The 60,948-nt window shown below is 34.5% G+C and overlaps 7 protein-coding genes, 1 long non-coding RNA gene and 1 pseudogene across 8 annotated transcripts; 4 read left to right on the plus strand and 5 right to left on the minus strand.

The window, feature by feature from the left end:
• The first annotated feature begins 14,819 nt into the window (after positions 1-14,819).
• Positions 14,820-17,618, plus strand: LOC100785467 (putative disease resistance protein RGA3; annotated as a pseudogene).
• An 11,724-nt stretch (positions 17,619-29,342) lies between these two features.
• On the minus strand, positions 29,343-29,684 carry LOC100785997 (uncharacterized). The gene has a single exon (XM_006593045.2). It carries the CDS (start codon positions 29,682-29,684, stop codon positions 29,343-29,345), a length of 342 nt encoding a protein of 113 aa, XP_006593108.2.
• Positions 29,685-31,210: 1,526 nt separating this feature from the next.
• On the minus strand, positions 31,211-31,732 carry LOC112998536 (auxin-induced protein 6B-like). The gene has a single exon (XM_026124600.2). It carries the CDS (start codon positions 31,617-31,619, stop codon positions 31,341-31,343), a length of 279 nt encoding a protein of 92 aa, XP_025980385.1. The 5' UTR covers positions 31,620-31,732; the 3' UTR covers positions 31,211-31,340.
• Positions 31,733-32,485: 753 nt separating this feature from the next.
• LOC112998584 (auxin-induced protein 6B-like) lies at positions 32,486-33,000 on the plus strand. The gene has a single exon (XM_026124750.2). It carries the CDS (start codon positions 32,582-32,584, stop codon positions 32,855-32,857), a length of 276 nt encoding a protein of 91 aa, XP_025980535.1. The 5' UTR covers positions 32,486-32,581; the 3' UTR covers positions 32,858-33,000.
• A 1,112-nt stretch (positions 33,001-34,112) lies between these two features.
• LOC100787056 (senescence-specific cysteine protease SAG39) lies at positions 34,113-39,149 on the minus strand. The gene is made up of 4 exons (XM_041007208.1): positions 38,861-39,149; positions 37,865-37,987; positions 34,562-34,788; positions 34,113-34,235 (listed from the first exon to the last, which is right to left on the minus strand). The coding sequence occupies exons 1-4, from the start codon at positions 39,147-39,149 to the stop codon at positions 34,113-34,115; spliced, it is 762 nt and encodes a 253-aa protein (XP_040863142.1).
• Positions 39,150-42,117: 2,968 nt separating this feature from the next.
• On the minus strand, positions 42,118-42,444 carry LOC106795280 (uncharacterized mitochondrial protein AtMg00810-like). The gene has a single exon (XM_014764694.1). It carries the CDS (start codon positions 42,442-42,444, stop codon positions 42,118-42,120), a length of 327 nt encoding a protein of 108 aa, XP_014620180.1.
• Positions 42,445-50,557: 8,113 nt separating this feature from the next.
• Positions 50,558-51,073, plus strand: LOC100797634 (auxin-induced protein 6B-like). The gene has a single exon (XM_003539931.5). The coding sequence runs from the start codon at positions 50,652-50,654 to the stop codon at positions 50,922-50,924; it is 273 nt and encodes a 90-aa protein (XP_003539979.1). The 5' UTR covers positions 50,558-50,651; the 3' UTR covers positions 50,925-51,073.
• A 2,858-nt stretch (positions 51,074-53,931) lies between these two features.
• On the minus strand, positions 53,932-55,098 carry LOC112998554 (uncharacterized). The gene has a single exon (XM_026124666.1). It carries the CDS (start codon positions 55,096-55,098, stop codon positions 53,932-53,934), a length of 1,167 nt encoding a protein of 388 aa, XP_025980451.1.
• Positions 55,099-56,023: 925 nt separating this feature from the next.
• Positions 56,024-60,128, plus strand: LOC102666457 (uncharacterized). The gene is made up of 4 exons (XR_417115.4): positions 56,024-56,318; positions 58,911-58,984; positions 59,779-59,851; positions 59,990-60,128. It is a non-coding gene; the product is annotated as an uncharacterized lncRNA (long non-coding RNA).
• The last annotated feature ends 820 nt before the right edge of the window (positions 60,129-60,948 follow it).

Below are 60,948 nucleotides of genomic sequence, written 5' to 3' on the forward strand. Positions count from 1 at the left end.
TTATAGGAGATAGAAATCGCAGCTTGATTATCAACAAAAATCTTGGTGCTTTCTTTCTGCTCCAGATTTAGATCCATTAAAATCTTCCTCAGCCACAAAGCTTGATTAACAGCAGCTGTTGCAGCAATAAATTCTGCTTCAGCAGTGAATTGAGCCACGGTCTCTTGCTTCTTCGAGCTCCATGAGAAAACACTAGATCCAAGAGTAAAATAGTAGCCTGATGTACTTCTCATATCATCAATGGAACCTCCCCAGTCACTGTCAGAGAAACCCACCAGCTTAAATTCTTTGCTCCATGTGAACTTAACACCAAAATCACTTGTGCCTTTGACATATCGAATTATTCTCTTAGCAGCTCTGAGATGTAATTCGCTTGCATTGTGCATAAACCTGGACAAAATGCTTACAGCATTTAAAATATCAGGACGTGTTGCAGTAAGATACATCAAGCAACCAATCAAACTTCTGAAATATCTCTCATCAGCTTTATCAGCTCCATCTTCCTTACACAGCTTTTCCTTTTGATCCATAGGAGTGCTTACTTCCTTGCATTCCTGAAAGTTAAACTTCTTCAAAATTTCCTTGACATACTTCTTCTGGCAGATGAAGACTTCATACTCAGCCTGCTTAATTTCCAATCCAAGAAAGAAGGTCATTAACCCGAGATCTGTCATCTCAAAAACCTTCATCATTTCTTGTTTGAATTCCTGAATCATCCCTGCATTATTTCCTGTCACCAAAAGATCATCAACATAAAGTGAAATCATCAGAACTTCATTGCTCCAATGTTTAACATAAAGAGTGGCTTCAGACAAGTTTTTTTTAAAATCGATGCTCAGCAAATGGTCATCTATCTTGCTGTACCAAGCTCGTGGAGCTTGTTTCAGCCCATAAAGAGCCTTTTTGAGAAGATACACCTTGTCCTTTTCTTCATTTTTCAGAAAACCTTCAGGCTGTTCAACGTAAATTTCTTCATGTAAAACACCATTTAAAAATGCTGATTTTACATCAAGTTGATACACTTTCCAATTCATTTGAGCAACTACAGCAAGCAAAATCCTTATGGTGTCCAAACGAGCAACTGGTGCGAAGGTGTCTGAGTAATCCACGCCAAAGATTTGAGCATAGCCTTTCACAACAAGTCTTGCCTTGTGTTTGTTGATAGAACCATCAGCATTTAGCTTGGTTCTGTATACCCATTTGACTCCAATCACCTTTCTATCTTGGGGTCGATCAACCAATTCCCATGTTCTGTTTTTCTCAATCATAGACAATTCCTCCTTCATTGCAGCCATCCAATTTTGATCTTTCTTTGCTGCTCCAAAATCTACAGGTTCACAAACGGCAATATTGCACCTCTCATAAATATCAGAGAGTGGTCTAGTTCCTCTTGCAGGGGCATCGTCTACCAATTCACTCTGCCAATCCTCTTCTTCTTCGGTTCTTGAAGCAAGAGAGTTAAGCTGTAGGTCTTCCACAGTTTGATCCTTCTTCTTTACCTCATCCCAGTTCCACTCTTCATCTTCTATGAAGTGAACATCTCTGCTAACAACAATGCTTCCAGTTTGTGGCTGAAAAATTTTATAGGCTTTGCTAACAGTGCTATAGCCTATAAAAATGCCTGGTGATGCTCTTTTATCAAGCTTGTCACGCTTGTTCTGTGGAACATGAGTAAAACACAAACATCCAAATATTTTGAGAAAATTTAGAGATGGTTTATAACCATACCAAGCCTCATATGGTGTCTGATCCTTAACTGCTTTTGAGAGGAGTCTGTTTTGCAAGAAAACAGCCGTTTGAGCTGCTTCTGCCCAAAACTTCTTGGGTAGATTTTTTTCATGCAACATACACCTAGTCATCTCTAGGATGTATTTGTTTCTCCTTTCACTCACCCCATTCTATTGTGGAGTATAGGGAGTCGTTAGCTGATGCTCAATGCCATTATCAGATCTTAGAATCTGAATTTGTTTGCCACTTTGATTTTCTATTGCCTTTTTGAACTTCCAAAAAGCTCCAGCCACTTCTGACTAGAATTATAAGAAAAAAAATCCAACACATTCTTGTGAAATCATCAATAAAAGCAGCATAATATCGATTACCCGCTAATGAAGGAGTTTTTTGAGGTCCAGATATATCTGTGTGGACTAACTGCAGCTTACAAGTGGCTCTTTTTCCTGACTTCGGAAATACCTTCCTTTTTTGCTTTCCAAATAGACACGCCTTGCATGTTGGTACGTGATCATCAAGTTCTGGAAAATCAGCTGCCATTTTCTTGGACTTCATTTGCAGTAGCCCTTGGTGGTGATAATGCCCGAGCCTTTTGTGCCAAACTTCTGTGATATTTTCTTTGATTGGAAAAGCAACTTGCTCTTCCTCCAACGGATTTAGAGCAAAACTTTCTCCTTTCATTTTGATTTTAAAGATATCCTGACTAGCTACATCTCTAATCAGGCAAAAATTGTCTTCAAAAGAAACTTTGAAGCCTCTTTCAATTAGTTGGCCAACACTCAACAAATTTTGTTGAATTTCGGGTACAAAAAGGACATCAGGAATAAACTTTGTACCTGAGCCGCTTGCTATTGCAACAGTCCCCTTTCCTTTAACTGAAATATAATCACCATTACCTATTCTGACTTTGGTGATGTTGGTTGGCTTTAAATCTTTGAAAAGCTCTCTGTCATTGGTCATATGATTTGTGCAACCACTGTCAATCAGCCAACTTTCACTCTATTCACTGCTTGCAAAACACGTGGCCACAAAGAGTTGATCCTCCTCCTCCTCCTCCTGATCAGCAACTTTAGCTTCTTCCTCTTGCTGCTGATTTTTGCTCTTGCATATGACTGCTTCATGTCCCATTTGATTGCACTTGATGCATTTAGCATCAGGTCTCTGCCAACATCTAAATGGAGGATGACCCATTTTGCCACAATGCTGACATGGTGGGTAACTTTTCTTTTCACCCTTTCCTTTGTTGTAATTGTTTGCACTGCTTTGACTGCTCACTGGATGATTCTTCTTGTAGTTTTTTGCTTGTTGGCTCTTGGCTAAAAGAGCACCTTCAATAGCATGATCTTCCCTCATCAATCTTCGCTGCTCTTGGGCTTGGAAGGCATGTAGCACTTCTGAAAAAGTAATTTTAGACAGATCCTTTGTGTTCTCCAACGAAGCAATAGATTCTTCATACCTCTCTGGCACCGTTACCAGAATTTTCTCAACAATTTTGGAATCTGCAAAATCACTACCCAATAGCTTTATCTTGTTGGCAATGCCCAGCAGTTTGTCGGAGTATTCCTTGATTGTGTTAGACTCTTTCATCCTTTGAAGTTCAAATTCCCTCATTAAGTTAAGCACCTGCATGCTTCGAATTCTTTCATCTCCAACATATTCTGCTTTAGATAGTCCCAAATTTTTTTTGCCGATTTGAGAGTCATGATCCTAGTAAAGATGGTTGTAGAGACACCAGCAAAAAGGCATGATTTTGCCTTTGCTTTTCGGGTTTTTTTCTCCTTATGATTCTTGATCTGGGCCATGGTGGGATTTTTCGGCAGCGGAAGGACTTCATACTCCTCTTCTACAGCTTCCCACATATCCAAAGCTTCTAGGTAAGCCTCCATTTTGACGGCCCAAAGATCACAGTTTTCCCCATTGAAAACTGGAAGTGCTGCTTGGGAAAAACTTGCTTCAGAGTCCATTCTATAGGTCCCGTAAGAAAAGAGCTCTAGATACCAATTGTTGGAAATTTTTCAAGAGGAAATAAGAAAACAATACTTGCTTAACAGAGAACAAAAGCATGTATTGAAGGAGAAGACGGAAAAATTTATCTTTTAAAATAGAAACAGTACAATTTATAAAGCTTGAAGAATAACTACCCACTAACAGCATGTTCCTAAAAATAAGCCATGAACGCAAACAGAGATAACAAAGAACCTAAAACTTCCTAACTGACACCTTAAGACTAGGAAAACAATAACAAATAAAAATAACATAATCAGAATGTGGACATGTTTTAGTCCTAAAGCATGTTCTTAACATGTTTCAATCTCGCCTTCTCTCTGTATGTGCCAGATAGGTTGAATTCTGTTAAAAAACGAGACTTTGTTATTGTTGGTTTTGTGGAGGAAATTATAAAAAACAGAGGAGAGAAGAGAGACAATGCGTATGCAGAGGAAATAGAATTATTCTATTCTGATTCAAATTGTTCTCAGCAGCGATACAATAAATAACAAAAGATAAACTAATTAGATAACAAGATATTAGCAAAACAGAATATTAAAACTAACTTGCTCCTTAAAGATAGGAACCACTTATTGACTAGGCTAATCCATTAAAACTGACTTAGTCCTAAAATATAGGAAATCAACTTATTTACTAAATCCTATTTTAAAAATTAAAAAATAGAATATTATGCAGTTACAAAAGTATATCTTCAACAGTTATGATAAATTTCAAATCAGTATTAGAACACACTTGATTCCTAAGAAGGGTATTGCAGAAGTATTTTCCCTAGGACCAAAGAGGGATAAAATTACTTAGGAGAAACAGAACATATTCAATTAGTAATTATACATACGAAATTAAAATTTTGATCTGTGCATCGCCCTATAAACACACAAGGAAATTTTCCTGACAAAGAAAGTGCAAAATAAAATTAGACTTAGCTTCAAGGTTTATTTTCTTCCTTGAATAGACGTAGACTACTCTTGTGACAAAAGCTTTCTCTTATACGAGTCACAAATGGTATGGCTCATTATCTCTAACCCTATATGGGGAGAAGTGAACGAACCAATAATTTTACATAACTTCTTTCTATTAGATATAAGTTGAAACTATGACCATACAATGCATAAAGCATAGCAGGAAAATGCGTTGCGGGTTTCTTGTTGGGATCATGGACACACATGAAAATACATTAGGGAAGTAGTAATTAACAAGCTTATGAAGGTTGCTTAATATCTCCAACAGAATTACTGCAATTAATCCCTAATATTTATAATTAGCTGACAGTCTGATCATGCTGATATATATCAATAAGTTAAATTTGATAGTGATACTGTTGTATATATTAAACTACATTGAGATTTGGCAAAAGCAAAAAGCTATTAAACAATGTCTTGTGTTGCATTCTCATTCAGGAAACAGGTTTCAACTTCTGTACAAAACAGAAAATCCTTACAATAAAAGAAAACAGCTTCTGTTCAAATTTGCCTCATCTTATCTGTCTGTGTCTCCATTAGCATGATTTACAGGTCATTCAAATGACAGGCGACAGTTAGGAACTCATCCTTCTTACATGGTATTGTGAGACCACCCATTGGGTGCTCATACCCGAATTCTTCCTCAGCTTGATTCAACATATCATGAAAGGAAGGTTTGCTCAAGCATGATATGGGATAACAAACCGCTTCATTTTCTCTCCAACATAGACTGCAAGGTAGCCTTTGGCACCTCCACGGCTTTTGAAGGTGCTAATTTGTTTTCAGCAACCGATGTCTTCCTGATGCCAGGTAAGCAAAAACCCATTGTTGTTTTATGAGTTGAGACTAGCGAAGAGAATGTGAGAAAAGACTTGTGAATAAGATGCAAGTTTTTGAACTCTAAATGCTTTAGGATGTAAATGACTTCTGTTGTCCGAAATGCTTGCATCCATGAATATATGTGTGTGTGTGTGTGTGTGAGAGAGAGAGAGAGAGAGAGGTGGGAGGACTATAAGACAAGACTCATAAAGGGCAAATTGTATTGCCTTGGAGGACTTTCGCGTGTATAATCTCAAACCTCAGAAATAAAATGATATATGATCTCTCACTATCCATTGCCTTATAATTCATCAGCCTGAAATTACTTTCCACCGGTACTTCAATATAATAAGAAGAAAAACATGTTCACAGCATGTTTACAAAAATATGGACTACCAATTAATGCATGAATTAACATTAGGTTTCACTTAGGCACGTCTCATTTGGTTACACACGTCTTCACCTCTTATCCTTAATAGAGTTACTGAAGACAACACCATGTGATATCTCATGTGTATGCCCTCCTTTCTTTACCAGTCATTTTCTATGGGAATGGGTTTCTACAGAATCTTAAAAACTATATATACACTATCCTCGGTCTTCACAAACAACACAAGCAGTTGCAATCCTCAAGCTTCAAAATTTATATTCATTCTTAGAAAATTTGTGATTGTTCTTCTTCCTTCAATCAAGCAGAAAAATGGGTTTCCGTTTACCTTCTATTCGACGGGCATCAAAAGCGGTTCATCATTGCCATATCATACTTGAACCTACCTTCATTCCAGGACTTGTTGAGTCAAGCTGAGGAAGAGTTTGGATATGATCATTCCATGGGTGGCCTCACAATTCCTTGAAGTGAAGATGTTTTCCAACATATAACTTCTCACTTGAATGGACAATAAATCTCGCACTGTTGGAGACACTGACTTATTTAGTAGACATTTTATGCAATAGGCATCTTCTCAACCTAATTGTAAAGATTACCAATTTTTTATTAATGACATCGAATTCAATTGCTATGTGTTTGTTTGTCAATTACATTGTTTACTTTCCTCTACAATAAGAACTATAGACACTAGTAGGAGTTTGGCTGCTGGAAAAAAAAAAGACTTGATTTCTATTATTTCACAGCATATAATAGCTTACACGCACGTGCTTCAAATACACTGCTCAAAAGAGTGGTATTTTTCAAGGAACAAGAGGAACTTGAATATATTAATTTGGGATGGGATTAATGAAAGAGCTAGTGGTATTTTTTATCACACTATCATCCAAAAATTAAATTCATTCTCCCAATGGTATACCTTTTACGGAAACAGATGAATTATCAAATAACAGTGCTACATGAACATGTATCTCTGGTACATCTCAATCTGTGAGCTGTACAATGGAAGTCCCATCTCAATTGACCTTTATATTGTGTCTTCTGTTGTGACCCCATGGTGCCAAATAACTATTCCAATTATAACAAGCTATTTGGCATAACAGCTATATATAAAATCCTTTTTCATTGAAACATGATAGAACTTTGAAAGAAAGTGTTGATTGGTTTAAGAATCAGCACGTAGCGTTATAGTAGTTGGATTGGCTTACCAATATAATTATCTAATGGTATTAGTGTTATGTTATACTTATTATGTAGCAAAAAATAAACGGTTTTTGTAGAAAAATGTTTCTAAAGTGACCTTCGAGTTTTTTTAACAGAGATCACATGTATTCTTGGTAAAGTTCTCCTTCAAATATTTAATAAGGTTTTATATAGATTCAAACTTGACGCAATAGTTAAATTAGAATAACTTTGTATCAATTGATTCTTGCGCCTAATAATTCTCTTACACTAACTCTCAATCACTACTACTATATACCATTTCTAATATAAAAATATTTTTTATTTTTAATCAATACTTTTAGAGCACTTTAATGAGATTAAAAAAAAAGGATAAAAGAGAAGTCAAATAACAAAGCATCAGAAGTGAGCATTAACTAAAGCCACTATCTGCATGAAGAACCAGCAGAACTGCACAAACCATGCTTCATAGCAGTTTATAAAAACAATACCTGTTTCAAAATCAAATATAAAAAATTTCACAAAAGTAATTCGTTGTCAATGTAATAAATAATAATTTTTAAATTTTTTTGGTAGTAATAAAACAAAATACTTTTTTATTGCAATCGCTTATTGACACAAAAGTACTTTTACATGCTCTAAATAAATTATGCAGTTAGCTAGTGTCTGTTTAGAAAAGCAAAAAGTGAGGTCAAACAAAAAAGCATCAGAGTTAAGTACTAATTAACTAAAGCCACCATCTGCGGGGAAAATCACCAGAACATTAAAATCAAATTTACAAAGTTTAATGAATGGTACTGTTCTGTAAATGAAAAATATAATAATTTATAATTAAAAAATATTTTTGCTAGTAACGAAATACTATGTAAATGCAGTTGTTAATAGATAAAAATATACTTATCTGCATGTTGTAACTATGCAATTTGCAAGTGATTATTGTTAAGAAATGAGGTGGCAATTTCACTGAGCTGAGTAGGCTGGTCCAAAAGGGTGTTTGTTTTTACAGAACAGAACCTTATAGCCTAAAAGATTCACCATTCACCAAATTCAACCCTTTCTTTGTTTTAATTGCTGTGCCTCAATTATTCTACTGTAGCAAACCTAGCTGTCCCTGTGTTAAATTATATTTGTTGAGTTCCATGAATGTCATTGAAGCCTTTCTTGCTTCATACTTCTCTTTCAACCCAAGTCCCTTTCTTAAACATATGACTTCCTTTGGAGAACTTTCTGCCCAATATCCAACCCCAGAGAGGTCTAAACACAAACTCTCACGACATGAGAAAAAACCACTCTGCATACATCTGTCACAAACATATCCTTATTCTTTACTTACCACTATACTGAAAAGTATTGCGTCTACAACATTCCTCTCCAACACAAGTAAAGCATAGGAATCACTTAAAATTAAGCATACAACGATGCAAAAATAAGCTGAACCAAAAAATGTTAAAAATAATTTTTTCTTCTTTTGTGATATAGTCAACTCATGCCAGGATGTCACGTCTAAATTATGGTGTTCACTGAAAAAGAATTAGTTCTTAATCTTTTTCCTTGAGAAACAAATCCGATTCAACCACTTATTCACTTAAATTTTCACAAATGTCTTGCCCCCATATCAACATATAGAAAACTACCTGTCTTTCCAAATAAACTTTTGATTGAGCAACCAAGAAGCCAATGCCCCATAGATTCCTAGCAGCCTTAAACCAAAAGCAAAGCATAACTACAAACAACTGTCAAAATATATTTACACATAATAATGTCGTTCAAAAAAAATGGATCAGAAGCCATCAACAAAAGAACAATAACAAGAAAAAGGAAAGGAAAAGGAAAAGGAAAGATTTGAAAGATTAAGTATATCTACAACTAATGCCTATTACTAAATATTCCATATCCGGAAATAATACTTCTACCAATTAAAAGTTATGAAACACTTCATAAACTATCTAAACATTAATTATTATAGAAAATATCCATCAGTCAAAACTAAAATCTCACATACTTCCGGAAGAACACGAATCTCAAATAATACTAACATGCCCAAGTGTTCGGAGGCTCCATGCTATACAAAGGTACGGGGAGGATCGTTTAACGCAGCCTTACCCTTGCATATGCAAAGAGACTGTTTTTGGATTCAAACCCATATAATACAGAAAGATATTTTCAACAAAGAATCAGATAACTATAGTTTTATAAAAAAATACACACAAAAAAGAACAAAACATACAAGTAGATCTGAACGGACCAATATACAGAACCTTTAACAACAAGCTCTACTAATCAAGAATAAGAATAAGGCATCTGAAAGAGAATTTTCTTTCTTTTCTGTTACATTTAAAATCACATTTTATTTTACATATATATATATATGTGTGTGTGTGTGTGTGTGTAAAAATGCAAAGCCAGCTTATATATTCCAAATGTGATTTTAACACAGACCAAAACAGCATATGTATGTACCAATTTACAAAGCCCGTTCTTAAATAACCTTTTTTTTTAAAAAATATATTTTACTTGAGAAAACACATGGAATTTTTTTTCCATTCTTTCTTTTCTTTCTATTGATAGTTTTTCTTTGTGTAATTTACTTTTTCTTTGTGAAATTACTTGGATCATTTTTTTTTTTGGGTGACTGGTAAATCAAAACCAGAATCAGCAAATTACTCATCTACAAGAATAGTACTCTAAAGTTGTTGAAGATGCTTCTGCATCTATATACTATTCCAAGATTGCATCATAAGTGATCCCTGCCTTGCTGGTTTGAGAAAACTTGGCTTGCTTACAAGTTATTCCATTATTGCTTCATTAGTAGCCAACCTTTTGAAATCTGAAGCCCACACAAAACTTTGTCTTTGTTAATCATCGCCCTTGTTGTTGTTGGAAATAAGGCTTTTTATGTTTAGGAAAAGTGTTTAGGAATATTGGAGACTTTGAATAGAAACTTGATAGGAAGGAGAATTCTTTATGGAGGAGAGAACTTTGTATTTTTGCTTGATACAAATGTGTAGGATTACATCTCTATTTATACTACTCTAAGGAGAACTTTAGACACACTAATTCTAGAGAGTTCTCAACTCTAGAGATCCAAAGAGTATTCTAGAGAATATTAAAACCATAAGAAATATCCAGACACTCCAAACACTACAAGAATTCTCTAGAAACATGACCCATAATTACTTAAGCCCAAAATAACTAAGTCCAAGGAACCAAATAATTAATTTAGGCCCAAATCAAGTTTATATTTCAACATCCCCCCTTAAACTTGATTTGTGACTCCAAGCATACTCCTTAGCTTCACGAAAGTTTCCAACTTGAGTGGCTTTGTGAAAATGTCGGCAGCTTGATCTTGAGACATCACATACTTCAACTTTACCTCCTTCTTCTCAATGCATTCTCTTATGAAGTGGTAACGGGTGTCAATGTGCTTACTTCTTTCATGAAAGGCTGGATTCTTTGCCAAAGCGAGTGCTGATTTATTGTCAACACATATTTCCATAGGTTCTTCTTGTGGCATTTTTATCTCTTTCAACAAGTTCCTTAGCCAAATTGCATGACAAACGCATGATGTGGCAGCGACATACTCGGCTTCACAAGTTGATAGTGTGACTATTGGTTGCTTCTTTGACATCCAAGTGAAAGCAGTATCTCCCATAAAGAACACAAAACCAGTAGTGCTCTTTCTATCATCCAAGTCTCCACTCCAATCGCTATCACTATAGCCAACAATGTTATAATTGTTAGAAGAGTAATAGTGCAAGCCAAAGTTTGTTGTACCTTTGATGTATCGAAGGATTCTCTTTGCCGCCTTGAAGTGAGTTGTGGTTGGAGCTTCCATGTAGCGACTTACTACTCCTACAGCATAGAGAATATCCGGCCTTGTACATGTCAAGTAACGTAAATTTCCAACCAAACTTTTGTAAAGAGTTGGATCCACATTCTCTCCTTTTTCATGCTTGCTCAACTTGCTGCCACATTCCATCGGGGTGCCAACTGGATTGGCGTCTTCCATCTTGAACTTCTTAAGGACTTCTTTGGCATAGCCTTCTTGGGTGATGAAAATTCCTTTGTCTTCTTGATTTACTTCGATGCCAAGATAATATGCCATGAGCCCTATATCCGTCATCTCAAATTCATTTGACATATCTTTCTTGAACTCTTCGAACATGCTTGGATTGTTCCCTGTAAAGATCAAGTCATCTACATACAAACACACAATCAAAATATCTCCACTTTGCGCTTTGATATAGAGTGCATGCTCATATGGACACTTGATGAAATTCTTGTCTTGAAAGTACTTGTCGATTCGAACATTCCAAGCTCTCGGTGCTTGCTTGAGACCGTACAACACCTTCTTCAACTTCAAGACTTTTTCTTCTTGCCCTTTTACTTCATAGCCCAGTGGTTGCTCAATATAACTTCTTCTTCGAGAAAACCATTCAAGAAGGCTGACTTCACATCCATTTGATAGATCTTCCATTTATTTTGGGCTGCCAAAGAAATGATCAGTCTAATAGTTTCAAGACGAGCAACAGGAGCAAATACCTCATCATAGTCAATTCCTTGTCTTTGACTATAGCCTTTAGCCACCAATCTTGCTTTGTATCTCTCCACATCTCCTTTAGCATTCTTCTTTGCCTTGTACACCCATCTTACTCCGATTGCTTTGTGTCCTCGTGGAAGTGTAGTAAGTTCCCACTATCATTCTTCGTGATTGACTTGATTTCTTCGTCCATGGCGTCTTTCCACTTTATGTTTTCCGCTGCTTCTTGATAGCTTAGAGGCTCACAATCACCAAAAAGACAAAAGAGGTTAATGTCGTTTAGGTTTGTGGTTACCTCATAAATCTCTTCAATGCTCCTTAGTCGCGGTGTCCTCTCACTTGAACTTGTTTCATCCAGCCTTGGTGTCGATGAGGCAGGTGGTGTAATATGTTCCTCTATGATTGGTTGTTCAATTTCATCATCTTCTTCAAAATAAGGAAGAAAATCATACTTATCTTCTTGAACACTCCAATCCCAACAATCTTCTTCGTCGAACTCCACGTCGCGACTTATGACGATCTTTCTACTATTTGGATTATAGAGCTTGTATCCCTTGGATCTTGAGTCGTAACCCACAAACACGTACTTCTCACTTTTATCATCGAGCTTTGTCCTCTTTTCGTCTGGAACATGGTATAGGCAATGATTCCAAACACTTTGAGGTGAGAGATCCCCGGCTTCCTTCCACTCCATGCTTCTTGTGGTGTCTTCTCATGCACGTTTCTTGTTGGGGAACGATTTGTTAGGTAAACTGCACATGCCACTGCTTCAGCCCAAAACTCCTTCGGCATCTTCTTGCTTTTGAGCATGCTTCGCACCATGTTAAGTATGGTCCGGTTCTTTCTCTCTGCTACTCCATTTTGTTGTGGCGATCTTGGCACTGTCAGTGGGCGACGAATTCCATGGTCTTCACAATATTTGTTGAACTTATTTGAAGTGAACTCTCCTCCTCGATCAGATCTCATGGCCTTGATGGAAAGACCACTTTCTTTCTCTTCGAGGGCTTTGAACTTCTTAAAGTTTTCAAACACTTCTGATTTCTCCTTCAAGAAATAAACCCAGGTTTTTCTGGAATAATCATCAATAAAGAGGAGAAAGTAATTATTCTTACCAAATGAATTGGGTTTGATTGGTCCACAGACATCGGTGTGTATGAGCTCTAGTGGCTTTGTTGCTCTTGTTGTTGATTCCTTTGGAAAACTTTTACGAAATTGCTTCCCAATTAGACATCCTTCGCAAAGTTGGTCTGGGTGGTTGATGCTAGGCAAGCCTCTCACCATCTCCTTCTTCGCTAAACGTTCTAGACCGTCGAAGTTGAGGTGCCCGAACCGTAGATGCCATAGCCACGAAGAGTCGGTATAGCAAGCCTTGAGACACTTTTCCACATCATTTTGAATGTTCAAGAGGAACATTCTATTCTTTGACATAGGCACCTTAGCAATCAAGTTATGTCTACAATCTCTTAAGAAAAGACTATGTTCTTTCAAATGGATGTCATAGCCTTTCTCTAATAATTGTCCCAAGCTCAAAATATTATTCTTCATGTTAGGCACATAGTAGACATTGGATATGAATTGATGACTCCCATTCTTCAAACATATGAGAATTTTACCTTTGCCTTTGACTGGTATCTTTGAGTCGTCTCCAAATGAGACATCGCCAGTTGCCGCTTCATTGATCTCCACGAACATGCTTTTATCGCCGCACATGTGGTTGCTTGCGCCGGTGTCGAGGTACCACTTGTTTCTTTTCTCTTCAAATTTGTTTTGGCACGCGAATAACAAAGTTTCTTCTTCTCCGCCTTTTTCTTCTACAAAGTTAGCTTTCTCTTCAACCTTCTTCGAGAATCTACACTCGGATGCGTAGTGACCAATCTTGTTGCAATTGAAGCACTTGATTTGTGATTTGTCATACCTTGACCATGAATTTCCTCTTCCACGACCTCTTGTCACTTGTGGATTCCAACTTCTTTCTCCATTATTGAATTTGTTGGAGTGGTTGTTGTAACCACCTCTTCCTTCTCCTCCATGTCCTCTTCCACGTCCACGATCTTGGCCGCGACCTCGTCCTCTTTGGCTCTTGTAATTTGCATAGTTTGCTTCCTTTTCGTTGAGTTGTAGTAGTTGCTCCGTAGCCTCGTTTTGTTTAATTTTTCTCTTTTGTTTTTCTTCGTATGCTTGTAAGGAACCCATGAGTTGCTCAATAGTCATGGTCTTTAAATCCTTGTTTTCTTCAATGTTGGTAACAATGAAGTCAAAACTTGGATTTAAAGTTCGAAGTATTTTTTCCATGACCTTCACCTCATCAACATCTTCACCATTTCTTTTAAGTTGATTGACTACGGCCAATACTCGAGAAAAATAATCAGAAATTGACTCGGACTCCTCCATAAACAAACGCTCAAAGTCACCTCTAAGTTTGAAGACGAATCTTTTTTACCTGCTCAACTCCTTTGTTGCAAGTTTGAAGCTTATCCCATGCTTCTTTGGCCGTCGTTGCGTTGGATATCTTCTCAAATGTATCTTCATCCACCGATTGATAAATGAGAAAGAGAGCTTTCTTGACTCCTTCAACGTCTCCTTTACACCTTGGCTTAGCGAGGCTTCATCTTGCTCCTCGAAGCCATTCTCTACGATATCCCACACATCTTGAGCTCCTTGTAGCGCCTTCATCTTGATACTCCAATTATCATAGTTGTTCTTTGTGAGCATCGGCATTTGGAAAGGAAAACCTCCATTCGCCATCTTTTGAGGATCTTGAAGCTCTGATACCACTTTGTTGGAAATAAGGCTTTTTATGTTTAGGAAAAGTGTTTAGGAATATTGGAGACTTTGAATAGAAACTTGATAGGAAGGAGAATTCTTTATGGAGGAGAGAACTTTGTATTTTTGCTTGATACAAATGTGTAGGATTACATCTCTATTTATACTACTCTAAGGAGAACTCTAGACACACTAATTCTAGAGAGTTCTCAACTCTAGAGATCCAAAGAGTATTCTAGAGAATATTAAAACCATAAGAAATATCTAGACACTCCAAACACTACAAGAATTCTCTAGAAACATGACCCATAATTACTTAAGCCCAAAATAACTAAGTCCAAGGAACCAAATAATTAATTTAGGCCCAAATCAAGTTTATATTTCAACAGTTGTTTCATACAATCCTTCTTGCATTTAAATCTTGCAGAGTTACAATATGGTTGAGTTTGTCCTCGAAACTTTGCTTGGGAATTTGAACTCACTTGTTCAAAAGGAGTTGCTACTATTTCTGGGTTTTGATCAAAACTTGGAAAAGCTTTCCAGCTTGTTGACTACAATCAAGGCAACACTTGAAGATGCTGAGGAGAAACAATTCTCAAACAGAGCTATAAAAGATTGGCTGGAAAAGCTAAAACATGCAGCTCACATCCTGGATGAAATCATTGACAAGTGTTCCTATGAAGGTTTGGGGTTGGAGTACCAAGGGGTCAAGTGTGGTCCATCAGACAAGGTACAATGCTCTTGCTTATCCTCTTTTCATCCCAAGCATGTTGTTTTCCGCTGCAAAATTGCTAAGAAAATAAAAAGAGTAAGTGATAGATTAATGGAAATTGTTGAAGAAAGGACTAAGTTTCATTTGACTAACATGGTTCGTGAGAGAAGAAGTGGAGTCCCTGAGTGGCGCCAAAGTGTCTCTCTCATCACTGAACCAAAATTCTACGGAAGAGAAGAAGATACGGATAGAATTTTAGACTTTTTTGATTCATGATGCTTCTCATTTTGAGGATTTATCCGTCTATCCAATAGTTGGTCTAGGTGGACTTGGAAAAACAACACTTGTCCAATTCATCTTCAATCAAGAGAAGGTAGTCAACCACTTTGAGTTAAGAATTTGGGTATGTGTTTCAGGAGATTTTAGTTTGGAGAGAATGACGAAAGCTATCATCGAAGCAGCATCTGGGCGTGCCTGCAAAAATTTGGATCTAGGTTCAAAAAGAAAAAGACTTCAAGATATTCTTCAAAGAAAAAGGTATTTGCTTGTTTTAGATGACATCTGGGATGATAACCAAGAGAATTGGAAGATGTTGAAATCTGTACTGGCTTGTGGGGCCAAGGGTGCTTGCATTTTAGTCACCACTCGTCAATCAAAGGTTGCAACAACCATGGGAACAATACCTACTCACCAGTTACCGGTTCTACCCGACAAATATTGTTGGGAATTGTTTAAGCACCAAGCCTTTGGACTGAATGAACAAGAACAAGTAGAGCTTGAAGACATAGGGAAGGAGATAGTACAGAAGTGTCGCGGAGTGCCTCTTGCTGCAAAAGCACTAGGAGGTACTTTACGCTTCAAGAGAAACAAGAATGAGTGGCTCAATGTTAAGGAAAGCAACCTTTTGGAGTTATCACACAATGAAAACTCCATTATTCCTGTCCTAAGATTGAGTTACTTGAACCTACCAATTGAGCACAGGCAATGTTTTGCTTATTGCGCAATATTTCCCAAAGATGAAAACATAGGGAAGCAATATTTAATTGAACTTTGGATGGCTAACGGATTCATTTCATCTGATGAAAGATTAGATGCTGAAGATGTTGGTGATGGAGTGTGGAATGAATTATATTGGAGATCATTTTTTCAAGATGTTGAGACAGATGAATTTGGCAACGTTACAAGGTTTAAGATGCATGATCTTGTTCATGATCTTGCACAATCTATTACAGAAGATGTTTGTTGCATTACAGAAAACAAATTTATAACTACTTTGCCTGAAAGAATACTTCATCTCTCAGATCATAGGTCAATGTGGAATGTACATAAGGAATCGACTGATTCAATGCAGTTGCGTCTATTCAAATCTCTGAGGACCTATATATTGCCAGATCACTATGGTGACCAACTTTCTCCTCATCCTGATGTGTTGAAATGTCATTCTTTGCGGGTGCTTGATTTTGTAAAAAGTGAAACGTTGTCATCTTCAATTGGTCTTTTAAAACATCTAAAGTACTTGAATCTTTCTGGTGGTGGCTTTGAAACTTTGCCAGAATTCCTATGTAAATTGTGGAATTTGCAGATATTGAAATTAGATCGTTGCAGTCGTCTCAAAATGTTGCCTAAAAGTTTGATATGCTTAAAAGCTCTACGGCAACTATCTTTTAGTGATTGCCAAGAACTATCAAGCTTGCCTCCTCAAATAGGGATGCTGACTTCCCTAAGGATTTTGACCAAGTTCTTTGTTGGCAAAGAAAGAGGGTTCTGTTTGGAAGAATTGGGACCAATGAAGCTTAAAGGAAATCTTGACATCAAGCATCTAGGAAATGTAAAAAGTTTAATGGATGCTAAAGAAGCCAATATGTCAAGTAAGCAATTGAATAAGTTGCGGTTGTCATGGGATAGAAATGAAGACTCTGAATTACAGGAAAATGTTGAGGAGATTCTTGAAGTGCTCCAACCTGATATCCAACACCTTTGGAGATTAGATGTGGAAGAATTCAAAGGTGCTCATTTCCCACAATGGATGTCTACTCCTTCTCTCAAGTATTTAACCCTTTTAAATCTGCTGAATTGTGAAAACTGTTTACAACTTCCACTATTGGGGAAACTGCCTTCTTTAAAGATTTTGGGTACAATAAATAATAATTACGTAGAATACCTCTATGAGGAGTCCTGTGATGGGGAAATAGTTTTCAGGGCTCTAGAAGATCTGACCATCCGTCATCATCCAAACTTTAAAAGGTTATCAAGGGAGTATGGGGAAAACATGTTCCCATGCCTTTCCAATCTTGAAATTACTGAATGTGCTCAATTTTTGGGAGAGGAAGTATTGCTGAAAGGGTTGGACTCTCTCACGGTATTTAGTTGTGATAAGTTTAATGTGTCACCAGGTTTTCAACGCCTTTGGAAATTGTGGATTTCTAATTGCAGAGAGGTGGAAGATTTGCAAGCTTTACAAGATATGACTTCCCTCAAGGTGTTAAGATTAAGGGATCTTCCAAAGCTAGAATCCTTGCCTGATTGCTTTGGAAACCTACCCTTGCTTTGCGAATTAATTTTTTACTGTTCCAAGTTGACGTGTCTTCCAATGAGCCTAAGACTTACCAGTTTGCAATAGTTGACTATTTTTGGCTGCCATCCAGAGTTAGAGAAGCGATGTGAGAAAGAAACAGGAGTGGACTGGCCAAACATAGCTCATATTCCCCATATTTCAGTTGGCAGTAAACATTATGATCATATTTCCGATTGAGGTATATTGTGGATCCTATTCCTTGTCTCGTATATATATTTTCACAAAATTTTAGGATTATGCATTCAAATAGTCAAATAAATTTTAGGATTTCTCTATTTCATTCCCAATATATGAATCAGATTTAATGTCTTTCTTTCTTTCTTTTTGTCACCTCCTAGATTCCTAACATCAATAACAGTTTATCAAAATTGAGCAATTCTGAACTCAATAATCACCCTCTATGCCTCAACCGAGAATTCAACATACTTTTTTCTGCAATGGATTTTATTTTTACTTCTTTTTTCTTTAAAAATATAAACATATCACTTCAATTAACATTGTTTGTACTTTCTAGCATGCTAATTGTAACACCCCACTTTTCAGAAATTAATTTAAAAGAGATTTTATTTAAAAATAAATAAAGTTTTAGAAAATAAAGAAATATTTATTTGGCTTTTATTTAATTAAAAAGAATTTTTTTAAAAAGGGATGTTTATTTAATTATTTAGTTATCAGAGTAAAATAAATTGTTTTTTATAAAATAATAAAATAAGGAAAAATAGAGCAAATAATAGGCTTATAGTAGTTAGAGATATAAATAACTCTTTTAACCATCATAATAGTTTTTACAAGATATTTTTATGTTTTTCTCTTTTTCTCTGATGCTCAAGAATCTTAAAATTGGAGGAGGAGCTCTAGAGAGCACTGGAAACGTCACCATTACTAATAGAGAATGTTTGAACGACTACCTTAAGACAAGGGATGAGTTACTCACCCTTAAAGATTAGGATGAACATGTGTAGGGATCCCTAGAGGATCAATTTTTGATTATTTTGGGTTGTTTTATGAAATTCAATTTTGTTCCCATGCTCTTAATCACGAATTGATTGTGTTTGACAGAACAATTGATATCCCGATATGAAATTATTGTATCTATTCCCTTGTTTTGTGCTTTAAAAAACTATCTATCATTATAATGTGCGTCTTTCTCTTGTTTCTCGTACCTATAAATTATACGTTTGATTGCTTTATCATCATGAATTGGGTGCACTTTCAGTATATTTGTGTCACGAGATATCTATTTGATTTTAATATATTATTGTTCAATTAACTACCGACAACCTCCGTGTTTTGCTTATTGATGATGATTGGAAAGATTTTTATATAATACTCCATGCATGATACCACGCGAATGTGCAGGGTTGCACTTTGCTCTTGAATCAATTGGATATAATCATAAAACTATAGAAAATAATAGGACAAGATTTACTATATTAGCGCGAGAATTAGATTGTTGGAAGTGTTCTTTATCATGTTTTGATCTCATAGGCTTATTACGTGTTGATGATCATAACACATATGTATGCATATAAATTGTTAAAATAAATTAGGAATTAAAAGTTCAAGTAATAAAATTAAATTGAAGGAAATTAATATATTAAGATTCAACGATAAATACTTTTAATGCTTTTTTAGTTTAATTATTTATTAACTTTTTTTTAATTGAAAATAATATAGTTCGATTTAATATATACATATTTTGTGCCATGTAAATGATAATATTGTGTGATGTGTATATGATTCATGAGGTGTGAAACATGTTGATTTGAGATTATAATATTGTGATTATGATAAGGTGCATGTGATAAATTGAGTATGTGTTGAATTATAAGATACATGTGTATTGAGATTTTGTACACATTGAGTTGTGAGCTATGAACTGTACAATTACACAATTCTAAGACTCTTTAAAGGTGATGAGTTAATGCGTGACAAATTTTATGATGGATTCCATTGTGTAAACCCAACGAGTCTAATCACTTTGAGGTGTGACAAGTTAAAATGATTTTTAAAATAATTGAGTAGTTGTGTGTATTGCATAATTTATAGGTATACTCTGTGTGTTAAAATATGTTTTGATTGGGTTGGACCAGAATTAGGAGGAAGAGGCCTCAATGGACTTCTGTCTTGGGATAAATACACTCATTTTGAGTGCTCTTTTAAGCATGTGTCGATCTCACATAGTTGGAACATTCTTGCAAAATAGCATAACCCTTATTGGCCTCCCTATGATTTCACTTAGTGAGAGTAACCTGGCATACTCATTGTGTGGCCTATCTTGTCATGTTCTTCTAAGCGTCTGACGAGATTTTTCATTGAAAATAATACCACATTGCATGTAGGTTTGAGTCTAATATATCAATTGCATAACGCTTGTGTTTGATTTTCATTGAGTTGCAAATTGAGACTCGGTGTTGTTTCTAAAGTGTGTGGACTTGAATGAGTGTGAACGTTTGTGTATGATTTTTGTGAAGTGATGATGCTGCATGTGTAAGTTTGGCCCTATATTGTTTACATGTCTCATATGCTCTTAATGCTTTATTTATATAGGAATGTGATAACTCACTCTTGGTGTGCGTTTGTGTCTGGGTTGAATGTCATGTTGTTTCAGGTGAGCCAAGTCATGATGATGATCATGCTGGAGATGAAGAGGGGTAACCTTTCTTATGGGATTGGTTTGATAGGATATGACATCGGGGCATGAATTTTATTTAATTACACATGATATTTTGAATATGACAGTTGATCTTATTTTGTTATGTTATTTAATATTTTCTTATAAACTTGGACGACCTTGTTTTAGGTTGAAAACATTTTTAATTTCTTTTTATTTAAGATTTGATTTGGTAGTATGAAATGAATGTGAATCATTTTCTCATACAGTTTAGTTTATGTTATTTGAGAATAATTCAGTTATCGAATTTTTTTGTACTTTTTATTATATATATATAGAGGGTGTGAGAGGGCATGGCTAGGAAGGGATACAGACTTGGGAAAATTACATTCTCCCCATGAACAGTATTCTCGGATTTGCAGAACTGCAATTAGATTATTCGCGCAGGCTGTTTGGAGATTTTTGTGTTTTGTTGACCAAGAAAAAAAAGAAGATTTCTGTGTGTTTTCCTTTATGTAAAGTTTACTTTAAGCTTGGATAAACATGTTGCTGTAATTTTTTTATATATTTGTTTTGTTTGCTCCTTTGTTTATTTGACCTCCTACCACAGGTTTTTTTTAACAGTGTATTAAAAAGTGAATTTGCATTATTTGCTTTTCTATATTTATTTGATCTCACCTGTCTTATTTATTAATTTAATGTATTAAAAACTACTGTATATATGTAAGTATATCAAAATTAAGGTCAAAACTCTCACAAAAGTAAGTATAGGCTTGTATCATGCTTTTAAGACTTAGTGATCCGTGGGATGCGCGGATTTGATAGATAAATTAATTGAGTAATTTATTTGACGGCTGAATGAAAAGTAAATTTCAATATTATAACAACCGACTAATATGTAGAGCAATATAGTAGCAGCAAACCAGTATTAGTGTATCCGTAAATAGAGCAACCATCTTTCCATGATGTTCAATATGATGCTCACAATAAACTATTTTTGCTTGTGAAGTTATGAAGTTAGTGTGCTTTTAGCCTAGAATGCAATAGAAATTCAATATGTATCTTTAAAAATACCGATAAGTTTAATATCAATATACAAATATATAGAAATATAAATACAGAATAGAAGATAGAAGATTACGGTACTTTAACGGAAGAGAGGAAACAAAAATAGAAGATACAAGATTATCTTATTTTATTTTTTTCCAAGATAGAACCTTTTAATTCCGTGATATTCCCCCCAAAAATGGTGAATTGCATCTGAAATTGGGTGTTTCTATAATGCCCTATTGATAGAAAAAGGAACCTGAATTGTCGTCTCATGGATATTTCAGAAAGAACCCGGATTGCCTAATGCGCGGGTGTTTCAGCTTATCATTTGCTTGAGCAGTGAATATTGGAAGCATTACGTATCATTGAGGAGTGAAAGCCTGAGATTGACAATGAAATAACACGTAACCAAATATGCTGATGTGACAAAAATTAATAAAATGATGTGAGTGTAGCTTATTAGCTTTGATTCCCTAAATTGAATTATAATGATTGTTACGATTAATTGATTGCAATCTATTTTTTTATAATTGTAATTTTAAAATAATAATTAATTATTTTAAAGTATATTTTATAATTAATTGATGCAAATTAAGATAATAAGTCACAAATAATATATATATATATATATATATATATATATATATATATATATATATATATATATATATATATATATATATGAATGATAGAGGAGCCTAAATCAATTATCACTTTAACGTGTACATAGACACAGCTCCGATTAAAATTATGGAAGACAAAATAAAACTAACTACTTTTCATTCTTGACAACTAATGATCAAATTTGTAATTAATGAGTTTTAAATAATTATTTTCATATTAAGGCCGATGTTAAATTATATCATAAATAATTGAACAAGGTCATATTCTTTAATGTTTCTCACAATAAAAATAAAGAGAAAACAGAAACAGCAACATGTGAAAACAAAAGTTACTAACCGACATAAGATAATCAAAAGAAATAAAATAAAATTACAGAACATCAATTTTATTTTTTTGATCTTGGCATGTAACTTAAGTTAAAGATCTTGTTTTTACATAAAGTTAAAACTCCTTTAAACTTATTTAGTAATTAGTTTTAGTAATGTTCATAAGTCACAAATAATATATGTGGGTAAATTCGATAGTCATGTGCTACTAATGTAAAACATTTTTAATTATTATCCTATCGCAATTCAATGTTAATATGTTAATATAAATTTTAAAAATTAATAAATTTATCATACATTATATATATATATATATATATATATATATATATATATATATATATATATATTCACGATTCACGAATGGGATGGCTTTTGTTGCTTTGGAACCCAAGAAATTGTCTATATATAATGTATAAGACCTATGCAATCCAATTCCACAGTTGGTTGCCGTGATGTTGAGGGAGAAAGAATCACATGGTATTGTCTCGGATGTCTCTTTCAAGGATTAGGAAGATTAATAGGAATCCACACCTCACCTTCAGAGATAATGGCCAACAAATTACCGCATGAGAACCTAATGTTTGTTCATGCATTGTGATGTAGCTAATCCAATGGTCAATATGCTTAGGACATCTCACATGTTTCATCAAATAATTGTAAGCTGACAGTTCTATTGATATATATATCTACCATGTACTAAATAATATTACAGTGACAGATTGGCAGCTCTTAATAAGTTTTGGGAGGCAAAAAGAAAACCAATACTAAATACATGATCATGAGGCCCTATGAACCACATTTTTTATGTACGGAAAATTCTAAACGGCACCAACCTAAAGTTTGCATGCATTAAGTTCATTGTCCCTACCCCCTTAATAATTGTTAATATGATCCACTTTATTTCTTTTGATATACTTTATCTTAACTACTATAACATGTTACACTGATTCTTGAGAAAGTCCTCGAGACAACACCACATGCCATTCTCTCTACGATGGTCCCATTACTCTTATCTCATAGCCCTCATTCACCAACAATTCATGCAGCCATTGGTTTATTACATATTCCTTTGTCTATATATATTCATGGCTACAAGCACTATCACCAACACATAACATTCAAACCCTAAAGCATTCAAAATTTTCAATACTTTTCTTATACAGTTCTCTCCTCAAATCAATACAACAATGGGTTTTTTTTAGCACCAAAAATGAAGGCACCCCGACAGAGCGACCACGAAGAGAAGTCTCACGCCCTAAACACCTTGAAGACTACGTGTGAGCTGGTACCATGCAGGGTCATGCATGCGTATGCATGGATACCAGTTAGTTAGGGATACCGTTAGTTAGTTACAATAGGGTCGTTATTCTGTTATTGCAAGGTAGTTGCTGCCATTGTAAGCCATAGCAATGTAAGACCCGTGTATAAAAGGAAAGCTCACTCATGAATAAAGCAAAGAAATCATTTCCTAGTATTAGCTTAGTGTAGTTATCTCTCTCTCTCTCTCTCTCCTCTGCTCTTAACAGCTGGTCCGACTTGCTACCATGGCAGAACACGGAACCCGTTGTACCACCACGGATCGACTCGAAGAAGCCATCTCCACCCTCGCCGAGAAACACTCCGAGCTGGCCAGCAAAGTTGATGCCATGTGTGAGCATTTTTCTAACATGGCTCCACCTCCATCCCCATCTTTTCGTCCTCACCAATGTCCCCCAGTCAAGCTTGACGTCCCACGGTTCAACGACTACGATCCATTAGGGTGGATCTTCAAAATCTCTTAGTTCTTTGATTATCAAGGGACACCGGAGGAAGACCGCATCACCGTCGCATCATTTTATCTCGACGGAGCAGCGCTTAGTTGGTTCTAATGGATGCATAGGAATGACTTTATCACGTCATGGCCGGCGTTACTTCAGGCTATCGAGACTCGCTTCGCACCGTCGTTCTACGATGAGCCCCGCGACACATTGTTCAAATTAATACAGAGAACCTCAGTCACGGAGTACCTAACGGAGTTTGAAATGTTAGCAAATCGCATCGTTGGACTCTCTCCCCCCATGTTATTGAGTTGTTTCATTTCTGGCCTAAATCCTAAGATTCGATGTGAGGTGCAAGCGTTTCAACCAGTATCCTTGCCTCAGGCCATGGCCCTTGCTCATCTCCAAGAGGACAAGGTGAATGGTTGCCGAAAACCTTCGAGATCCTCTTTTCCTCTGCCACATAAGCATTACTTTGGGCCGTTTCGCATTTTGGAGTGCATTGGCAAAATTGCATATCGTCTGCAACTTCCTCAAGAATCCAGGATACACCCTATGTTCCATTGCTTGATGCTCCGTCCACATCATGGGCCCTTCGAGTTACCAACTTCATCTCTTCCACCAGAAGCTCTTCACAATCAACCTGTCCTTGAACTGCTAACCATCCTTGACTCACGAGTTGACTCGTCCACCTCCTTACCAACTCGTTTGGTGCTTGTACAATGGGTTGGTTTACCTCCAGAAGATTCTACTTGGGAAAAGTGGGAAGATGTTTGCAGTGCCCATCACCTTGAGGACAAGGTGAATTTTCGAGGGGAGGGTAATGTTAGAACCAGAAATGAAGGCACCCCCACAGAGCGACCATGAAGAGAAGTCTCGCGCCCTAAACACCTTGAAGACTACGTGTGAGCTGGTACCATGCATGGTCATGCATGCGTATGCATGGATACCAGTTAATTAGGGATACTGTTACTCAGTTACAATAGCGTCGTTATTCTGTTATCACAATGTAGTTGCTGCCATTGCAGGCCATAGCAATGTAAGACCCGCGTATAAAAGGAAAGCTCACTCATGAATAAAGCAGAGAAATCATTTCCCAGTATTAGCTCAGTGTAGTTATCTCTCTCTCTCTCTCTCTTCTGCTCTTAACAGTTTTCATTTACCTGGTATCAGAACTGCATTATTTACAACAAATCAAGCATCTTCAAAAGTGGCGAATCCATCAAGGGCTATCTTGCAGTCTATGTCAATGAGAAAATGAAGCAGTTCTTTATCCTAGTATCACACTTGAATCAACCTTCATTCCAAGAATTGTTGAGTAGAGCTGAGGTAGAGTTTGGATATTATCATCCCATGGGTGGCCTCACAATTCCTTGCAGTGAGGATGTCTTCCAATGTATAACTTCTTGCTTGAATTGACGATAAATCTCACACTCTTGGAGTCTAACACAGATTACTGAACCAGTGTAGATAGATTCCACTCTTGTAAAACTGAAAGTTAGAGCCACACGCATCAATAGCTACAGAAACTGGTTGATTGGCACAACTTTTTGCAGTGCCCTCTCATTGCTGGCAGGGACATCCTCATACCCAGTAGTAGTAGTAGAAGTAGGGTTGGCTTCTTCATTTGCATTGCAATTTCCATCAATACCCTTATAAGGGTAATTGGGGTCTTGGGTCCATGATTTTGAATGATGAATTTGAAAGCATCATCCATAAGACCACCCTCACAACCTTGGTCCACACCCGGTGTCAATCACCAAGCTCTTGTTCTTAAAAAGAGATCAATTTTCCAGCCATCACTGCATGAATTCCATTGTACAGGTCACAAATTGAGATTGTTGGTAGTTGGTTAGATGATAATTGATAGTTGATAGTTTTTTAGAATTATTTTAGAAAGAAGACTACGTCATTGATTTCTTGGATGATCAATTACAACATACCAATTACCTATTTATAGGCTCAAGTCACCAACCTCTCAATGGTGGTGAATGTTTCTACATTACTTTAGGTCTTTCTAGAGTTTTCATGATAGATTAGTATCATGATAGTTCTAGATTTTTCTATCTTATACATAAACTTATAGTTCTAGATTGTTCTACCATATTCATACACACTATAGTTCTAGGATATTCTACCTTTTTATACATATTATATTTATGAATATTCTAGAAATTTGTAGCAATTTCAACAGAGATGTACCAGAGATACATGTTCATGTAGTACTATTATTTGATAATTCATCTGTTTCCGTAAAAGGTGTACCATTGGGACAATGAATTTAATTTTTGGGTGATAGTATGATAAAAAAAATACCACTAGCTCTGTCATTTGTCCCATCCCAAATTAATATATTCAAGTTCCTCTTTGTTCCTTGAAAAATACGCCTAGCTCTTTCGAGCCGTGTATTTGAAGCACCGTGCGTGTAAGCTATTATATGCTGTGAAATAATAAAAATCAAGTCATTTTTTTCCAGCAGCCACTACTAGTGTCTATAGTTCTTATTGCAGAGGAAAGTAAACAATGTAATTGACAAACAAACAAATAGCAATTGAATTCGATGTCATTAATAAAAAATTGGTAATCTTTACAATTAGGTTGAGAAGATGCCTATTGTATAAAATGTCTATTAAATAAGTCAGTGTCTCCAACAGTGCGAGATTTATTGTCCATTCAAGGGAAAAGTTATATGTTGGAAAACATCTTCACTCTAAGGAATTGTGAGGCCACCCATGGAATGATCATATCCAAACTCTTCCTCAGCTTGACTCAACAAGTCCTGGAATGAAGGTAGGTTCGAGTATGATATGGCAATGATGAACCACTTTTGATGCCCGTCAAATAGAAGGTAAACGGAAACCCATTTTTCTGCTTGATTGAAGGAAGAAGAACAATCACAAATTTTCTAAGAATGAATATAATTGTTGAAACTTGAGGATTGCAACTTCTTGTGTTGTTTGTAAAGACCGAGGATAGTGTATATATAGTTTCTAAGATTCAGTGGAAACCCAATTCCCATAGAAAATGACAGGTAAAGGAAGGAGGGCATACACATGAGATATCACATGGTGTTGTCTTCAGTAACTCTATTAAGGATAAGAGGTGAAGACGTGTGTAACCAAATGAGACGTGCCTAATAAAAACCTAATGTTAATTCATGCATTAATTGATAGTCCATATTTTTGTAAACATGCTGGGAACATGTTTTTCTTCTTATTATATTGAAGTACTGGTGGAAAGTAATTTCAGGCTGATGAATTATAAGGCAATGGATAGTGAGAGATCCTATATCATTTTAATTCTGTGGTTTGAGATTACACATCTATTTATTTCAAGTGGAACCAGTGAGAAAGTCCTCCAAGGCAATACAATATGCCCTTATGGGTCATTCACGTCCTAAAGCATTTAGAGTTCAAAAACTTGCATCTTATTCACAAGTCTTTTCTCACTTTCTCTTCCTAAGTCTCAACTCATAAAACAACAACGGGTTTTTGCTTACCTGGCATCAGGAAGACATCGGTTGCTGCAAACAAATTAGCACCGTCAAAAGCCGTGAAGGTGCAAAAGGCTACCTTGCAGTCTATGTTGGAGTGAAAATGAAGCGGTTTGTTATCCCATATCATGCTTGAGCAAACCTTCCTTTCAAGATATGTTGAATCAAGCTGAGGAAGAATTCGGGTATGAGCACCCAATAGGTGGTCTCTGTTGGTTTTGTGGAGAAAATTATAAAACATAGAGGAGAGAAGAGAGACAATATGTATATGGAGGAAATATAATTATTCTATTCTAATTCAAATTGTTCTTAGCAGCGATACAATAAATAGCAAAAGATAAACTAATTAGATAACAAGATATTAGCAAAACAGAATATTAAAACTAACTTGCTCCTTAAAGATAGGAACCACTTATTGACTAGGCTAATCCATTAAAACTGACTTAGTCCTAAAATATAGGAAATCAACTTATTTACTAAATCCTATTTTAAAAACTGAAAAATAAAATATTATGCAGTTACAGAAGTATATCTTCAACACTCCTCCTTGCTTTTGGAACTGCAAACTTGAATTCTTTGAGTTCAAGTTTGTTTATAGGTAGTGACTTTGTAAACATGTCAGCCAGTTGATCTTTAGACTTGCAGTAAATTAAGTTCACTTCTCCACTTTGTTGCATCTTTATCAAATAATAGACTTTGATGTTGAAATGTTTAGTCTTCCCATGATTCACAGAATTGTTTGCAATAGCAATGGCTACTTGATTGTCAACAAAAATTCCAATTTTGTTCTTTTGAGCAAATAGAATGTTTGGCCTTGTTGTAGTGAGATACATTAGACATCCAATCAAGCTCCCATAATATCCTTCATCAATGTTATCAACACCTTCTTCCTTGTTGAACTTCTCCTTTTGATTTATCGGTGTGCTAACAGATTTGCATTCCTCCATTTGAAACTTCTTCAAATTTTCTTTTGCATATTTCCTTTTTTTCATGTTTAGCATTCTTTAAAGATGGCAATGACCAAGTCTCTTGTGCTTGAATTTTGTGGGTGTGACTTGAGTGAAATAGATTGTATGCTCCTCCTCTGCTGGATCAAATGAAAAGCTTTTACCTTTCATTTTAAGCCTTAGAACTTCCCGGCCAAAAATGTCATAGATAAAACAATGTTGATGTTCAAAGGACACTTTAAATCCCTTTTTAATCAACTGACCTACACTTAACAAGTTTTGGTCAATGTTAGGTACATAAAGAACATCTGATATTAATTTGATACCTGAACACGTTGAAATTGCAACAGTTCCTTTTTCTTTTACTGGAATATAGCCACCATTCCCAATTCTGACCTTTGAGACATTAGTTGGCTTCAAATCCTTGAATAGAGTCTTATCATATGTCATGTGATTCGTACAACCACTATCAATCAACCAACTTTCACTTGATTCACTACTCAAGAAGCATGTGGCCACAAACAGTTGGTCCTCCTCGTCTTGATTAGCAATCTGAGCTCCCTCATCATGGTGATTTTTGTTGGGGCAGATCACCGCTTCATGCCCTATCTGGTTGCACTTGTTACATTTTACATTTGGTCTCCTCCAACATCTGAAAGGTGCATGACCTTTTTTGCCACAATGATGACAAGGTGGCTAAATTTTCTTTTTATCCTTACCTTTGGTTTGGTTGTTTGCACTATTTTCGCTACTTGCTGGTTGATTCTTCTTGAAAAAATCCTTTTTGCTTTCATCAACTTCATGATGTTTGGCAGGCAAAGCACCTTCGACAACACGATCTTGCCTCATCAACCTTCGCTACTCTTGAGCTTGCAGGGCATGTAGCACTTCTGCCAATGTGATTTTTGACAGATCCTTTGTGTTCTCCAATGAGGCTATAGATGCTTCATATCTCTCCAGCACCGTTACCAAAATTTTATCTACAATTCTCGAATAAGCAAAATCACTTTCCAACAACTTTATCTTGTTGGCAATACCCAACAATTTGTTTAAGTATTCTTTGATTGTCTCTGACTCTTCCATCCTTTGAAGCTCAAATTCCCTCCTTAAATTCAGCACTTGCATGCTTCGTATTCTATCATCTCCAGCGTATTCCTCTTTCAGATAATCCCAAATTGCTTTAGGTGATTTAAGAGTCATGATTCTGATGAATATCATTTGTGAAACACCAGTGAAAAAACATGATCTCGCCTTTGCCTTCTTCATCTTTCTTTCCTTGTGATTTTTAATTTGGGCCATGGTGGGATTTTCAGGCAGCAGATATATTTCATAATCCTCTTCCACAACATCCCACAAATCTAAAGACTCCATGTAGGATTGCATTTTCACTTCCCAAAGATCATAATTCTTTCCATCAAAGATTGTAAGAGTTATGTGGGAAAAACTTGCTTCACCTTCCATGGTACAGGTCTCGTAAGAATAAGGCTTTGGATACCAATTGTTGATTTTGTGGAAGAAATTATAAAAAAATAGAGGAGAGAAGAGAGACAATACGTATATGGAGGAAATAAAATTATTCTATTCTAATTCAAATTGTTCTCAGCAGCGATACAATAAATAGCAAAAGATAAACTAATTGGACAACAAGATATTAGCAAAACAGAATATTAAAACTAACTTGCTCCTTAAAGATAAGAACCACTTATTGACTAGGCTAATCCATTAAAATTGACTTACTCCTAAAATATAGGAAACCAACTTATTTACTAAATCCTATTTTAAAAACTGAAAAATAAAATATTATGCAGTTACAAAAGTATATCTTCAACAGTCTCACAATACCATGTAAGAAGGATGAGTTCCTAACTGTCACCTGTCACTTTAATGACATGAAAATTTGTCCAGAAGCCATTTTCTTTTATTGTAAGGATTTTCTGTTTTGTACAGAAGTTGAAACCTGTTTCCTGAATGAGAATGCAACACAAGACATTGTTTAATAGCTTTTTGCTTCTGCCAAATCTCAATGTACTTTAATATATACAACAGTATCACTATCAAATTTAACTTGTTGATATATATCAGCATGATCAGACTGTCAGCTAATTATAAACATTAGGGATTAATTGCAGTAATTTTGTTGGAGATATTACGCGATCTTGATAATCATGTTAATTACTAGTTCCCTAATGTATTTCCCATGTGTATCCATGATCCGAACAAGAAATCCGCAACGTATTTTTGGACTATGCTTTATGCATTGTATGGTCATAGTTTCAACTTATCTAATTGAAAGAAGTTATGTAAAATCGTTGGTTTGTTCACTTCTACCCATATAGGGTTAGAGATAATGAGCCATACCATTTGTGAGTCGTATAAGAGAAAGCTTTTGTCACAAGAGTAGTCTACGTCGATTCAAGGAAGAAAATAAACCTTGAAGTTAAGTCCAATTTTATTTTGCACTTTCTTTGCCAGGAAAATTTCCTTGTGTGTTTATAGGGCAATGCACAGGTTAAAATTTTAATTTGATATGTATAATTACTAATTGAATATGTTCTGTTTCTCCTAAGTAATTTTATCTGTCTATGGTCCTAGGGAAAATACTTCTCCTAAGTCTCATTTTTTAACAGAATTCAACCTACCTGGCTCATACAGAGAGAAGGCAAGATTGAAACTAATAAACATAAAGTAAAGACAAGCAGAGCTTGAGTTGTTGAAATCATTGTAACTAAACAAAAAAACTAATATATTATGATTTTTCCATCTCTCGTGACAAAGGGGGATCTATACATTTTCAGAACACGCCTATTGTACAAAATGTCTCCTCTAAGCTATGTCAGTACTCCTAAAGTATGAGAATTATGGTCTGTTCAAGAAAGAAGTTATATGTTGGAAGGTATCTTCACTGCAAGGAATTGTGAGGCCACCCATGGGATGATCATAGCCAAACTCTTCCTCAGCTTCACTCAACAAGTCCTGGAATAAAGGTTGGTTCAAGTATGAAACAGGAATCACAAACCGCTTCATTTTATCTCCAACATAGACTGCAAGATAGCCCTTTGGTGCATCCACCGCTTTTGAAGATGCTTGATTTGCTGCAAATAATGACTTTCTGATACCAGGTAAGCGAAAACCCATTGTAGTATTGATTTGAGAAGAGAAATTGTAGTATTGATTTGAGAAGAGAATAGTTTTAAGTTTCCGTAGTATTTTGAATGCCTTAGAATGTGAATGATTTGGGTTGCTCTAAAACGCTTGCAGCCATGAATATATATAGATAGAAAGATTTGCAAGAAACCATTAATTGGGTACTTGAATTATTGCTGAATATGGGATACGAGATCGGAGTCATGGGACCGAATGAGAGACATGGCATGTGGTGTTGTCTTAGTATTTGACGTGCAGAAAAATGTGGTTCACGATGCCAGATGATATGATGATGCATTCAATGTTCGTCCTCATCTTATTTCCACTGTTTTGGATCTATGAAGTCCTTTAGGACAGCTCCATATGCCCTTGTCCTTTGCAAAGTTGTGTAGACGTGTGTAACACCACCTTATCAACCAATGGGCAACTTAAAGCCTCAACTTGTAACTAAACGAGGCGTGCCTAAGTGAATCCTAACTTTTTTTAATGCATTAATTGGTATTCCATACTTTTGAAGACATGCTTTGGACATGTTTTCATCACGTTAGTTATGCTGGAGTACTGTCTGTGAAAAAATAGACAGCTGGAAGAAATATCCTGGATGATGAATTATAAGGCAACACATAGCGAAAGATCATAGACCATTATATTTCTAGGGTTTGACATTATACATACTATAACATGTTAGGTAATTCATGAGAAAGTCCTCTAAGGCAACACCATATGCCCCTGTCTCCCTGTCGGTCCCATGGGTTATCTGATTGCCTTCCCCCCTCAATCATACATCTAGCCAAAGATTTCTGATAAACTCTTTGTTCTATATATATTCATGGCTGCAAGGATTTAGCACAACAAAAATCATTTACATCCTAAAGAATTTTGAGCTCAAAAACTTCCATCTTCTTTACAAGTCTTATTTGACACTCTCTTCATAAGTTTGAACACATACAACAATGGGTTTTCGCTTACCTGGAATCAGGAAGACATCATTTTCTGCAAACAAATTTGCATCTTCAAAAGTCATGGATGTGCCGAAGGGCTACCTTGCAGTCTATGTTGGAGAGAAAATGAGGCGGTTTGTGATTCCAGTATCATACTTGAACCAACCATTATTCCAGGACTTGTTAAGTCAAACTGAGGAAGATTTTGGATATCATCATCCAATGGGCGGCCTCACAATTCCTTGCAGTGAAGATGTATTCCAACATATAACTTCTTGCTTGAATTGACAACAAAGCTCACACTAGGAGACTGACATAGATTAATTAAGACATTTTGTACAATAGGGTGTTGTCAACTTGTAAAGATATTCCTTTCTCGATAAAGAGAGAAAAGAAACATTATAGAATGAGAAAAGTTACAGTATTTCTAATTTTTTTTGTGTTGTGACAATGAATTCAACTACTCAAGCAAATCCTCTGTGTTTTCTGTTAATTGTTACAATGTTAACTTCACCCTGTCTTGTGTGACATTCTCATTCAGGCAACAGGTTTTAAATTCTGTACAGAATAGAAAATATCATACGTCTGTACAAATTTGGCTCAATTAATCTATCCAGTCTACATTAGCATGAGTTACAGCTTATCTCCAACATAGACTGCAAGATAGCCTTTTGGCAACCCTTGATGAGGTTGCTTGGGACGAAGCCCACCTAATAATACCATGTATGCGGAATCCCATGGTATTCTGTTGCTCCAAACAACAAATAATCTCACATATTTCATCAAATAATTGTAAGCTGATCAGCCTAAAATTCTAACCGCTAAATTTTCACCCATTAGTTCATTGCCCCTGCCCCCTTAATAATTGTCAGTATGATCTACTTTGATTTTTTTTCATATACTTTATCTTAACTACTGTAACATGTTACACTGATTCTTGAGAAAGTCCCTAAGACAACACCACATGCCAGTGTCTCTAAGATGGTCCCATTACTCTTATCTCATACCCCTCATTCACCAATAACTCATGCAGCCATTGGTTTATTACATATTTCTTTATCTATATATATTCGTGGTTATAGGCATTAGCACCAGCACATAACATTCAAACCCTAAAGCATTCAAAATTGTCTATACTTTTCTGAAACAATTGTCTCCTCAAAGCAATACAACAATGGGTTTTCTTTTACCTGGTATCAGAAATGCATTATTTGCAGCAAATCAAGCATCTTCAGAAGTGGTGGATGCACCAAAGGACTAAGTTGCAGTTTCTGTCCGAGAGAAAATGAATCGGTTCATTATCCCAGTATCATACTTGAACCAACCTTCATTCAAGGAATTGTTGAGTAAAGTTGAGAAAGAGTTTGGACATGACCATCCCATGGGTGGCCTCACAATTCCTTGCAGCAAAGATGCCTTCCAACGTATAACTTCTTGCTTGAATTAAAATAAATCTCACACTCTAGGAGACTAACATAGATTAGTGAGGATGTGACACCCTCTAGTCCAAAATTGATCATAGAGATCCCTACACTTGTTCATTCTAACCGCCAAGCATAAGTAACTCATCTCTTATCTCGATGTAGTCGCTCAAGTGTTCTTCATTATCAATGGTGACGTTTCTGACGTTCTCTAGAACTCCTACTCCAATTGCTCTATTAGAGTTCTTGAGCGTTCGAGAAAAAAGAACAAAAATTGTTTTGTAAAAACTGTACTAGGGCTAAAGTTTCTTTATATAGTTAGAAAACTGATAACCTAATTTTTTATTCTTATTTTTATTTATTTATTTATTTACTATTTTTTAAAGAAAAACCAAAAGGAACCAGCTATTTCAAAATACATTTTGAACAATACGCGTCTTCTCAACTTGTAAACATCTCCCTTTCTAGAGAAAACGGAGAAAGGACTATTAGAATGAAAAATTCATATTTCATACACCATGTTTTTGTGTGGTTAAGCAAGACTCTGGCAATACTCTCTCTATATATATACCCACTCAGTTTCCCACGAGTTCTTAACCAACCAATATTGAGTCCCATCATGACTAACACCATATCCCACAATAGTGACACCATGATCCAACTCAGTTCCACATGAACCAGTGAAGACACCCCTCTTGTAAAACTGAAAGTCAGAGTCACACGCATCAATAGCTATAGAAACTGGTTGATTGGCCACAACTTTTTGCAGTGCCTTCTCATTGTTGGCAGGAACATCCTCTTACCCAGTAATAGTAGTAGCAGGGTTGACTTCTTCATTTGCATTGCACTTTCCATCAACACCCAATTGGCATCTTGACTCCAAGATTTTGAATGATGAATTTGAAAGTGTAACAGCCATAACTTTTAATAAATAAATAAGAAATTAATAAATAAGTAAAAATAAAATAAAATAATATAATTAGGTCGTAAATTTCCACTATAAAAATCAAATGTTAACCTAGAGCAGCTTATACAAAACACATCTGTCCCTTTCTCTTCTTCTGACACACAAGAATCCTAACAGAGCAACTGGAGGATGAGCTCTAGAGAGCACCAGAGACGTCACAATTGCTAACGACGAACGATTGAGGGACGACGTCGAGGTAAGGGATGAGTTATTCACGCTTGTGGATTAGAATGAGCATGTATAGGATTCCTAGATGATCAATTTTTGGGTATTTTGGGTTGTTTCTTAACTGATTTCCCCAAATTTATGTTTGTCATGTGACTGAATTTCATTTTTTACAAATTTGATTTATTTACATATATTGCAAGTTTTGATTTCGTATGAATTATTTTCTTGTTTCAATGTTTTGATTTCAATTTAAATTACATAATAATGATCATATATGTAGGCACATTATATGAATTATATGAATTGCTTACCCACGTTTGCAAGGATGCGTATATGACTGATTTTGAATTATATCTAATCATATAATGAAATCAGATTTTTTTTTTTGTGGATACATATATTACTAAACATTAATGTGTATGATTGTTGTTAATTGGCGCTTACATACATATAAAGCTTGTTTCTTTTTGGGTGTAAGTGTCTGTACGTGAGTTATATATATATATATAGATAGATATTAAGCTTTTTGAGTGAAAGTGCCTATACGTGATTCCTCCTGGTACAACTTTGTTGTACAGTAGTTATGCTTTCCGTTTAAATATGTTGTAAATATTCCTTCATCATTAGTTGTTCAGTAGTCATGGTTTCTACTTTAATATTATTCAAATATTATTTTATGTAATTATATGTGTTAGTAATTGTAAATATCACTTCACATAGGCTATGCAACAATTACGGGTTCCGCTTTACAAATTTACATATATATGACAGATTTTATAACCACGTCTTTTGTTTTTATTTTGGAAGTGGCAGGTACGTATTTTTTTTCTTGTTAGTTACATGTTTTAATATTTGTTTAGCAAATACAATTAATAATAAAGTAAGTTTTTGTTTAGAAAAAATATTATATTGTAACTATCAAATACATATGTAAGAAAGCTATTTTTTTTGCAAATTGATATGTTTAATATTATAAATTAAATATTGTTGTGAAACTATTGCTTATTTCTTTATCAAAATAAATTAAATAGTGTTGTGAAATTATTAGTTTATTTCTTTTTAGTTGTATATGTTACATCTGTATAATAATAAATTAAATATTGTGTAAAATTATTGCTTAATAATAATTATTTTTATTTTGTTGAATTAATATATTTGAGCATTAGGAAACATTTGGAAGTATAAAAAAATGGTTTAGTACTCTATTTATTTTTGTCTTAGTGTATTCCAGGTAAACACTTTTACTCTGATGTGTAATAATAATAATAAATAAATAAATAAAAATAAGGTTATAAATATTATTGTTTCATAGTGATTATTGTTGTGACTTTATAGATTAATTGTTATAGAAGTTTTTTTATTTATTTTGTTGAATTAATATATTTTGATTTAATTTATATTTTGTGGTGTCAAGTAAATGTTACTATTGAATCATATGTGTAGGGTGCATGAGATGCAATAAATTATTTTATTATGAAAATGTGATTGAGATGATGTGTAAGTGATAATCAATTGATACGTAATGGATTGTGAATTACATGACTCTTGAGATATTGTATATTTTAAGTTGTGAGCCATGAATTATGTAATTACACAACTGTAAGACCCTTTAAGAGCGATGAGTTAATGCACGATGAGTTGTGATGAGATCCACTGTGGGAACCTGACGAGTTAATCACTTGAGGTGCACTGAGTTAAAATACATATTTTTTAAAAAATTTATACAATCGAGATTTTGAAAAAAATTGAGTAGTTGTGTGCATTGCATAATTCATAGGTAGAGTCTGTGTGTTTAAATATTTTTTTTTTGGGTTGGACCTGAATCAGGAGGGAGAGGCTCTGACAGACTCTTCGGAGTGTAGGCCTTGGGGGTTATCCGGTTTGAGTGCTCTTGTAAGTCTATGCCGATTCCACATGGTTAGAGCATTTTCGCAGAACAGCGTGACCCTGACTGGTCTCCCTATGATTTCACTTAGTGAGCGTGACCTGACTTGCCCATTGTGAGGCATGTCCTGTCATGTACTCCTACGCGCCCAACGAGGTTTTTCACTGAAAAATGATACCACATTGCATGTAGGCTTGAGTCTAGAGTATTTGTTGCATAACGCATGTGTTTGACTTTCATTGGATTAATAATTGTGGTTTGATGTTATTTTCTGGAGTGGATGAACTTGAATGGATGTGCATAATATGTGTGATTTTGTTGAAATGGTGTTAATTATATAAATTCAGTTGTAAGTATTATGTTTCGCATGCTCTAACATTTTATTATATATGAATGTGATAACTCATTCCCGGTGTGTGTTTGTGTTTGGGCTGATTGCCATTTGTTCAGGTGAGCAATCATATGATGAATCCCATGTTAGAGCCAGAGAGACTTAGTCTGTGATAAAGACATGCTCTGATAAGTGTGACATTGAGACATAGGATTTTCTTCACATGATATATTTTCCGTAAACGATATAGTTGTGTTACGTTTCTGTTTTAGTTTTTTTTTTATTATTCATTCAGTATGGACAACCTTATTTTGAGCCGGGATAACTTTGTTGTTTTTATTCGAACAATTACTACTATGTTTTCATTAAGTGAATGTGAACCCTTTATCTTTTGAAATCAATTTAAAGTCAATATGTTTAAAATAAAATAAAAAATTCCGCATGATTTTATTTCCTTGTATTCGTTATTTGTGAGGGTAGAGGGTGTTACAGAAAGCATCATCCATAAGGTCACCCTCACAACCTTGGTCCACACCCTTTGTGTCACAATCAACAAGTTCTTGTTCTGACAAAGAGATCAATTTTCCAGCCGTCAGTGCAAGAATTCCTTCCGTCGAAGCAACATCATAAAATGCCCAACAAAATCCTACAATACAAGGTATATTAGTAGTAAGAGAATCATTCAATTTAATTTGATTTGGTAAATCAATTATCATGCACTAACCACAATGGCCTTGGTCCTTGACAGGTGTAACTGCTCCTTTGTTGTGAATGAGGAACACATATGTCAGTTTTGTTCGTAAATACACTTTCTCTCTCCTACTTTTTTCCAATCTTCACTACTTTGCAATTTAATTTCCAATATATACCACTTGGGACTTTTTCTCTTCTTTTTGTTTTTTTTTAATTTAAAATATTATAAAATATAAATATTATATTATATAGTTTTTTAATTGGTTTTAAAATAACTTATTTATTAAATTAAATTTTATAATTTTGTTTTTTATTTTTTAAAGAAAAAATATACAGATAAAGAAAAATAGAAGCTAGAATTGGATAAAATTAGAGCATAATTTTTTAGTTACTTTGTATGTACTTTTGTAGTTAAATTTATGTGCTGTTAATATTTTTTTTGTTATGTTTGTTAATTAAAAGAATAAGAAAATTAGTTAGTAGTATTAGAATAAACTAAAAAATACAGTAAAAAATAATTGATATATCTATCTTATATAATAGACATAAGATTTCAAATAGTAGTAACTCTTTTATAGAAAATATCTTTAAAAATATTTATTGAAAATATCTTTAAAAATATCTTTAAATAAAAATATATTGAAAATATGTTCAAAAATATTTATTTAGCAATTGTTTTTATGCTACCCGGATCAGTGTGGTAAAAATATGAACGAGATCAGTGGGGTCGTGATCAAGGAGAAAAAGAACATCATCCCGTTTCAACTCGCATTCTTACTTGGATGGAGGAAGAAGACAATGAACGAAAAAGAGAAGGTGTATTTACGAGAAAGAAGACGACAAATGATCATCCCCTTGAATATATTTTGGGGTGCAATGAACTCCTCGTTGTTGAGGTCTGCAAATTGATTAATGACTAGCTTGTAAGGTTTAATGGCGGCATTCTTGGAGGTTTCAATGTAATTCATATTTTCCTTGAATATCCTGAAACGCTTTTCCCGTTCCCAAGGGTCCTTATACACCTTGCCATAACGACTCATCCATTCCTCGTGCCTCTCATACATGGATGCATCTTGGAGAGTGCGACATGTGACTTGAGAAGCCAAGAAAGCCATTCAGGGAAGCATTGTAAATGAAATATGATAGAAATGATTTTTGGCAACCATGGTATGGTAGCTATAGCGTAGTGTGTGTGACAATTATGGAACAATTACTTGAAGTTGGTTAGTGAAATGTGAGAAAGATGTGCTGTGTTGGTACCAAGATTATTTAATTTGTTGTATTTATAGCAAAGTTAACTTGAATGGTAAATTCATGTTTCTTGTTTTCAACTCAAATCTGAAAGCACCTTTCTCTACATGTAGAAATGAGAGCTTTTTGAATATGACTCTTGTATTGTATTTGTATGCATATGCAGGTGTAGGTACTCTGGACAAATTATTTGTCACCGTAACGTATTGGAAAACATTGGAATTATAAAAATCGAGGTTGCACTTCTAATGTCAGATTTCTAAGGCATACGCGAATAAAAAGGTTGCACTTCTTCCAGCTTTCCAAAAACGAGTTTCGACACGACAATAAAGGGACTTGTTATAGTTCGTTATTCTAGTTCTTTTCTCGTGTACCAAAGACAAGGGACTTTTTAGTGGATTATTAAAAGAATAAATATGCCTATTTCAACCGTACTTGGAATAAGTTATAACTAGATCGTGACTCGCTCATTGCGCGGTTATATAAATAAAATTATTAAAAACTTTATATACTATTAAAAAAATACCTTGATATTGTAAATAAATACATGATTTAATTTTTTTAACATATTGTATTGTGCTAATCCTACCAAAATAATATCATGTGGATATTAATTAAATTGAATCTTTAGTTAGAGGTTGAATTACCCTTTAGTTCTTTAATTTAAATTGAGTGTAATTTTGGTCTTAAAAATTTTCAAGCCAAATTAATTAAAAATGGTTCTATTGTTAAATTTTTTTACCTAAAATCTTTAAATTCTAATTTCTTTTACTCAAAATTTTCATTCTTCAAATTCTAATGTCATATCCTATAAAATTGATTAACGCATTTTAAACATTCAACTCAAAAGTCAATAATCAAATTATCAAATTTAACCCGAAAGATTTTTTTCAAAAAAAAAACCTTCAAACATTAATTATATAGTTTCTTCGCATTAACTATTGAAATAACACAAGATTTAGAGAGAATATTTACAGAAAAAAACATGGTTAAGTCTTTATTTTAAAACTTGAAAAGTTTACTATATATACTTAAGACTCATTGATCTTCAATTCTGTCTTCAACCTTGACTTCATTGTGCTACTATTTCTTCTATTCTTGACTTTCACTTGTCTTGTGTTAAGAGTGTTTCATTTGTTGGCTTCGTCAAAACTTGGGTGGAGAGTGAGTTTTGAGTGCTTTGAAGTTCCACAGCTAGAGTCAAATTTTTTGATTGCTTGTAGAGCTTACAATCTTCCCAACTAATGCTTGCATTCTTTGTTATAGAACATGAAATACTATTATAATGACAATTGAGCACGTGAATCAATATAATTGGTACGTGTATTGTGTTTCATGACAAGAATTTAAAGTGCATGATCGACAGGCCAACTCACGCAACATATCACACCTCAGTGACGTCACACATCCTCAGTTATATTTGATTCCTTTGAATTTAAGACCTCAGTTAACCAATAGAGTATCCATTGAGGACAATAAACTCAATTAAGGAAGATGTGGCTTGGTGGAATGAAATTTCCTTCAGAATGAATTAGCCTTGGTTTAACAGAATATTCGTATGAATCCCCTGATCGACGTCTCCTTCCTTAAACTAAACTGTTACAACAAAAAACAAAACTAATGATAAGTTGACAACTATAACGAGTTAACGACAAATAAAATGGTCATTGTTAGTATGTACTAGCTGGTGTTCTGCCGCATACGTTTCTTTTAGACGTTTTATGAGTGCTGTTTTGTACTCTTGCCCATAAGGCTAATTTGAAGTTAGTCTTGTCATTTTGCTATGTACGATTCGGGTGTCATTTTGCTAGGCATTAATCGATTTGCAGACCTCACCATTGAGGAGTTCATTGCACCAAGAAATAGATTCAATGGGCACATGCGTTTCTCATTCATAACTACAACCACTTTTAAGTATGAAAATGTGACTGCGCTACCAGACTCAATAGATTGGAGACAGAAAGAAGCAGTTAGACCCATCAAGAACCAATACTCTGTTGGAAAGGAGAAGGTTATAGAAAGTATTTGAGAGAAATGGAGGAGAAAATATTTGAAAGAATGCTAGTTTTTATTACTTGAGAAATGCTTTTGTTTTGGCTTCGTTGGATACTTTATAAATGACAACCTTTCTCCCATTTATAGGCTTCAAGGGAGAGTTCTAGATATATCAAGAAAGATTCCACACACTTCAAGAAAGAGTTCTACTTCACCCGACTACTTAGTTCTACACACTTCTTCCAATTAAATATTACTTCTACTTATTTCTACAATTCTCTAAAATTTTCTTTGAAGTAATAGCACAAACTTAATGGGCTTAACACTTGATTAATGAACTAAATCAAGTTTATATTATTCAACACCCCCCCCCCTAAACTATTTACCATTCCAAGTAAGATTCTTAACTTGATAAAGTCTTCTTGCTTGGGTGGCTTGGTGAAGATGTCAGCTACTTGGTCTTGAGACTTCACATATTCTGCATGTACATCCTTTCTTGCAATGCACTCCCTTATGTAGTTGTAATGGGTATCAATATGTTTGCTTTGATCATGGAACACTAGATTCTTTCTTAGAGCAATGGTTGACTTATTATCCACAAAGATCTTGGTCGACTCTTCTTGTGACGTGCCCAACTCTTTTAACAAATTGCTAAGCCAGCCTGCACAACAAACGCATGAAGTAGATGCTACATATTTTGCCTCACAGGTCGATTGTTCCTTTTATATAGCAAATAATTCGTTTTGCGGCCTTGAAATGAGTAGTGGTTGGAGTTTCCATGTATCGAATGATGAGTCCAATAGCATATTGAATGTTTGGTCTTGTGCACGTCAGATATCACAAACTACCCACCAAACTCTTTAAATTTGTAGCATCCACCTTTTCTGCTTCGTCAAACTTTGATAACTTCATTTTGCACTCCACCGGTGTTCCAATTGGTTGGCAACTATCCATCTTCAATTTCTTGAGCATCTCTTTTGCGTATTTTTGCTGTGAAATGAAGATTCCATCTTGCTTCTGCTTTACCTCAATCCCAAGATAGTATGACATTAGTCCAATATCGGTCATCTCGAACTCCTTGATCATTGCTTTCTTGAACTTTTCAAACATACTTGGATTACTTTCCATGAAGATCGAGTCATCCACATATATGCACACGATCATGATATCTCCATCTTTGATTTTGACATAAAGGGCATGCTCGTGTGAGCACTTTGTGAAGTTATTTTCATGGAAGTACTTGTCAACGCGACTATATCATACTCTCGGTGCTTGTTTTAGTCCATAAAGTGTCTTCTTTAGCTTAAGAACTTTGTCATCTTCTCCTTTCACCTTGTATCCCAATGATTACTCGATGTACACTTCTTCCTCGAGGACTTCATTCAAGAAGGTAGACTTCGCGTCCATCAGATGAATTCTCCACTTGTGTTGAGCTGCAACTGGAGCAAACACCTCATCATAATCAATCCCAACGTTTTGTAACTAGCCTTGCCTTGTATCTTTCAATTTCTCCCTTGGCATTCTTTTTTGTTTTGTACACCCACTTGATACCAATAGCCTTGTGCCCTTTTGGAAGGCAGACGCGCTCCCATGTGTCATTCTTCTCAATGGATTAAATTTCTTCGTCCATCGCATCTCTTCATCTTTTATCTTGCACGGCTTCTTCAAAGTCCACTGGTTCACAATCTATAAAGAGACAAAATAGTGTGATATTATCCAATCTCTCAGGTTGATCAAAAACATCTTGGACGGTTCTTGTGTGTGATAGAGCCCTTTCACTCTCAAGAGATGGCAAAGTGTCTCCGTGATTGGTTGATGTTGATGGGATGAGCTCTTGTTGAACATGTTGAGGTGTCTTTTCTTCATCAAGTGGAGATAAGAAGTTGTATTCATTTTCATGAGTCTCAAAGTCCCATTCTCCTTTTTCGTCGAACACCACATCTCGACTGATTACCATCTTCTTGTGTTTTGGGTTGTTCAACTTGTAACCCTTTGAGCTTGAATCATAACTGATGAAGATGAATCTCTCACTCTTGTTATAAAGTTTTTTTCTTCTCTCGTTTGAGACATAAACATGAGTTAAACTCCCAAAGACCCTTAAGCGAGAAATACCATGCTTTCTTTCACTTCATGCTTTTTGTGGTGTCTTTCCCATACACTTCTTGTCAGAGATCGATTGGAAAGATAAACTGCACACGCCACAACTTCTGCAAATAATGCATTTCTGATACCAGGTAAACGAAAACCCATTGTTGTATTGCTTTGAGGAGACAATTTTGAATGCTTTAGGGTTTGAATGTTATGTGCTGGTGCTAATGCCTGTAACCACAAATATATATAGATAAAGGAATATGTAATAAACCAATGGCTGCATGAGTTATTGGTGAATGAGGGCTATGAGATAAGAGTAGTGGGACCATCTTAGAGACAATGGCATGTGGTGTTGTATTGAGAACTTTCTCAAGAATCAGTGTAACATGTTACAGTAGTTAAGATAAAGTACATGAAAAAAAAATCAAAGTGGATCATATTGACAATTATTAAGGGGGCAGGGGCCATGAACTAATGGGTGCAAATTTTAGGCTGGTGGCGGTTAGAATTTTCCGTACATAAAAAATGTGGTTCATAGTGCCTCATGATCATGTATTCGGTATTGATTTTCCCTTTACCTCCCAAAACTTATTCAGAGCTGTCAATCAGTCACTGTGGTATTAGTTAGTAGATGGTAGATATGCATATCAATAGAACTGTCAGCTTACAATTATTTGATGAAACATGTGAGATTATTTGTTGTGTGGAGCAACAGAATACAATGGGTTTCCGCATACATGGTATTATTAGGTGGGCTTCGTCCCAAGCAGCCTCGTAAAGGGTTGAACTACCAAAAGGCTATCTTGCAGTCTATATTGGAGATAAGATGAGACGGTTCATGATTCCAGTATCATACTTGAACCAACCTTTAATTATTTCAAGAATAACTTAGTCAAGCAGAAGAACAATTCGGATATGATAATCCAATGGGTGGTCTAACAATACCATGCGAGGAGGATGAGTTCCTAAATGTTACTTCTCACTTGAATGACCTGTAACTCATGTTAATGTAGAGTGAGGTAGATTAGATGAGGCAAATTTAAACAGACGTATGATATTTTTCTATTCTGTACAGAATTTAAAACTTGTTGCCTGAATGAGAATGCCACACAAGACAGGGTGAAGTTAACGTTGAATACATTGTCACTGCACAAAAAACAAAAAAAAATGAAATACTGTAACTTCTGTCATTCTATAATGTTTTTTATCCCCTATTGTACAAAATGTCTTAACTGATCTATGTCAGTCTCCTAGTGTGAACTTTGTTGTCAATTCAAGCAAGAAGTTATATGCTGGAATACATCGTCACTGCATGGAATTGTGAGGCCGCCCATTGGATGATGATATCCAAAATCTTTCTCAGCTTGACTTAACAAGTCCTGGAATGAAGGTTGGTTCAAGTATGATACAGGAATCACAAACCGCCTCATTTTCTCTCCAACATAGACTGCAACATAGCCCTTCGGCACATCCATGACTTTTGAAGATGCTAATTTGTTTGCAGAAAATGATGTCTTCCGGATTCCAGGTAAACAAAAACCCATTGTTGTATGTGTTGAAACTTGTGAAGAGAGTGTCTGTTAGATATTAATTAGAAAAATAATAATAACAAGTTTTATGAGCCTTAAATTGTGGAAGATGAAAGTTGTAAGGTTGTGAGTTACAAAGTCTTGAATAAGCAATTATGTGAGCATTTAGTATTCTTGAATAAGCAAATAATGTGAGTGGTCACTCTATTTTAGTATAAATAGGGATCATACTCTTGTATTTTGTGTGTCAAATGAAATAAAATCTTCTTCTTCTTCCAACAAAGTGGCATCAGAGCTTGAGTTCTAGCGTGTTGAGAGAGAAACACTTTGTGAGTTGAGAGAGAAACACTTTGTGAGTTGAGAGATGGCAAGCAATGGCTTGAGTATGTTTCAATTCCCTCATCTTACCAAAGAGAATTATGATAATTGGTGTCGTCGCATGAAAGCCTTGTTAGGTTCTCAAGATGCATGGGAGATTGTAGAGAAAGGTTATGCCCAACCTCAAAATGAGGCTATTTTGTCACCAAATGAGAAGGAGACTTTGTTGAAGTCGAAGAAGAAGAATCAACAAGCACTTACTTTCATTCATCAAGGTTTGGATGAAGCTATGTTCGAATTGGTGTCAAATGCAACCACATCCAAAGAAGCATGGGAGATTTTGAAAACCTCCCTTGAAGGTGTTGATAAGGTAAAAAAGGTGCGCCTACAAACTCTACGTAGAGAGTTTGAATCATTGCATATGAAGGAATCTGAATCTATCTCAAATTTTGGCAACAAGGTGTTGGCTATTGTGAACCAAATGAAGCGTTATGGAGAAAATATGGAAGATGTTCGTGTGGTGGAAAAGATCCTTCGCTCCTTAATCGCTAAATTTAATTATGTGGTTTGTGCTATTGAAGAGTCTAAGGATTTAGACTCAATGACCGTAGACCAATTGATGGGTTCTCTTCAAGCCTATGAAGAAAGGTTCAATAGAAGACATGATGAGCCATTCGAGCAAGTCCTCAAAGCCAAAGCTTCTTTGAAAGAAAATGGAGGAGAAAGTAGTCAAAAAGCACGTGGACGTGGAAGAGGACGTGGTCGTGGACGTGGTCATGGCCAAGGAAGAGGAGGAAGAGGAGATCGTGATAATTTTGACAATAATGAATGGAGGAGCCATCAATCCACTAGAAGTCGTGGAAGAGGAAGAGGAAGAGGTAGAAACAATTATGAAAAAACATATGAAATGAGGTATGATAAATCTAATGTTGAATGTTTTAATTGTCATAAATATGGCCATTACTCTTGGGAGTGTAGAACAAATGTTGAAGAGAAGGTCAATCTTGTTGATGATAAAGAAGAAGTTGAAGAGTCAACACTACTACTATCACTTAATAATGGTGAGAAGGAAGACAAATGCTTATGGTATCTTGACAATGGAGCAAGCAATCACATGTGTGGATGCAAAGAGAAATTTGTAGAACTTGATGAGAAGGTGAAAGGAAATGTTTCTTTTGGAGATTCTTCCAAGGTGCAAATCCAAGGAAAAGGTACCATTTTAATTTCTTTAAAAGATGGTGCTCACAAATTAATCACGGATGTTTACTATGTTCCTAAACTAAAAAGCAATATTTTGAGTTTGGGACAACTTGTTGAAAAGGGGTATGAAATTCATATGAAAGATTGTTGTTTATGGCTTCTAGATAAAAATTCTAATTTGATTGCCAAGGTGTTTATATCAAGAAATAGAATGTTCACTTTGAACATTAAAACCAATGAAGCAAAATGTTTGAAGGCTAGCATAAAAAATGAATCATGGTGTTGGCATATGAGATTTGGGCACTTGAATTTTGGAGCACTAAAATCCTTAGGAGAGGAGAAGATGGTGAAAGGGATGCCTCAAATCAACCATCCTAATCAATTGTGTGAAGCATGTCTCCTTGGAAAGCATGCAAGAAGGAGTTTTCCAAAAGAAGCTAATTCAAGAGCAAAGGAGCCTCTCCAACTTGTTTACACCGATGTGTGTGGCCCAATCAATCCTCCTTCATGTGGTAACAATAAATATTTCTTGCTTTTTATTGATGTTTATAGTAGAAAAACTTGGGTTTATTTTCTAAAGCAAAAATCTGAGGCATTTGTAGCTTTTAAAAATTTTAAAGCTCTTGTGGAAAAGGAGAGTGGTTATGTAATCAAAGCTCTAAGATCCGATAGAGGTTGCGAATTCACATCAAAAGAATTTATTGAATTTTGTGAAAAATATGGGATTCGTCGCCCTCTAACGGTTCCTAGATCTCCACAACAAAATGGGGTAGCGGAGAGAAAAAATAGAACTATTCTTAATATGACTAGATGTATGTTGAAGGCTAAAAATATGCCAAAGGAATTTTGGGCCGAAGCTGTTGCATGTGCCGTTTATTTGTCCAATCGCTCCCCAATAAAGAATGTCAAAGACCAAACACCACAAGAAGCATGGAGTGGAGTGAAGCCAAGAGTTGATCACTTGAGAGTATTTGGGAGCATTGCATATGCTCATGTACCCGACCAAGGAAGATTCAAGCTTGATGATCGGAGTGAGAAACATGTGTTCATTGGCTATGATGCAAGCTCAAAAGGCTACAAATTGTACAATCCAAACAATGGAAAGACAATTGTGAGCCGAGATGTCAAGTTCTATGAAGAAGGCACATGGAATTGGGAGGAGAAAGAAGACACTTATGATTTTTTCCCGTACTTTGAAGAAATGGATGAAGAAGCCTTGACTCCAAATGATTCAACTCCAGCACTTTCACCAACTCCTTCAACCAATGAAGCATCATCATCTTCCGAAGGGAGTTCAAGTGAAAGGCCAAGAAGAATGAGAAATATTCAAGAATTATATGATGAAACTGAAGTTATAAATGATTTGTTTTGTCTTTTTGTTAACAGTGAACCCTTAAACTTTGATGAAGCAATGAAAGACAAAAGGTGGAGACAAGCCATGGAAGAAGAAATCAAAGCCATTGAGAAGAACAACACTTGGGAGTTATCAAGCCTTCCCAAAGGTCATGAAGCAATTGGAGTCAAATGGGTGTTCAAAATCAAGAAGAATGCAAAAGGAGAGGTTGAGAGACACAAAGCAAGACTTGTAGCTAAAGGTTATAAGCAACAATATGGAGTTGATTATGATGAAGTGTTTGCACTGGTTGCCCGCATGGAAACCATTCGTCTTCTTATTTCCTTGGCAGCTCAAATGAAGTGGAGAATTTTTCAGCTTGATGTAAAATCGGCATTTCTAAATGGCTATCTTGAAGAAGATGTCTATGTTAAACAACCAATGGGTTTTGTCATCGAAGGTCAAGAAGGAAAAGTCTTGAAATTGAACAAGGCGTTGTATGGTCTAAAGCAAGCACCGAGGGCATGGAATACTCGCATTGACAAGTACTTCCAAGACAATGGGTTTGTTCGTTGTCAAAATAAGTATGCTCTTTATGTTAAAACTTTTAATAATGGTGATGTCTTATTTATTTGTCTTTATGTGGATGACCTTATCTTTACCGGCAATAACCCAAATTTGTTTGAAGACTTCAAGGAGTCCATGTCTCGTGAATTTGATATGACAGATATGGGACTCATGTCATATTACTTGGGAATGGAAGTGAAGCAAACGGAGAATGGTATCTTTGTCTCACAAGAAAGGTACACAAAAGAAGTGTTGAAGTAATTTAATATGCTTGATTGCAATCCCGTGAACACACCTATGGAAGGTGGCTTGAAGTTATCAAAGTTTGATGAAGGAGAGAAGGTAGACTTCACGATCTTCAAGAGTCTTGTGGGGAGTTTAAGGTATCTAACCAATACAAGGCCCGATATTCTATATGCGGTGGGAGTTGTGTGTCGCTTTATGGAGGCTCCTACCTCTCCTCATCTAAAAGCCGCAAAAAGAATTCTTCGTTACTTGAAAGGTACAATTGATTTTGGATTGTTTTATTCTCCCTCCAATAACTATAAGCTTGTGGGATTTTGTGATAGTGATTTTGCCGGAGATGTTGATGATAGAAAAAGTACTACCGGATTTGTATTTTTTATGGGTGATTGTGTTTTTACATGAAGTTTTAAGAAGCAAGGCATTGTGACACTTTCTACTTGTGAAGCCGAGTATGTAGCTGCAACTTCTTGCACATGTCATGCCATTTGGCTAAGAAGATTGTTGGAGGAACTTCAGTTGTTGCAAAAGGAAAGCACAAAGATCTATGTTGATAATAGATCTGCACAAGAGCTTGCCAAGAATCCGGTGTTCCATGAACGAAGTAAGCATATAGATACAAGGTATCATTTCATTAGAGAGTGCATTACCAAGAAAGAAGTAGAATTGACTCATGTGAAAACTCAAGATCAAGTTGCAGATATTTTCACCAAGCCTCTCAAATTTGAAGATTTTCGAAGATTGCGAGCAAGACTTGGTGTGCAGAAGAATTTTTCAATTAAGGGAGGATGTTAGATATTAATTAGAAAAATAATAATAACAAGTTTTATGAGCCTTAAATTGTGGAAGATGAAAGTTGTAAGGTTGTGAGTTACAAAGTCTTGAATAAGCAATTATGTGAGCATTTAGTATTCTTGAATAAGCAAATTATGTGAGTGGTCACTCTATTTTAGTATAAATAGGGGATCATACTCTTATATTTTGTGTGCCAAATGAAATAAAATCTTCTTCTTCTTCCAACAGTGTCAAATAAGACTTGTAAAGAAGATGGAAATTTTTGAACTCTAAATTCTCTAGGATGTGAATGATTTTTGTTGTGCTAAATCCTTGCAGACATGAATATATATAGAAGAAAGAATATGTAAGAAATCGTTTGCTAGATGTATGATTAAGGGGGAAGGCAATCAGATGTGTCATGGGACCGACAGGGAGACAGGGGCATATGGTGTTGCCTTAGAGGACTTTCTCATGAAATACCTAACATGTTATAGTAGATATAATGTCAAACCCTAGAAATATAATGGTCTATGATCTTTCGCTATGTGTTGCCTTATGATTCATCGTCCAGGAAATTTCTTCCAGCTGTCTATTTTCACAGCCTGTACTCTAGTATAACTAACGTGATGAAAACATCTCCAAAGCATGTCTTCAAAAGTATGGAATACCAATTAATGCATTAAAAAAAAGTTAGGATTCACTTAGGCACGTCTCATTTAGTTAGAAGTTGACGCTTTAAGTTGCCCATTGTTTGATAAGGTGATGTTACATACGTCTACACAACTTTAGCAAAGGACAAGGACATATGGAGCTGTCCTAAAGGATTTCATAGATCCAAAACAGTGGAAATATGATGAGGACCAACATTGAATGCATCATATTATCAGGCATCGTGAACCACATTTTTTTGCACGTCAAATACTAAGCAACACTACATGAACTTTGCATAAATGAAACTTCTGGCCCCCACCACACTGAATAAGCTAGTGTTGACAAGATCATATTACATTTTCTTTTTTCATAGAAGCAGAAGGTGGGCCGTGAATTATCTACAATATAATGTTACGTTAATTCTATGGAAAGTGCTCTAAGACAACACCACATGCTATGTCTCTCATTCGGTCCCATGACTCCGATCTCGTATTCCTTCTTCAGCAATAATTCAAGTACCCAATTAATGGTTTCTTGCAAATCTTTCTATCTATATATATTCGTGGCTGCAACCGTTTTAGAGCAACAGACATCATTCACATCCTAAGGCATTTAAAATTCTAAGGAAACTTAAACTATTCTCTTCTCAAATCAATACTACAATGGGTTTTCGCTTACCTGGTATCAGAAAGTCATTATTCGCAGCAAATCAAGCATCTTCAAAAGCGGTGGATGCACCAAAGGGTTATCTTGCAGTCTATGTTGGAGAGAAAATGAAGCGGTTTGTGATTCCTGTTTCATACTTGAACCAACCTTCATTCCAGGACTTGTTGAGTGAAGCTGAGGAAGAGTTTGGATATGATCATCCCATGGGTGGCCTCACAATTCCTTGCAGTGAAGATACCTTCCAACGTATAACTTCTTTCTTGAATTGACCATAATTCTCGTAGTTTAGGAGTACTGACATAGCTTAGAGGAGACATTTTGTACGTGTTCTCAAAATGTATAGATCCCCCTTTGTCACGAGAGTTGGAAAAAATACATAATATATTAGTTTTTTGTTTAATTACAATGATTTCAACAACTCGAGCTTTGCTTCTCTTTACTCTATGTTTATTAGTTTCAATCTCGCCTTCTCTCTGTATGTGCCAGATAGGTTGAATTATGTTAGAAAACGAGACTTTATGATAAATTTCAAATCAGTATTAGAACACACTTGTTTCCTAAGAAGGGTATTGCGGAAGTATTTTCCCTAGGACCAAAGAGGGATAAAATTACTTAGGAGAAACAGAACATATTCAATTAGTAATTATACATATCAAATTAAAATTTTGATCTATGCATCGCCCTATAAACACACAAGGAAATTTTCCTGACAAAGAAAGTGCAAAATAAAATTGGACTTGGCTTCAAGGTTTATTTTCTTCCTTGAATAGACGTAGACTACTCTTGTGACAAAAGCTTTCCCTTATACGAGTCACAAATGGTATGGCTCATAATCTCTAACCCTATATGGGGAGAAGTGGACGAACCAATGATTTTACATAACTTCTTTCTATTAGATAAAAGTTGAAACTATGAGCATACAATGCATAAAGCATAGCACGAAAATGCGTTGCGGGTTTCTTGTTGGGATCACGGACACACATGAAAATACATTAGGGAAGTAGTAATTAACAAGCTTATCAAGGTTGCTTAATATCTCCAACAGAATTACTGCAATTAATCCATAATATTTATAATTAGCTGACAGTCGGATCATGCTGATATATATCAATAAGTTAAATTTGATAGTGATACTGTTGTATATATTAAACTACATTGAGATTTGGCAAAAGCAAAAAGCTATTAAACATTGTCTTGTGTTGCATTCTCATTCAGGAAACAGGTTTCAACTTCTGTACAAAACAGAAAATTCTTACAATAAAAGAAGACGGCTTCTGTTCAAATTTGCCTCATCTGATCTGTCTGTGTCTCCATTAGCATGATTTACAGGTCATTCAAGTGACACGTGACAGTTAGGAACTCATCCTTCTTACATGGTATTGTGAGACCACCCATTGGGTGCTCATACCCGAATTCTTCCTCAGCTTGATTCAACATATCATGAAAGGAAGGCTTGCTCAAGCATGATATGCGATAACAAACCGCTTCATTTTCTCTCCAACATAGACGGTAAGGTAGCCTTTGGCACCTCCACGGCAAGTATAAGCTTGGATAAACATGTTGCTGTAATTTTTTTATATATTTGTTTTGTTTGCTCCTTTGTTTATTTGACCTCCTACCACAGGTTTTTTTTAATAGTGTATTAAAAAGTGAATTTGCATTATTTGCTTTTCTATATTTATTTGATCTCACCTGTCTTATTTATTAATTTAAGGTATTAAAAACTACTGTATAAATGTAAGTATATATAAATTAAGGTCAAAACTCTCACAAAAGTAAGTATAGGCTTGTATCATGCTTTTAAGACTTAGTGATCCGTGGGATGCGCGGATTTGATAGATAAACTAATTGAGTAATTTATTTGACGGCTGAATGAAAAGTAAATTTCAATATATTAACAACTGACCTATGAAGCATCGACACCGACACGGACACCGGACACGACACGGACACGTGGACACCTGTAATGTTCAAAATGTAGGACACGGACACGGCTATATATATATAAAAAAAATTAAATAAAATAAAATTACATAAAATTAAATATGAGTGATATGCATAAAAGATCTAAATTAAAAATCAAGATTTATATATTCATCATCATCTAAAAAGAACTTTTCCTATGATAATGAGTCACAAAAAAATACTAAGAGACCTCATTATACAATTTGTACGCTTTGTTTTTTTACAAAAAAAAAAATTATAAAGCAAGATGATGAATTAGCAACTTCAAGTCTTCAAGAATTCCACAAGTTAGCAATCATCATTGAAAAGAACACTTTCTAACTCTGGTTCATCTAAAGACAAACTAGCAATTTCAAGAATACCACAATCATTAAGTGATCCAAAATCATCTCCGGCTACATCCCACATTTTAGTTTCCTCTTGATGATATTGTGGAGTATTCCTTGAGAGAAGTCATAAGTTGCTATGAACAAATATTAAATCTTCAGCTCTATGTGGTGCCATCTTGTTTCTCTTTAAAGAATGGATGAATGAATATGTACTCCAATTCCTTTCACAACATGAAGATGAACAAGGTTGCGCAAGTAGCTTAAGGGCAACCTTTTGAAGTATTGGAGCATTAATGCCATGAACTAGCCACCAAGCTTTTGGATCCATTTGACCTCTATCATTTAAAGAATCAAGATCATCAAAACCTTCTCTTCCATCCGAGAAGTTGGCAAACTCAATATTCACTTTCCTCCTTACATCCACATCAAGAAAGAACCTCTTGAAGCATTTTAATCTTTCACGAGTGAGTTCCAAGTCTTGATGTGGAGGAACTCGATTAGAATCTTCACTTAGTCATTCATGACTATAATATCTATAAGTAAAAAGAAATATATACATGATTAAAATTTATGTAATTCTAAAAAAAACGTAAGTAAAAAAGTATAGAGTTAATTACCTTGGATTTAAGGAATGAGCTAAACAATGGAGAGGAGTGCTACTCTTAGTCCAACGGTCAATTAATATGGAGTGCACTACCTCATAAAAGGTTGATCCTTCACTCTCCTCCTTTCTCTCATATTGATATATGGCATTATTTACCTTTTCAATCATTGAATCCCACATTTCATATACTAGATGGAGAGATGAAGCTTCTGTATCAGTTCTTCTAAGAACATCATAGATAGGACTAGTGAAAGAAAGAATATAATCAACCTTATCCCACCATTTATCATCCAACAAAGTATCTTTTACAAATTTAGCCTTTGCAACATCATCTTCCTTATAAGAAGACCATTGGTCACTAATGACCATCTCTTGGAGTCATTTCTTCAATTGCTTGAATCTCTTGAGCATTACAATAGTGGAGGCAAATCTTGTTGGAGCAATGGATAGTAATTTCAATGAATTGAATAAATTGAAAATTGATAGTCTCATAGAGTGACTCATGACAAAAATTTTCACAAACATTGCATCATCCGCAATTTGGGTGATCCAAGAACATTCTTCATAAATAACATTGTTTTTTTCTGTATTCTTGGTTGCACATATGTTCTTCAAAGCAAGATTTAATGTGTGGACAACACATGAAGTCCAATAGATGGAAGGAAACTCAGCCTCAATTATTAAACCTGCTGCTTTACAAACGACTGCATTATCCGTCACTATTTGCACAACATTTGAGTGACCAACCTCCATAATTACCTCCCTCATAAGTTTGGAAATGAAATCCTTGTCTTTGATCTCATTTGAACAATCGATGGCCATTAAAAACATTGGTCCACTCTCTGTGACAGCCATGAAATTAATAAGAGATCTTCTTTGCGGGTCACTCCATCCATCACTAACAATGCTCACACCCTTCTGGCTCCATGCATTTTTAATTGGTTGTAACAAGTTCTCCACATGTCTCCTCTCATTTTGAAGTAATGTTGTCCTTAATTTATTATAACCTGGAGGTTGGTAACCACTGATCTGATTGTTGGCGGCATAGGCAAACGCCTTCCTATAATGAGGATTTCTTGCTAAATGAAAAGGCAGCCCCGAAGAGTAAAACATCCTAGCAATTTCATGATCAAGTGTCTCTCTAGCTTGCAAATTAAAGGCGTTTTCTACAGTTGATGTCTTTCTCTTTTTTGGATCAACACCAAGAGTGTTTGTATCCATTTGGTGTTGAGTAGAAACCGGAGGCAATGATACAGATTTTGTTTTTGACTTCTCCACCCTTAATGTTGTCTCATTGTCTATCTTCTTCAAATCTATAAGTCTGTCAATTGTTACCTTTTGACAAACTCTAACTCCCTTTCCAGTCATCTTCAACAAGTGTGCCCTCACTCTAGTGTAAGATCCATTAAAGGTAAAATCACAAATATTGCATTTTATCTCATAATTTCCACCACCACCTACACTTTTTATCTTTGTAACATAGGTCCATAAAGGTTTGGTATCATCATCTTGTTCTTTAGCTTGACTAGGACTAGAAGCACTCATCTCTACAACAATTTAAAAAAATTAAAAATCAATGTAAACAATTCCTAAGTAAAAAACAAACAACAAAAGCAATTTCTAATCAATGTTGTTCTTGTCTTATTGGCCATGTGGTAGCTTAATTTTATTCAAAATAGGACTATTCAAAATAATTTTAGTTTTTGTAAATTATATTTGTTTTATTTTTTATTTTTAAACAATTTAGATACTTTTTTAGCAAATAATTTTTTTAAGAATAAATAAGAAAATAAAAAAATCACAAAACTCAAGGCTTTATTTTTTATTTGCTAACAAGCTACAATAAAATAATAAAAGTTAAGGTAGGGGAAACTGAATAGTATATTTCAATTGATGCCCCACACCTACTCGGACTTGTATAATAATAATCTTTGTGCTGTACTTTAAAGCTCCATTATTATTTGTGTTTTTATTTTCCATCTTCATTTATTATTTTTAATATTTTCTGTATAATTTTTTTAAAACCAAAAAACAGATTTAAACTAATGTGACAATTTTATAATTAAAAAGTAAATAAAAAAATAAAAACACAAGTAAACCCTTAAAATTTTAATTGAAGAAAAAGTAAAATTTCAATCCTACAAAAATATGTTAACATCCACCCATTTATTTTATTTAGAAAATATGATAATTGTTGTAAAGTGCTTGAGGCCACCTTTAAACATTTGATTCAAATGGCACAACTTTTATTTAGAAAATATGATCATTGTTGTAACGTACTTGAGGGCTGAGGCTACCTTTGAATTGAATTATTAAGATAATGCTAATAAAATGAAAAAGAATGATAAAAGAGGAACGTATTTACTATCTTCATAATTTATATCAAATGGCACAACAAAACAAAAAGTATCTAAATAAAATAATAAAAATAAACTCTCTTGTAACCAGTGCACATGGCATTGGGTATTGGGTACCACTGCACATGGAAAGAGAAAGGGAGAGAATACCATAAAACCAGAAACCATACAGCACAAAAGCATCAATTGAAATTAGAAATTTAGAAACCATAAAACCAGGCAAAAGCATCAACGGAACGGGGAAATAACAGAGGCGAGAGAGAAAACTCAGAAACATGGAGGCGATGGAGCAGATGAGATCATGAGAAAACTCAGAAAAGAAAGAAGGACTTACCTGCAAAGGTGGAAACAGAGGCGGCGACGTGGAGGTTTGTTTGCGGCAAGGAGAAGACGTGATTTTCATTTTAGGTAAGTATTTTTTAAATAAATAATAAAATATTTGGTTGGGCCGCGTTTGGACGCGCGTGTCCACTTGTTGGGCCGCGTCCGATCACGCGTTTCCTGCATCCAACCGTGTCCGGCGACAGCGGTGGCAACGGACTCTGCGTTGCACCCGTTTGTGTGTCCGGTGCGTCTCCGACGCGGGACGCGGCACTTCGGCGGCGTGTCCGTGTTTCATTGCAACTGACTAATATGTAGAGCAATATAGTAGCAGCAAACCAGTATTAGTGTATCCGTAAATAGAGCAACCATCTTTCCATGATGTTCAATATGATGCTAACAATAAACTATTTTTGCTTGTGAAGTTATGAAGTTAGTGTGCTTTTAGCCTAGAATGCAATAGAAATTCAATATGTATCTTTAAAAATACCAATAAGTTTAATATCAATATACAAATATATAGAAATATAAATACAGAATAGAAGATAGAAGATTACGGTACTTTAACGGAAGAAAGGAAACAAAAATAGAAGATACAAGATTATCTTATTTTATTTTTTTCCAAGATAGAACCTTTTAGTTCCGTGATATTCCCCCCAAAAATGGTGAATTGCATCTGAAATTGGGTGTTTCTATAATGCCCTATTGATAGAAAAAAGAACCTGAATTGTCCTCTCATGGATATTTCATAAAGAACCCGGATTGCCTGATGCGCGGGTGTTTCTTATCATTTGCTTGAGCAGTGAATGTTGGAAGCATTACGTATCATTGAGGAGTGAAAGCCTGAGATTGACAATGAAATAACACGTAACCAAATATGCTGATGTGACAAAAATTAATAAAATGATGTGAGTGTAGCTTATTAGCTTAGAAATCTATAGTATATACATATAAAAATGATTTATAACAGAAATCTATACACATCATATTTTTTAAGAGTTTTGATTCCCTAAATTGAATTATAATGATTGTTATGATTAATTGATTGCAATCTATTTTTTATAATTGTAATTTTAAAATAATAATTAATTATTTTAAAGTATATTTTATAATTAATTGATGCAAATTATGATAATAAGTCAATAATATATATATATATATATATATATATATATATATATATATATATATATATTTCTTTTTTTTTTATAGAGGAGCCTAAATCAATTATTACTTTAACGTGTACATAAACACTGCTCCGATTAAAATTATGGAAGACAAAATAAAACTAACTACTTTTCATTCTTGACAACTAATGATCAAATTTGTAATTAATGAGTTTTAAATAATTATTTTCATACTAAGACCGATGTTAAAAATAAAATTAAAGAACATCAATTTTTATTTTTTATGATCTTGGCATGTAACTTAAGTTAAAGATCTTGTTTTTACATAAAGTTAAAACTCCTTTAAACTTACTTAGTAATTAGTTTTAGTAATGTTCATAAGTCACAAATAATATATGTGGGTAAATTCGATAGTCATGTGCTAATAATGTAAAACATTTTTACATTATTATCCGATCACAATTCAATGTTAGTATAAATTTTAAAATAGTTATTTTAAAATCAATAAATTTATCATATATGATAGATTGTAATTGGATAATGATGTAAAACATTTTACACAGTAAGTATATAACTCTCTCTCTCTCTCTCTCTCTCTCTATATATATATATATATATATATATATATATATATATATATATATATATATATATATATATATATATATATATATACACACACACACATGTGTTCTTTAAATTAAATTTTAGTGTGTTTTAAAATATTATAATTGCAACAAAAATATTATAATTTCATTAGTCCACTACATATATAATCAATTATATATCCATAATGGCCAACAATTAGTAAGAATTAAAACATTACACGTTACAATCTATGGTTAAAATAAAAATAATTTAAATTGCAAATAATTAGTATTATAAATTTAAAAATATATATTTATATTTTTTTTATAAATAATGTTTACCCGTGCATGGCACGAGTCATATCTATTAGCATGAAGAGTATATCCCTCCTTCTTTATATCAATTTGTCTTAATAATTTTATCATATTATTATTATTATTATTATGTTTTTAAGTAAAATCACTTCTAAGTTTAGGAAATTAGATGAAATTTGCTCTTTGAGAATTAAGTCATCCTAGGGTTGTTTGTCTTTTAAATTTTATGTTTGTTTTAGGGGACAATGTTTTTTTTCCTTTTTTTTTTATCTATTAGCGTGAAGAGTATATCCCTGCTTCTTTATATCAATTGGTCTTGATAATTTTATCCTGATATTATTATTATTATTATTATTATTATTATTATTATTATTATTATTATTGTAGCAACTCTCATGTTACCAAGTTAAATTCTTGATTAATGACTATGTTTTTAAGTAAAATCACTTATAAGTTTAGGAAATTATATGAAAATTTACTCGCTAAGAACTAAGTCATTCTGTAGTTAGTTATTCTAGCTTAGTCATTGTTAATGCGATAGGAAGTAGTGGCTTGCACTTGAAGGTGCAACCTTAAAATTCAAACATTCTACAGTTAGTTATTTTAACTTAGTCATTAACTAGTTCTTTTATTTATACAAACTGACCCAGGTGTGCTAGTTGTATACGCTGGATTTGGTTCTCTAATGATCACTACTTGCATCAGCTATTTGTCTCATTCACAGGTGAATTTTCTGTCATTGTTTGAGTTTGATCATTTTTTCTCCATATTGCTCCTTTTTCACAAGTGATAATTGTTGGTTAATTTGAAAAAATCGAGATGATACTGGATAAATTTGAAGTCGTGTATAACACTTTCAGATTGAATCAAATTTCGGGGTTCAACCAAAATTGTTCAATCGGATAAAATAAGAAGATTATAATTCAAGAGTTTTGTTTTGGTCTTGTATGTTTTGTCACCCGTTATGCTTTCTGAATCAGAATGATTATTTATGATCAAAGAACAGGTGGTTTTTGGCGGTTGATGGAAGTTATTTCTTTTTAAAAACTGTCGTTGATAGAAGTTTTAGTAACTTCCATGTAACTTCCAACCGTTGATGGAAGTTTTAGTAACTTCCATGTAACTTCCAAAATTTGCCTAAACCGAACATCTCGTTATTACATTAAAACAAGCGTGCACTCTTATTTTAACATAATAATGAGATCAATTACACTAAAATGTCCAACAATAATTACTTCTTTTCTTGACCAAGAAAACAAGTGTAATGACTTTGTTTGGCTAAATAATAATGCTATATCATCTGAAAATTTCCTTTGAAAGAATTGTTAACGTGCCACATACATTTTGAACGAATAGCATGATTTATATGACTAAAGAAATCAAATCCTTGACATTTAATGCATGATTGGACTAGAAATGAAAATTTGCAAATAACGTTGTTATCTTGCAGCTTAAAACTTCTATTATTCATATTCAATTGTATATTTTTGACATGCTAGTAATTTATTTCTTGGTCAGATATAGGCTTTACAAGATGATATAACAGTCTTCATTGGAGGGAAGACTAACAAAGCAAAGATGGAATTTAAAGGTTAATTATTATGTCTTTTTAAATTACCACATATTAATTGGTAATGTTTATTAATTAATTTTTTATTGAACATAGTTAACCAATTAAATGTTTATTATTCCTAGTTTACCAATAATTTCTCTTCTTTAAAATTGCTAGTTTTGTTCAACCCAATGAGATTATGCTCAGACTACTCAAGCATGCGGCAATGCACGGGTAACATTAATAAATGAGGTGCAGGACCGTGCTACAAATTTATGGATGCTTTGAATGTGGTGCTGTGTACGACAAAGTTGCATATATTTTCTTATTATTTTATAAAAAATTAATACAATAAATTTATTGATTTTGTATAAATTAAATTACATAGTAGTAGTTTTATATTCTATTAGTTCATATTGTTTTATATTTATATCTTAATTATAATATCTTATAATGAATTACTTATGATTTAATTTATAATATGAGAAGATATATAAATAAAGGAAGAAGAAAAATAAACAAATTTCTTTGTAAAATAATTTATGAAGTAAAAAAAAATAACCAGAGGAATTGAATATGTTGTATGGTTTTTTTTTTAGTTTTTTTTTAAAAAAAACACATTCTAAGATGATTCTCTAAAAAAGCATTTTAGAATGTTTACATTCTAAGACGGTTTTCCAAAAAAATCGTCTTAAAATCCTAAATTTATTTTAATTTTTTAAAAAATATATTAAAAAACTGTCTTAGAATGGTTATTTTCCTGAGAATCATCTTAGAATGTGTAGTTTTTCTAGGACAATTTTTTTAAGAACCATAATAAAAAGGTTTAACTTTCTACTACAAAGACGGTTCAAAACTGTCTTTAAAAGTGTAATAGAACCATTGTAGAATTATTTTTTTACAGTAGTGCATACATTCTAGTTATATATATAAATAGATAAATAAATTATCTAGTGGACATTTTAAGAATGAGAACTACAAATCTAGGTGAAGCATTCACACAGAAATAATAAAGATGAAAAGTTAATTTAATGGTTACTTGATTGCTTAAAAAAATCACGTATATTTATTATTTTTAATTTTAACCATTCAAATATCATCTAATGGTTTATTAGAGACATTTTATACAGAATAAA

This window comes from Glycine max, chromosome 12 (genome assembly GCF_000004515.6).
Source record: "Glycine max cultivar Williams 82 chromosome 12, Glycine_max_v4.0, whole genome shotgun sequence".
NCBI lineage: Eukaryota > Viridiplantae > Streptophyta > Magnoliopsida > Fabales > Fabaceae > Glycine > Glycine max.

Coding starts and splice junctions, on each gene's coding strand:
- LOC112998584 (XM_026124750.2), top strand. CDS start 32,582: ATGGGTTTTCGCTTACCTGGAATCAGGAAGACATCATTTTCTGCAAAC.
- LOC100785997 (XM_006593045.2), bottom strand. CDS start 29,684: ATGACTCTTAAATCACCTAAAGCAATTTGGGATTATCTGAAAGAGGAA.
- LOC112998554 (XM_026124666.1), bottom strand. CDS start 55,098: ATGAGTGCTTCTAGTCCTAGTCAAGCTAAAGAACAAGATGATGATACC.
- LOC112998536 (XM_026124600.2), bottom strand. CDS start 31,619: ATGGGTTTTCGCTTACCTGGTATCAGAAAGTCATTATTTGCAGCAAAT.
- LOC100787056 (XM_041007208.1), bottom strand. CDS start 39,149: ATGGCTTTCTTGGCTTCTCAAGTCACATGTCGCACTCTCCAAGATGCA. Junction 37,988..38,860: donor CATTTGTCGTCTTCTTTCTC/GTAAATACACCT, acceptor CTTGTATTGTAG/GATTTTGTTGGGCATTTTAT. Junction 34,789..37,864: donor CACAAAGGGTGTGGACCAAG/GTTGTGAGGGTG, acceptor TTACTGGGTAAG/AGGATGTTCCTGCCAACAAT.
- LOC106795280 (XM_014764694.1), bottom strand. CDS start 42,444: ATGATCGTGTGCATATATGTGGATGACTCGATCTTCATGGAAAGTAAT.
- LOC100797634 (XM_003539931.5), top strand. CDS start 50,652: ATGGGTTTTCGCTTACCTGGTATCAGAAAGTCATTATTCGCAGCAAAT.